The sequence below is a fragment of the Miscanthus floridulus genome, chromosome 10 (genome assembly GCF_019320115.1).
Source record: "Miscanthus floridulus cultivar M001 chromosome 10, ASM1932011v1, whole genome shotgun sequence".
Taxonomy (NCBI): domain Eukaryota; kingdom Viridiplantae; phylum Streptophyta; class Magnoliopsida; order Poales; family Poaceae; genus Miscanthus; species Miscanthus floridulus.
In genome coordinates, this window is record NC_089589.1 from 9,289,719 (window position 1) to 9,361,807 (window position 72,089).

The window sequence follows — 72,089 nt, forward strand, 5'->3', positions numbered from 1 at the left end:
ATCAAAACGAATCATTATGAATGTTATTCGCCTACCTCAAGGTACTGGTCCCGGGTCAGTGTAATCAGTCTTGCTTGAGGCTTGGGGAGGGACTGCTTAAGTACCGACCTGTAGTAGTCTATGTGGGCTTGGACGCGCCCATGGTGGTGCATCTCGGTGACGTACTTCCTACAAGCTGCGACAGCCGCCCGATCCGCCTGGGCCTCAAGTCCTTCTTCGGCCTTGAAAATTTTCTGCATACAAAACCGATGTATCCATTCATTATTTCAATAAAACATTTAACCAATGAATGAGATATATTAAGCAATGTTGTGTGAGAGAAACTTACCCAAAACTCTGCCAATACCCGCTCCTGCTTGTTGCGGTAAGTGTCATCCGTGACCAGCGCGTACCTGTCCCAGTTGGAGGCCTGCTCCCGCACCACCGGCTCTTCGGACAGTTGCACAATACCGGGGTACCATTTTGCCGAGGGCCGTTTGTTTGCCGAGGGCCAGGCTCTCGACAAAGGCTTATTTGCCGAGGGCCTAGCTTTTGCCGAGGGCTCCTGAGGCTGGCCCTCGGCAAAGACCCCCTTTGCCGAGTGCCCAAGATGTAGCCCTCGATAAACCCAGAAGCCCTCGGCAAAGAGGACGTCACCAGTAGTGCAAGTAATTTGCTTGAAATTAAATAGATTTATAAACACCAACCTTTTGGAAGATGTATTCACCATATTTTGAATGTCTTTTTCAAGATCAAACTGAAAAGTGCTCTCTAAAATGGAGAAATAACTAGCATGAGAATCAAGCAAATGCAGCCATCAAAACAATTGAAAAGCTATAAATTCAAAAGAGCGGATGCTTGTTACTAACCTTAAAGCAAGAAGATCGTGCCTATCCTTCAAAATCCAAGACCTTCAATAATGAGCATTTTAGTGAAAATGGATGCAACAATGGAGAGAGAGATGGGGAAAGGCACCACCTTGGATGATCTTGTTCGGGATGGGAGGGAGGAGCGAGGAGGAAGGAGGATTTTGTACTGTACACATAACACTGTCGGCTAAAGCCACGAACTGACGGTGACATATCACTGCTGATTTAAGCCACCACATATCACTACCGGTTTAAGCCACCAGCCGGCAGTATCACTGCTGCCCATGGCTTAAACAGGTAGTGATATATAGGTAGTGATATGTCACTGCCATGTCACTACTGGTTCATGGCTTGAACCGACAGTGAAAGGACCTTCATTGTCGGTCTGTAAAGAACGCCGATGGGCCGGCAGTGTAAGTCAGTTCTTTAGTAGTGAAATACCTTTTGTCTCTGGATTATTATTGTATATTTCTTTCATTCGAATGAAGCCTAGTAACATGCATAGTTCATATGAACTATATATGCAGTAGCCCAAACACGAGGCACGCACGCAATGCATGGAGGTTGCTAATTTTGGACCACCTAAAGAGACGCTCACCAGAGAATGTCCCTTGGCCTTACGCTATACATCATCATCCACTATTTATAGAAATGCCATCCTCCATTTCCATTGTTAAAAAGGCGAGCGATGCATGATCGAGCAACTCACTCATAGTCCGCAACGTCGTCGATCTCCTTCAATCCCCTGTCTCAACCAACCAACTGTTAGCACACAAATAAATGACAATAATGGCCAAGATCCTCCTGATCATCCTCCTCGTCGCTACTATCACGCTCGTAGAAGCCGCTGATCCACCGGCGAAATGGAGGGCCGCTCTAAAGTCCTTAGACGCCATGGACGTGAAGATGCGGCAAGCCGTTGATGGCGTCGTCGCCGCCGCTCCACCCGCGAAGCAGTCCGAGGTTCAAGAGGCCGCCATGGCGGAGAGGCTGGATGTCTCACTCGCCCTCGCCCGGGTCGAAGAAACCGGGAACGAGAAGAAAGTCGAGAGCATGGCGGCTTCCTATGAGAAAGCCGCCGATCTGGTTGTCGCGGCGCCACCGGCTGACAAGCTCAAAGTGATGAAGGAGGCCTTCCGCGCGGTAACAAAAGCAGCAGCATTATGATCGAGCAACACGTATACTTTGTTCATCATCGACCATTACATCTCCATTTCCATTAATTCATCGACAGGGTATGCATGCATGACACTACGGAAGAAATGATAGCTAGTAATTAAATTAAATTAAATTAAATATAAGGGACGGCCCTATGATATGCCATGTTTGTTATTTTTCAACCATGATGCATGTTTGTTAAATAAACAACGGTATGTTCATCCATTCATCGACAAGGCAGGCAGACCTGGTTATTTGTCTGGAGTCTGTACGTGCGTGTGATTGGGACAGAGGTGTGCAAGTTCTCACGTTGGCCCCGTTCGCTTCGTTAAAAAAAAAACTGAAACACTGTTCTGGCTGAATGATTGTTAGAGAAAAATACTGTTCCGGCTGAAAAAACAAGCTGAAAAAGACGAATTATAAGAGAAGCGAACATGACCGTTGTGTCCACGTATAATTGCAATTTTCAATGTATGATTTTTTTTTGTTTCATCTAACCGTCCAATTATACAACCCTGGCTATGTATATAAGGCAAAAGGACTTCTTACTATTACTAATTAGAGGCCCTAATGGAGGCACCATATTAACTCTCACGAGACGCGCTAAGAAAAAAGATAAAATCCTAGAAATTCTCATAATAATCAGAAACATCTGGCCTTTACTTTGATAGACTCTAATCATCGTCTCCGATAATAGTCATTGGATCTGTTGTAATTTTGTAAAAAAAATTATCCACCTCTGTCATTATGAAAAATACATAAAGTAACCCCCTAATTTTACATCTAAATTACCTACCTCTACCATTATAAAAGATAATTAAAAATAACCCCCTAAATTTATATATAAATTAACCACACTTATCATTATGAAAAGTAATTCAAAATAACCCCTAGATTTGTATCTAAATTACCCACTTTGCCATTATGAAACATAATTCGTAATAACCCTCTCACATTGCATCTAAATTACCCCTACATCTCTCAAATTTATATGTAAATGCTAAGATATGCTATTACAAAAAATCAACATCGATAGAGTACGACACATATATATTTCTAAATTACAAACTTCCACAACTATGAAATTAAATGACCATCATGCTATGTTTGACCATCTATAGCAAGTAAACATATATACATTAGGCATATAATTCTGTGATATAACAATTCAACAAGTTCGGTGCTAAGGTGCAATATGAGTTTCAACTTAACTATCATGCGAAAAACAATCCTACTAGGACATAAACTCTTTTTAATAAAAAATAAATTTTGAATAAAACATAAAAAACTAGAGTTTCTACGTAACATGTGGAAAAAATTGTACAACTTGATTAAAGGTTGAAACCTAAACTATAATTCGTGGAGTCAAAGAAAGGGATGCAACAAGATTTTATATATCTTAAGATTAGATTCCAACTAAATACATATCATGCTAAAAAATTAAATACCAGAGATGCTAACTAGAGGTCCTTAATGGAGCTTCTACTTTAATCCTCGCGAGAGACAATAGGAAAACAAAAAACCTAGAAATTCTCACAAAAATCTAAAACATTTAACTATCAATTTGGTATAATCTAATCACCATTGATAATAATAGGTATTGGATCTATTATATTTTCTAAATAATTACCCACCTCCGCTATGGCGTGAAACAACATATTATAACTCATGACTCTGTATTTAAACTACCCACATATACCATTAAGAAACATGATCTAATGCATATCTCAATTTACGTCTAATTGCCCACGTACTCCTATTATAGTAGATAATTTATGTAACCCAGTTTTCATCTTATTATTAAAAAATTAAATTTGTTCTCAAATCTACATATAAAATATAACCCCCATATTAAGATTTGTGCATTGCCCACTTGTCTGTGTTACTATATTAAGATTGGACTAATTAAGCATGAGCAATGAATATATATGTTATGTTTCATCAAAAATATTATTTCCTTAACAACTCATATACTAATGATACTAACAAATTTTGTAAAACCATATTATTAATCATGACATAATTTATATAGGTTGTTACTTTAGATATATTTATATATATTTTAAATAAATATTTGACATGTTTATATTGATATTATAATTATAACTGCACATATAATTTCTTGATAGGAAAATTCAATCATCTTCAGAATTGTGCGAGACTACTGGTGGCTATACTTTTTCGGACCTTTAACATTGCTTTAGAGTAAAAATTCATTATAAGGCTTAAGATTTAAAATTCTCTTGATGTTAGCACTGTTACCCTCATCCAAGATCTCATTTCAAGCTCTAACACTTATCTTAAGTGATATGATGCAAGTTTTGAATAATTGCGTATGCTATTGTAGTATTTAAGAATGTATTCTATGACCTAAAATTCTTATTTTAAAACAGTGCAAAATGAGAGTCAGTAAAAGATACAATAAGCACAAGAGTTTCAACTTGAGGAAAAAACCTATAGGGGTCAATAAAAATAAAATTTGAAAAAAAATAGATTTATGACTTCATAAAATATGTGATGCAACATGGGCCACCAGAGTTAATGGCAAGGTTTCAAACTAGCTGTATATTAAAATATACGGAGGTGCCGTGCTAATTAAAATATAAATATGGATGAAAAATATATAAGTCAGTCCCTTTGCAAAAAAAAAAAACAAGTTTTTGATAATTAGATATAGTCTACGAAGTATGTATTGTGTCTATTTTGTAGGAAATAAACTAAAAACATACAATTTAATATAAGTAACTTTGCATTTGTCAAATGTATGAAATAATATATCTTTTATAATTCTAGCACGTACGAGAGCATGGGTTGATGGACTAGTATACATAATTTAAAACGGAGGGAGTGACAGAAATTGACTTGGTTCGTCCTTTCGAAAGTGTTGCTTGATTACCTAAAGCATGCATCATCATTTCACAATTATGGGGAAGTCTTCACCCACCGGGCCAGAGGCCCCCATATGTTTGCTCTCACGGGCTCACCAGTAACACCAAGCATGCCTTCACTGTGCACCTGTGTAATGCAACCTCACTCCCTGAGCTCACTGCACCCTCTAATTCAGTGGCATAGTTATATATAGCCACTTCCAAACACAAGGAGCTAGTGGTATATTCAATATGGATTAATGAATACGCAAGGTCCTTAATTTCAACATCGAGAACTTCATTAGCACTACTGCTTGCGTCATATATACACCTAAAAAATATGCATTTGGAATCTCATCAGTCGGCAGCAACTTTTTGCCTGACAAATTATAACATATACAAACATGCAGTTCAACGTACCTGGAATACTAGTGTCGTGTGCCCACTAATGATAGCATCCATTGTAGCTTGAATAGATGATGGGCACGTCACGCTGCGCCGGCTTTTTCTATACGTGAAAAGAAGAGTCTCTGGTCTAGGCGTGAAAACAGTATGGATAATTTTCGACCGTATTTAAGACCCAATTCGTAAAGAGGAGTTTATATCTATCCATATCTATCATATCTATATCTAAATACTAAAATCGTATATTTATGGTGTTAATACCCAATCATATCCTATCCGATCTGGCTGATATTATCCATATTTAAATCCAAACCAAAATATGAAAACAAATATAATATCGATGATATATGTCAAATGCAATCCGTTTTCATCACTACTCGTGGATAAAAAAAAGGAAAAACAAAAAACAGAAAAAAGTCATGTCAGCTACAGTGCAAAAGTGCGTGGAAGGCCTCCATTTTATTCGTCGTTAAGGAAGTATAGTATTCGAGACCCAGTACGTTTAGGGGAGTTTATCCGTGTCTATATCTAAGTCTGGATACTCAATATCTAATACTATATCCATATCCGAATATTAAAATCGCATATTTATGACGTTGATACCTAATTATATCCTATCCGACATAGCTGATACTATCCGTATTCGAATCTGAATCCTAACAGAAATATAAAAACAAATGTAATATCGATGATATCTGTCCGTATCCGATCCGTTTTCATCCCGGCTCGTGGAGCAAAAAAAAAACAAAAAAAAGAACTTAGGATACTTTTTTATTAATCTAATAATATTTATTTATTATTATAAATATTGATACTTTTTTATCTATTGTTGACGGAACTTAGGATACTAAACTGTACTATGATAAAAAAAGAATTATATTCTTTTCTGAGAGTAGTAGATTCCAGCAGGCGTGAACAACCAAGAAATAGTAACAAAAGCCCACAACAGCACAGCGCAGCTACAGCCCACATAGGCACAGCACACACCACTCAACTGCACGCACAAAAACAGGCTCTCTGGCGGACCGAGCCTAGCTCGGTTGGCAAGTGCCCAGGTGTTGGGGCTCGCCGGTCGGAATTCGATCCCCACGGCGAGCATAATTTTCGGTCTCGCATCTATATTTATTTCGTCCAGGTTCTGGAGAACCACATGGTCCTATAATAGGACTACGACAGAAAGATATTTGAGGTTCCATCTTCTATGAGGCTTGTGGAGCTTCGGTGATCGCTTATGGAGCTTCGGTGATCTTCAGAAAGATATTTGAGGTGTATAGGTTGTAGTTTATAGGGATGTACGTGTGTAGTTTCTATGAGGCTTGTGGAACTTTGGTGATCGCTTGTGGAGCTTCGGTGATCTTCAAAAAGATATTTGAGGTGTATAGGTTGTAGTTTCTAGGGATGTACGTGTATAGTGATGTGAATGTGTTGTATTGAGTACAGATACTGCAACTTGTACACTAGGAGTCCAGACTAAAAAAAAAAGCTCTCTGTTCTCCTTCCCATCTCCCACCGACTCTCCTATAGAAAGAAAAAAAACATTGGGGAACGGAACGGGGCGGGCAATCAGTCAGTCAGTTCCGGCTCAAGCTCGCCGTTCCGCAGTGCGCGTGCGTGTGCGGTGCTCATCACCTGAATCCGGGGACCGGGGATCGGTGGAGACTGAAGAAGCCGATGGATTTCCCTCGATAAAAATGACACCTTTTTCTATCTGCTTCCGCCTGGTGCCGGAGGGAGACGCGGATGTCTTTTCTTGGAGTGAGTTGGGGCTGCCGTCCAGCCACCACGGAGCGCGGAGGCAGTTGGGGGAGTAGTCGCCCTATCGTTCTAGCTCCAGCAGCAGGCGCTCCAATCTAGCGCCCCTGCAGCCGCCGGCCCGGCCTGGCCCCGCCCTGGGGGACGAGGACGACGACCCGGCCGCCTCATGGAAGGTACGGCTCCGAGCTCTCTCTCTGCTGGACTTTGATTCCTCCTTTGAACAGATAGCTTTCCTTCATTCTAGATCTGCCGTGGCGTTTCCGCGAGCCGTACGAGTTTAGGCGTGACCGGAATTTTTTTACCGGTTGGGGTCCACCTTTGCCGAAGCAGTACAATACATTTGTACAACAAATTCTGGGTGGATTGCCTGTGCTGCTCTTTGATTTTTTTTTTTTGTGGGGGTGGGGGGGGGGGGGGGGGGGGGGGGGGCTTGATTCTCTGAGTGGGTATATGTAGCTGGGATTTGGGAGAGCAGCAGGCAAAGGTTCGATTTGGCTTGACACCCTTAGGATCCCAACCTTTGATTTTAACTTCGAAAATGTGATGCTTGATTCAAGTCTAACTAAGTCGTGTCCCTAGTTGAGTGCTTGATATGGAGTGAAATTAAACCCTCTTACATACATACTATATGGGCTTCCTATGTTTTTCTGGTGATATGTATGCTTGTAATATGCATATAAGATTAAGTTATTTTACAGTCAGGCCAATTCAATTTTAGGATTACGTGACTCTGTTAGGTTTGAGTATCATGTGTCCGACCAGTGAACGAAATTGACATGGGTATTCTACTATGCACAAAGGAAAGCAGGTACACTCCCGTGGATTAGTTTCAAAATTATACTACATAAATTACTATCCACGTCTCGCGAGTCACAAGTGCAGTTGAACAATACCAAAGTTTAGAATTCACTGCACATTCAGCCGCCTAAGTTTCTGAGTTTTTGTGGAAAATGTAGGAATGTCAATTCAGTTCAGTTCTAGCAGAAGTTCCTATCATATATTTTGAAACGGTAAACATCTACATTTTCTTTGTAGCAGTGGCTACCATGGTAAAATCTTTAACACTGACAGGTTTCACAGTTTCTTTTTGGGTGTTCAAATATTGGGTTGACTGTTGCCAATTGATACTAAGGTATTAGGAGCAACAACTGAGCAAGCACACATGGACATGATCATGTGGCACAATTTCCCCAGAACAATTCATCTATTTAGTCGCTATGTTCGTGTAAAGTTTTGTAGAAGGAATGAAGGATAGGATGGGATTACTACATTTGGTTACTCAGAATTCTGGTTGTCCCATAAATAAAGTTACTAGTCATATTTGGTTATTTCAGTAATTCTTGGGTTTCTGGTAATTATTGTTGTAAACTCAGGTTGACTTGAGAAGTTGTTTTTGTTACTATGTTGGTGATCGTTCTCTGATCCTAATTGTCCTGAACAACAACAACAACAACAACAACAACAACAACAACAACAACAACAAAGCCTTTAAGTCCCAAACAAGTTGGGGTAGGCTAGAGTTGAAACCCAACAGAAGCAATCAAGGTTCAGGCACGTGAATAGCTATCTTCCAAGCACTCCTATCTAAGGCTAAGTCTTTGGGTATATTCCATCCTTTCAAGTCTCCTTTTATTGCCTCTACCCAAGTCAACTTCGATCTTCCTCTGCCTCTCTTCACGTTACTATCCTGACTTAGGATTCCACTACGCACCGGTGCATCTGGAGGTCTTCGTTGCACATGTCCAAACCATCTCAATCGGTGTTGGACAAGCTTTTCTTCAATTGGCGCTACCCCTAATCTCTCACGTATATCATCGTTCCGAACTCGATCCCTTCTTGTATGACCGCAAATCCAACGCAACATACGCATTTCCGCGACACTTAGCTGTTGAATATGTCGTCTTTTCGTAGGCCAATATTATGCACCATACAACATAGCAGGTCTAATCGCCGTCCTATAAAACTTGCCTTTTAGCTTCTGTGGTACCCTTTTGTCACATAGGACACCAGACGCTTGCCACCACTTCATCCACCCTGCTTTAATTCTATGGCTAACATCTTCATCAATATCCCCGTCCCTCTGTAGCATTGATCCTAAATATCGAAAGGTATCCTTCCTAGGCACTACTTGACCTTCCAAACTAACATCTTCCTCCTCCCGAGTAGTAGTGCCGAAGTCACATCTCATATACTCAGTTTTAGTTCTACTAAGTCTAAAACCTTTGGACTCCAAAGTCTCCCGCCATAACTCTAGTTTCTGATTCACTCCTGTCCGGCTTTCATCAACTAGCACTACATCGTCCGCGAAAAGCATACACCAAGGGATGTCCCCTTGTATGTCCCTTGTGACCTCATCCATCACTAAAGCAAATAAATAAGGGCTCAAAGCTGACCCTTGATGTAGTCCTATCCTAATCGGGAAGTCATCCGTGTCTCCATCACTTGTTCGAACTCTAGTCACAACATTGTTGTACATGTCCTTAATGAGCTCGACGTACTTCGTTGGGACTTTATGTTTGTCCAAAGCCCATCACATAACATTCCTTGGTATTTTATCATAAGCCTTCTCCAAGTCAATAAAAACCATGTGTAGGTCCTTCTTCTTCTCCCTATACCGCTCCATAACTTGTCTTATTAAGAAAATGGCTTCCATGGTTGACCTTCCGGGCATGAAACCAAATTGGTTCATAGAGACCCGCGTTATTGCTCTCAAGCGATGCTCGATAACTCTCTCCCATAGCTTCATAGTATGGCTCATCAACTTAATTCCCCGGTAATTTGTACAACTTTGAATATCCCCTTTATTCTTGTAGATCGGTACCAATATACTTCTCCTCCACTCATCAGGCATCTTGTTCGATCGAAAAATATGATTGAATAGCTTGGTTAACCATACTACAGCTATGTCCCCGAGGCATCTCCACACCTTAATTGGGATACCATCCGGTCCCATCGCCTTACCTCCTTTCATCCTTTTCAACGCCTCTCTGACCTCAGATTCTTGGATTCTCCGCACAAAGCGCCTATTGGTGTCATCAAAAGAGTCATCCAACTAAAAGGTTGTGTCCATATTCTCACCATTGAACAATTTGTTAAAATACTCTTGCCATCGATGTCGGATCTCATCCTCCTTTACCAAGAGATGCTCCCTTTCATCCTTAATGCACTTAACTTGGTTGAAGTCCCGTGTCTTTCTCTTACGAACCCTAGCCATCCTATAAATGTCCTTCTCTCCTTCCTTCGTACTTAAATGTTGGTAAAGATCCTCGTACGCTCTACCCTTTGCCACACTTACAGCTCGCTTTGCAGTCTTCTTTGCCACCTTATACTTCTCTATGTTGTCCACACTCCTGTCATGGTACAAGTGTCTATAGCATTCTTTCTTCTCCTTAATAGCCCTTTGGACTTCCTCGTTCCACCACCAAGTATCTTTAGCCTCGTGTCCCCTTCCTTTGGTTACTCCACACACCTCTGAGGCTACCTTCCGAATGTTGGTTGCCATCTTGTCCCACATATTGTTTATGTCGTCTTCTTCCTTCCAAGAGCCCTCTTTGATAGCCCTTTTCCTAAATACCTCTGACGTCTCCCCTTTCAGTTTCCACCACTTTGTTCTTTCAATCTCAGCTTGTTTATCCCTACGGACACGCACCTGAAAACGAAAATCTACCACCAAAAGCTTATGTTGAGAAACAACACACTCCCCTGGTATCACCTTGCAATCCAAGCATGCTCGTTTGTCCTTTCTTCTTGCGAGGACAAAGTCAATCTGGCTACAGTGTTGTTCGCTACTGAAGGTCACTAGATGAGATTCTCTCTTTCTAAAGAAAGTGTTGGCTATCATCAGGTCAAAAGCTACCGCGAAGTTCAGAACTTCCTCCCCCTCCTGATTCCTACTACCATACCCAAAACCTCCATGAACTGCCTCGAAACCTGCGCTTGTAGTACCTACATGCCCATTAAGATCTCCTCCTATAAAAAGCTTCTCACTACTAGGTATAGCTCCAACCAGGCCATCTAAGTCCTGAACATTGGGTCCATATTTAAGTTTCTATATTTTTCTTTGACCTGTATGGACTTGTTGGGTCCATATTTAATTCATGCCCATATATGATTGTACTCTTTTTGGCATGTAGGTATTGACTAAACCTAGTAGGCAATCTTTGTAAGGTAACTTGTAGGTGTCATTTTTATCTTGTCAAGTTTTGTTTCGTGCTAGATTTGCTATCTTCAGTAATCAGTACCATATTGTTTATATGTTACTGTTTGATTGCTCATCTTGGATCCTATAATTTCTCGAAGTCTTTATATTGAGTTACTTGAACATCCATTGCATACAAACTTAACACTTAGTAACTGAGGGATTTGACGCCGTTTTGCAGACCAATCACCTGACCATATATCAGTCGGTTCAGTGCCAAAAAAGTCTAGTACTTCCTCACGAGGTCGACACCGTAATTTCTCATCATCAACATGCAAAGATTTTCTCCGGAAGTTTGTGGACAGTGAACTTTTAACTTCAAGCCTTGAGGATTGGTTCGCTGGTCACAGTGAAGATTGTGGTTTCAGGAAGCCAGCTTTTGATGTTCCTTTCGACCTTACTGAATTACAGAATTTTGACTATGCTCTGGAGGGTGTTACTTTTCAGCAACTAGTAAGGATGCCAAATGCTCTATATGCGTCAACATCAGATGTTTTTGAAGCTACTGCATATCTTGCTTTGGAAGATTTCCTTCATGCAGGCATTAAAGGATTGTGGGAAACTTTCTGGGGCCCTGATGAGGCAATGCCTTCCTCAGTTGTTTGTATACACAGCTCAAGTTCCAAGTTTTATCCTGCTGAGAAGGCTATTAGCAGTGGAAAACTCGATGGTGTTTGTGCAACTTCGGTACTGCTGAAGAATTTGAAGCATTCACAAGGAAGGTGGGATCATATTGTCGTGTTGGCTTTGTTGAGACCTGATATTGGAATGGTTTCCGCACAGGGTGACCAGGAGCCATCTCCTGCTGTCTTAGGGGAGGCACTGTTCTTTGCTTTGCTTGTCCTACTATCTCGAAGCCTTTGCAGATCCTCCACTGTTCTTCGCAATTCAGATTGTATTTACTTGCTTCTTGTTGATTCACAGTTTGGAAGAGTGGTAAAGGTCCAAGGAGATTTGAACAAGCTGGATTTTGATCTGAATAATGTTTATTACTGTGCTGCTGAATGGATAAAGAAACATGCCGAGATTTCAGTTTCTTCTATAGATCGAGTATGGAACAAACTTGGGAATGCTAACTGGGGAGACATTGGGACCCTTCAAGTTCTCATGGCTATATTCCTCTCAATGATCCAATTTTATGGAGAACCTAAGTATTCTCTTGATGAACTTGCCACAGAAAATAGTTCAAGGCTACAAAGTCGAAGATCAGAAAGACATTTAGTTGACAGACAAGCTAATGGTCATGGTTTATTTCAGTTCCAACAGCCAAGTCATTCTCCTGAAATTGTCGAAGTACCGGAGGAACCAGCTGTTGATGTGAAACCACAGGAAACCTTGAAGCTTGAAATAGGATCTGTTGTATTGATGGATGATGCTTACATACAGAAAGGTTTTCAAATCAATGACATCCTAACAGACAGTGATCCTCCTATTTATACTTCTACTCCTGTAGAAGAACCTACCAAAACTTATTTACTGTATGTAGGCTCCAGCCCGTCTCATTTAGAACCGGCATGGGAGGATATGAATTCCTGGTACCAAGTGCAGAGGCAGACCAAAGTACTGTCTTTGATGAAGCAAAGAGGCATTTCTAGCAGATATATACCACATATGGCATCTTCTGGGCGGGTCATCCATCCAGGCACATGCAATAAGCCTAACTCAAATGGAAATTGTGGTCATCCATGGTGCAGTACTCCAATTCTTGTCACCTCACCAGATGATCAGACCATTTCAAATCTGATATGGAATGGATTGTTCGGTGTTGAGGAGGCACTGAGATGTTGCCATGACTGTTTATCCGCTCTTGCTGCAGCAGCATCTGCAGGAGTCCGTCACAGTGATATCCGGCCAGAGAATGTGATCCGTGTCAGTAATGGTTGAAGCCATCCATATTTTGTGCTTATTGGATGGGGTCATGCTATCCTAGAAGATAGGGAACGACCTGTAATGAATCTGTTCTTCTCATCTACGTTTGCGCTCCAGGAAGGCAAGCTATGTGCAGCATCTGATGCAGAAAGTTTAATCTATCTTCTATATTTCTCTTGCGGTGGAGTTTGCCCAGAGCTTGACTCGGTTGAAAGTGCCCTTCAGTGGAGGGAGACATCGTGGTCAAGGAGAGTTATACAGCAGAAGTTGGGCGACATCTTAGCAGTGTTAAAAGCTTTTGCGGATTATGTTGACAACCTTTGCGGAACCTACCCAATGGACTATGACATATGGTTGAAAAGATTGCGAGGAACAATAAATGAAGATCATGGGAAGGAGGTCGACACATCATCATCAAGTTAATACTACGGAACATTTTCTTGCAAAATCCAGAATGTGGAGGATCAAGAGTGATCAATCCATTACTTATTGTTGTTGTAGATAATTTATTTGTGAAAGGTGGTCCATAGGTCATGGTAGTGTCCATTATCTTGCACCATTTCTTTGCCCCTTTGATAAGGGTATTTCAAAAATTGCAATCTGCTGCTGCTATCCTTAATGAGATCACTGTCACTGTTTACTATTCTGTGCTCCCACCTTCAGCGGTCAACAGAGGAGTGCAGTATATAGAACCTTGAGGATATCAGCAACATGATGTATTTTGCAAATGGTCTTTGGTAAATTGGTTAGCCTCTGCTCTGTGCTCTGGTTGCCCTCTGGGATTCTGGTCCCATTTTATTTGGTGCTGTGCTAGGCTTGTGGATGTTAACGGTAGGTAAATGTGTGGACCTCGAGTGTGTGGTATAGTAGATTAATTTTTGGCACTTCCTGTTTGTAACTGCTCCAGAATAGATATGCGGTTAATGGTGGTGTGGCATAGTAGCATTTATTTTTTAAGAAGGCTAAGTTATTTGTTTGGTGCAATGTTAACTGTTAAAGGTCCTGTAAATGATGTTCTATTGATTGAGATGCCCAAACTCCTGTCCTGCTACTGGTTTTCTAGATCTCGGTCTGTATGTGTGTGCTGCACAGATTTTCCCCATGCATCAAGAAATGCCTCCTGGTGGTAGTGTCTTTGTTTCCAACAAGAAACACTGATGCTTGTGGTTGTGCTATTGTTTCAGCTTCAGCTACTTCCTGGGATGATGTCACATGCTCCTAAAATCTGTTGTAATGAATGTTTTGTTCTAATAGTTTGTTTGTCAGGACAACTTGTCCAGGTTTTGAAATCAGTTGCAGATTGCTTCAATTTGCAGAGCTGAAGTCCATATATATTTTTTTTGGCAAGATATAATCGAAAAGTTATACTGCTAACAGGATCAACAAAAAAGAGACTTTTTTAAAGTAACTGTTTTTATACATAGGGTCTCATTTTGAATTTTGCACTGGCCCACCAAAAATATCAGGGAAGGCGGCCCTGCAAGAAAACATGATCTGATTGGAATAAGTATCAAGGCACAGCTACCCTTTGTGAAAGACGAACGGGGCTAAACTAGGAGCGAGCTCTTGATGAACAGGAGCCACCCCTTGCTAGGAAGAAGGGTGCAAGGACCCTGGTCAATTAATTAACTTAACTCGAGTATGTCCATCCGATTAACTCGAACTAAGGTAAACCTCCGAGATCCACTAACTCGATATTCACATCTCAAGAGCATTCCCAAACCATCGGTTACATTCACGATACAAGAACAACATAAGTATTAATTTATTAAGTTTAGATGGAAGAAAGTAAGTCTCAAATAAAAAAAGGAGATTTTATTATCAAAATAAGGCCACTACTAGTCTATACTAGGTCTTGAGACTGTTCGGTTTGTAGTCACTCTTCAAGCTTTAGACTGTCTTCAACATGTGACCCATAAGGGCACCCAAATGCAAAATGGGTCTACTATATCAACCTCCAATAGAGTACCTATACAGGAGACCCATTTTAAGTTCTAGGAGAGACACAACATAAATCTGAGTATCCTCTCTCCTCGAGATCTATTTACAGAAAGGATTCTCTTTTGGGTCTTTTTATTGAAAAAGACTAAAAATAGGTATTGAAGCATTTGTCTGTAGCGCTAGCCAAACATGATATGAGTCTTGTATTTTGGGTTCCATTGTTGGAGATAGTCACGTGAAGCAGAATGAGGTGCCCATCTCGTCTACTTGTATGCCTTTGATCTAACTTGATTATGAGTCAAGTGGCCGTCTTGATTGTCGGTGCAGCTTAACGGTTGTATCGTTTATACCAATATATGGATAAGTATAATCCTTTGGTGGATGCAAGAAGGAAATTGGGTTGTTTGTTCAGTTTTGAGAAAAGTATGGCATTTGTTAAAGAATGACATGCTATGTTCAATATTTTAATTAGTTAGGTAAAAAACATTTTTAAAACTAGACCAAGTTGAATAACCATAACTAAAGTTCTCCTCAACAATTTAGGATCTTCTACTCTGAAGATAGAATCACAGAACAAGGATGAAGTCAAAGCTTTGCAGAGGTGTACAACTGTACTCACACGGAAAGTAAGGATCGAACCTCCATACTCGTGCCCGAATAAGGGTTGATTCATGCCTCCAAACGGTTCCCGAGTATGGCCAAGTCTCCCATGAGAGGTTTGATCATGTGGTGGGGTACTATCTACTTTTAGCTACCCCACGCCCCACACCGCGCCAAACCCATGTGGTTACCTAGTCAACACAAGGTACTAAGCTTGCCAACAATCCCATAATTTGATACTTGGCATGTGGTCTGTATGGGGATGTTCCAACACTCACTACAAAAAGACGCAATGGTCCTTTAGGGTGCACAAGCAAGCTACACTATTTGAGATCCCTTCTCGCAATGGTCTTACCCCTCGCCTACCTTTTCAAGTTTCAACATCAAGATAAGATCAATTATAAGATTGTCATTAGACTCTAGTTCAACACTTTTAATATCATATCAAAGGTTGCCCTTATCTTGGTAAGTTTTAGTTCATTAAATTGCAAGTGAATCATGAAGCTATAAGCTCGCGGACATAAGTTCCAGGCCATGCTCGACTTCTACAATTGCTAAGCATAGTAATCAATTTAACATCCCATCCCAGGTGGATAAATTATTAAGGCTCGCTAGGACATAGGTGGAAACATTACATTAGAAATGCATAGGTAGACATGATATAAGACTAACATCTACATGAACTAACATATACTAAAACGGGCAATAGGTAACCAAAATAGGGTTCTTATCAGTAGTGATGCCTACTTGTCATGACAATTAGATGGTCTTGGACCATCATGACTTCTCATCATCATTCCTTACAATGCATGTGTAGGAATGTCAATAGGGCAGATTCGGATTGGGTGGAGTCTCCGCGGACCTGAACCCAAAATCCGAATTCAAAACCTAAAACTGCCCCAAACACCGATTCGGATGGTAATCCAAACCCGCCACCAAATCCATTGGATCCTCGAAACCCGAAACTCACCACTATATCGCAATACAAAAAAGCAATAAGGAATTTCTAGCAACACATGCATGATATATATATAGTACATATTCACATGTATAAACAAGAGACAATAAACAACACACAATTCCATGACTCAACTTAGGACAAACTTAATAGCTTTCATAAATAATTTAAGAACAAAATACATGCATCTTTATTTAAAATGATCTATTTCGGGCCTCCATTGGACATCTACGGGTGGAAACCAAAACCCAAAACCAAACCCGATAAGTTTTGGGTCCCCAAATCAAAAAATGTGTGTGTGGGGGGTGTAATCGCCCCCCAGACCCACACCCGCTGGACCCAAAACCCATGGGGCACCGACCCAAAATCGCCCCACTGCCATCCCTATGCACATGATCCCTATTAAAGAAGATAAATGAATGCTTGATAAGGAGATTAGGAGAGGATTAAAAAGATTTGGAAAGTGATAACTCAAAGAAACATGATGCTAGAGAAACATGCAACATGAAAGAGGATACTTAATATGTATGCAAGCAAGGTTAGACTAAAGCAAAACAAGTTTGGGGAGGGTTTAGCACTACTAGAAATCTCCACTTCTATGACGATCAATTTTCATCACTTAAGGAACCAAAGTCGTCGTAATTTTAGTTTTATGACGAAAAATGGTTCGTCATAGAAGTCGCGTCATTCCTTAACTTCTATGACGATTCTAGAAATTCGTCATAGATGTGGATAGATCTATGATGAAAACTGATCATCATAGAACTGCTTTGGCATGCATGGCAAGGGGGCATCCACGCTGGCGGTTGCTTCCATTGGAGATGCTTTCCATGTGTACCTGCTATAGCCGGTTGTATTGGAGATGGTTCGAGTACATGTCACCTTGTTATTGGACAACGTGGCCATCCCTGGTTTTTGCACGTTTCAAGTTCTTAATAGACCACGTATCGAGCCCCTGTTGTTCACCGGTGACTCTGGTGTAGTGTCGATGGCCTTGGTCGGTGTCGTAGAAGAAGCTGACCAGAGTCCAGGGTAGCACCTTATGGTTGTTGTAGTCCTTGATGAGGCGGTTCCAGGAGCGACAGACACATTTGCAGCAGAACAAGGAGCGAGCGGGGAGGTGGTGGAGGATCTCAACAACAACATTGTTCGTGAGGTTGGCCAGTGCGTTCCTCTTGTTGGGGGCCTCCTCCATTTCGTCTGTGTGCAATAGGATGAGAGCTTGCTCAGTAATGAGATCACTGAAGAGGAAAATAATCCAACTAAGATCCATTAGTGAAGTCCATAACTTATACTAAAGTGCAACTTTAACAACCACTAACAATTTTCATGGTACGACCTCAAACAAATTTAGAGTAACACCACATAGATATATATAACTCAAACTAGAGTAGCAGTTAATGGAGTTATAACCATTATAATTCTAGCTAAATCAAGTCTATCCCTCACATTTAGAATCAGTACACGAGCTGAGAGCTTCTTCCATAGGAGACAAACAAAGATTAAGAGGACGACAATTACAATAGTTTTGAAGGTAGAAGCAATGGGCCTATTTGTTTGCCTCGATAAATAGGTATAATCAAGCAAGCACTTGACAATTAACAGGCCTAGTTGCACATAGACATTTACAGTAACAAAATTGAACATATGCAGAAAACCAAGACATCATCATAAAATCAACCAGTGCCACCTCCTAGTTCTTTTCATCATCATATCATTGGCCTAACCAGATCTCCAATGCTAGAATGTTTCTTGTATACCTCATGTTCAAGCAAGGACCAAAACAGTGAAGCAAACAGAAAAAGGCGAGAAAGGAGACCTGCAGATCAGATTTGTCGCCTCTATCGTGGCACACAACGGACACGGACGCCAATGCCTCCATGCTCCATCGGCAGGGCCCACCACCTAGCCTCCAAACGGACGCCTGAGCCACCACAACACACCGGGGATCTTCCACCACCGCCACTGCTAGTCTAACGGGCATAGATTTATTTCCACTTGAAGGGGAAATATCCAATATAGGTCAACTTGTAGGGCATCCATACAGAGAATATAATACTATAATGACTCCTAAGACATGTCAATACAACTAGGCATCTAGCGCAATGGTAAAGACCGTGCATTCCTTTCTCCTTGTCCCGGGTTTGACTCCTAGGCATTGAGGTTTTTTTGAATTTATTAGACCCCAACGACACAAAAGGTACAAGTGACGCGTAAGCCATCGGGTCCCACAGGTCAGATGGAGATGGAGAAAGGTCCCACAGGTACACGTGACATGTGAGTCGTCGAGTCCCATAGGTACATGTGATACGTAAACCGTCGGATCCCACAGGTTGGATGGAGATGGAGAACGGTCCCACATGTACATGTGACACGTAAGCCATCGGGTCCCATAGGTTGGATACTAAAGGGTCCCACAGGTACACGTCGAACGGAGAAAGGACCGAGCGAAGACTTTTATGACAAATTGCAAGCGTTATGGATGAGTAACTACAGGTCCCATAGGTACACATCGGATGGAGAAGGGTCTCATAGGTACACGTCATGTGGAGATATGATCGAGTGGAGACTTTTATGATGAATTACAAACGTCACGGATGAGTAACTGCAGGTCTCACAGGTACACATCGGATGGAGAAAGTACCATGTGGAGATCTATGATGAAGCCGTTCATTACAGATCTAATATTGTTCATCACAGATGTGTAATCAGTTTAATGACGAAGCCCTGTGCGTCATAGTATTAAAGGAGACCGTCATAGATGAGTCACGAGAGTGATCTGTGACGAAACCCTGTGCTCTTCTATGACATTTTTTGTGATGATGTTGGTTTTTGTCATAGATAGGAAGGGTTGAAGTATCGTCACCACTGATCCAAGATAAAACAGAAAATTTCATCATAAAAAGCAATCTTCTATGACGGTTTCAGAACCATCATTAAGATTTTCGTCATAAAAGTGGATATTTCTAGTAGTGAGGTCTTAGGTGTGGCCTTTGAAACAAAAGGGACTTTACTTTGCACTCGCAGACGGTTCGATTATCCTAGTGGATGGTCCATTTGGGTAGGGCTACGACGATGGACTAGGGGGAACAACTTGTAAACTTGGCTATGATGTTTGGACCTTGGGAAATGCTAACGGCTCACAAACTATCAGTCAAAACTGACGAACTATCTGTCCAAATAGAACAAAGGATCACAACTCTCTTGTGGATTCAATTCACACTGGCCTGCAGTCCGTTAGGGTGTGGCAAACGGTCTATTAGGACTAGGGCCAAGTGCTTAAGGTTTGGGTGTGTGTAGACAAATCGTCCGTCCCATCATGATAGAGCCAATAAAGGCTTGGGTGGTTATGTTAGTGTTGACAGATGGTCCGTGCTGAGTTGATAGATAGTCCACCTGCATAGGGGCATGTGCATATAGAGGCTTTGTGTATTGTTTGGCATGAGGAACAATACCTAAGGATGGTCTGTGCTTGGGGTGGTTATTGGTGTTCGGGTGGGTTCAAACGAATGGTTAGGTGGACACTGGTGGACAGTTCATGGAAACATGACCTATGGTGCAAGGTGAACATCTAAACCTTCTAAGGTTGATAGGCACTAGGTTGAACATGCAACTAGCTACTAGATCTTGGTCTTTCTAAATGCTACGCATAAGAGTAACACAAATGCAAACATATGCAAGATATGATGAGATTAAGAAAGGGGGATGTTGGAGCACTTACCTATGGGGATTTAGGGTCATGAACCATATCATGCTCCTGCTCTACAAGTGTGGAGTCCCCACACCAATGAGAGGATTCTTGAAGTTGGAGAGGCTCCAAAGGTGAAGAGGGCCAAGATGATTGTGAGATCCTTGCAAACAACATGATAGGGAGAAATTATTATAGTGCCATGAGATTAAGAAAGAGAACAAAAGAGAGAGAGAGAGAGAGAGAGAGAGATCAAGTGCTCACACAAAAGTGTTGAGATTGAGGGTGAAGATGAGGTTGACATCTTGCTAAGCTTACATGTCTTCTACATCAAGATGGGGATTTGCATTGCCATCTATGTGTTGTTTGGGTAAACCACATTAAACGCAAATGCAAAGAGAAGTGGAAAGCAATGCTAATGGTAATGGATTACAGTTGAGGAGCAGTTGTGTTAACTTTCAATGGACTAGTATCCAATTATAGGTAATGGATTATAGACCAAAAGCTAAACCAATCATATGTAACACAATCACTTCCCCATGTGTAATCCAATTGCCTTACAAAACCACACAAACCAAACATTATCCTAATCTTTTCCCTTGGTCTTCTTATCCTTCATCTTCTTGCTTCTAGTCATATGTCATCCTTCTTCTTGCTTCTAGAGAGAGGGAGGGAGGAGAGTGTGGTTGGAAGATAGAACAGAGGTGATTGATCTGGTGCTTCTGATCTTCACTAGGAGTTCATTGGTGGGGCCAAGGGGAGAACTAGACGAGGGGAGGACAACACAACACATGCAACTATATAAGGCAATTACTCACTATAGTGTTATGATCGATTGTCCAAGAGAACACGCTAGACTGTCTGCCAAAACCTCGAGAACTCAGACTATAGACTAAACTATTGGCTAATGTGGCATCATCAATGGAATATCCACCATCGCCTTCACATATTCTACCATTGGGAGCCTGAGATCATAGTTACTAGTCCACCTCCATCATCGGTGAGCAACACCAGGAAAGGAAACATGCCTTTTTACTTTTCCATCCTCTCTCACACTTCACACATGTGTTCGTTCTATCACGTCCATGCCCCATCACCGCCTGGCCCTGCCATCCCACTCTTCTATCTGCTGCCAGCCACCTCATGGATGCAAGATGATGACCTAGGTCTACTTGACTACAAGCATCAATCATCTCACCTCTGTTTTTTTCTCTGTTTTTGACTATTCCATGAGTATGTAGTTATGTAGTACAACCTCACATATAGTAGCCCATGAAGCCAGGGGTCAGGGTCATGCTAGCAAAATATGTGCCTTGTTTCACACTCTAAAATAGGCCCCAACAATAATTGGTCTAGCGCCTGTGACTTCTATACCACCAGATTAATCCAATGGTGCACTAAACATGCCTCTGAGGTGGTCCTTGCACCCCAATTTAAACTGTTTTCAATCCTTTTGAAAATCCACTAACTTCAATGTTGTCACACAAGACAACCACCACCTTTTGCATGTGTTAGCATTTTTTAAAGTCATTTCACAAAGTTTTTCAAATGCATTTTTATCTGACACTCGATCCTAGCAATGCTTGCAAAGTTAGATCACTCAAGTGGCACTAGATGACCGATATGCAAACAAGTTTGTCCCCCTTGATAGATGGCCATCTAACCTAAACCCAGTCAAGAACTTCTCCATTCAGCCTTTGAACGGTGAAATGAAATGCCCTACAAATATACCTTTGCCTTGCACATTCCGCATCATCTCCTCCTACTGTGATGCCAAACAAGCATCCAACCTCCATCAAGCCACTTTTTATCAACACAAGTCTTCCATGGCTTGATCTTCCATGAATGATATAACCCACTCCATGTCATCACGTGGCCTTATTGGTTCATCGACTAGCCTTGCTTGCTCTTCACTATTGCATTTGGTCCATCGGCTCCAAGCCCTTTGCTCTAGTTTCACTGCCTCATAGTCCATCACGCCCGAGCCTCTAGCTTGCCCTTCACACTAGCAACTGGGTCCTTTGTAGCAAAGCCTTGCATCTTGATCTTCTCCACCTAGCCACATGACACCATGTCATGTCTCATATGTATTGAGCTCTTTCATCTCACTAGTTGAGCACTTGCAATAAGTCCAGGCCATCTCTTGACCATGGTTCAATGTGTTGCTCACACCAATATACCTATGGACTAAGCACCTGTTCATCTCACATGAAACATGTTAGTTCACCTAACTTGTCACTCAATTACCGAAACCAAACTAAGGCCTTTTCAAATGGTTGCATCAAACATTCAAGCAAACTCTAGTTGAATATAGGGTTGTTTCAATTGAAAAAAACAATGTACCATTTTACAATGATGACAAGAGAAGAAGACCCATAGTGTCATATTATAGAAAAACCAAGGACAAGGTTTGGCCACCAGAGACAAGTATGGATTGAGAGAGAGCGTTAAAAATAACAATGCATACTTCGAAGCTTCAAAAGAATTTGGAAGTATGGATTGAGATAGATTGTTAAAATAACAATGCATATTTGGAAGCTTCAAAAGAATTTGGATGATTAGGAGATATTTATCATGGAATATTCTAGAATTAGCTTCATGGCAGAGTAAGAAGATATTAACCAATCTTCGTGGTGAAGTACAAAAAGGTTCTAGAGATATATATTTTATATGGTTGAAAATAAATAGGGTTTGGATAGGGATAAGGAATGTTGAGTAAAGATATTTTCTATGTGATGCTTTTGATGGTTACCACTTGGCACCGATCTAATGGTTGTGTAATTTATATCTCTTATAAAGCTAATCCCCACTACTACATCATGTCCCACTAATAAGTGCCGTATCATTTTACACTAAGTACAATTAATGTTTTCAATGTAAGCTATCATTTGTAATCCCACTAAATGTCACATAACATATTCCACTAAATACGATTACTGTTTTTACAGTGCGCACAGGAGTAAACTGATTGGTGTCAGGGTACACATCCCAAAACCACACTGCTTCTTCATCATACCTAGTATTCCTATCAGTTGCTGCTACTTTAGCAGGGCCAGCATCAGTCTTCAGTAGTGGCAAGAATAACGATGTGTGTCAAGAACTACATGTCAAATTATGTTCATCCATCTTCTATATTGATAAATCAGTCATAAGTGAAATGATAAAGTTTTCTATGCGTAGTAAAATGCCTTTTGGGTCATGATTCAAAGGCAAATTTGGCAATGATCTCCTAAATCCACAAGTTCAACAATGTAAAGAAATACTACTATCTGTTAGACACTTTAGCGCAAACAATCCACGAGAAGAGCCCCAATAGAGAGCATGAGCTAAGGGTGGGTATAGACAATCAGCTAGTACTAAAGCAATTAGGAATAAGTCATTGTCTAGAATAGAAATCTTTAATATGGATATCACTGGAGAGGCTAGATCTTGAAGACTAACTAACCACCAGTAATGGGCCTCTGGTCTACACATAGATTATGAGGGAGTTCAAAGATGAACATAACCTCTGGTACTAGTCAGACTTAAGAACGTGCAAAGTTTAGAACTTAGAGAAAAGGCCAACTTCGGAAGCACTTGCGAAAAAGACCAAAGAGGCTAAGTCCCTGCTCGGGGCATTCTCACTTGGGGGCTTGAGAGCTTGGTCTAGCCTTAGCAACCTCAAACCTTCGAGCATGATGGACGAGCAAGCCTCACGGTGTACGCATTGATATTGCTGCTTTGAATGACTGATAGATCCCAGGGAGCAATATCATTCGGGAGCACTCTGCCGGAGTTCTGTTTTCTCCATGGGAACTTGTGGATCTAAATTGCTAGGATGGGATTAGGGTTTCAGAGGTCGGGAGGGGTGAGGATTTGGTCGAAGGTGAAAGAGTCAAAGAGGTGTTGGTCAAGGTCTTAGGCAGGGAGGGGATATTTAGCCGGAGGAGGGAACCCGAAATTTTTACTTGAGGAAAGGCATCTTTGGTGGTATAAACCCCCGACAGCTTAATTAATTATAAAGGGGTGGGATAGTACAACTTATAGCAGAGTGACTAACGAGCAGTTAGTCACTAAGCAAAATAAACTCAAACAAAAAGGAAGAAGGAAAAAATTATAAGGCATCCAGCCATAACCGAACAAAAAGATTGAGGGATTCCTTAACCTTGAACAAATGAGTCGTTACTTCCTTTTTGAACGCAGCCTTCCAGGAGTTAAGATTAGGAGCCTTGCCATAAAAAATCAGGGCATTCCTTTCATTCTAGATACACCAAACTTTTATCATAAAGACTTCTATGAAGGAAGGGTAAGCAGTCCCTCTTGGCAGTGACTAGCTTCTCATGGATATTGGCTTTGTCCTCCCAAATGATTCCTAGGGCAAACCATCTAGTGGTAGCTGCCGGGCAATCAAAGAAAAGATGTTCAATGGTTTCTTCAATGTTGTTTTGGCGAAGAACACAATAATAGGCTTCTTCCAGGAACTCATTCCTTCTTCTTAACATGTTTCTGTTATTGAGCCTATCATTCAACAGTAGCTAGGAGAACTTAATTTTTGGGACACATTTTGCCTTCCATATCCAAGTGATGGCCTGAGGGGGATGCAGAGAAGCATACTGATATCCATAGAACTTACTGGATGAGTAATTCTGATTTCCCCAAATATTGCTCCAACAATCATCTACATCAGGATTGCCAGGTTGCATCAGAAGGAGCTCTTCCTGCAAATCTAGAAACTCATTACACGCTTGCCTAATCATTGGAATCGTGAAACAACTTAGCAGGGACTCTTCACTTCTGATCTTCTAGAGGGAGATGTTTTGCAAAACCAAATAGGCTGGGGTACTTTAGAGAGTGAATCACACTAAAAAACAGATCTTCCCAGAAACTAACAATATCACCTTTATTTGGGTTGCAAAAGGCAATGCCTCTATAATGAACATGAAGCCTTAATATATCCTTCCACCAAAATGATCCTTTCTCTCTTCTGAAATGGGGGACTCCATCAGGATAATACTTGTGCCATATGAGCTTGATCCACTAGGTGTTTTTTCCTATATAATTTTTCCAACTGTTTGATAAGGAGTGCATCATTTTGGAGGCATAAATTGGTGATTCCCAGACCACCTTTGTCCTTGGGCTTCATGACCAAATTCCAAGCTGCTAGATTGTATCCTTTCTTCCTGAAATCACTTCCTCTCCAAAGATAGTTTTTCCTATGCTTATCAATGACCTCAATCACTATAACTGGTAACTTTATGGAGCACATGTAGTATGTTGGGAGAGAAGAAAGGACTGAATTGACCAGTTGTAGACTTGTAGTCTCCCAGCATAGGATAGGAATTGGGAACTAACAGATAGCCTTCTCCCAATCCTAAGATCAATGGAGCATAATCTCTTACCTGTGGCTTGGTGAGTCCCATGGGCAGACCAAGGTAGGTGAATGGGAAGGCCCCCACTAAGCAACCAAAAACATTAGCAAGAGAGGCAGCCTTTTCATGATTAATATTAATAGGAATCGAGCATGATTTATGATAGTTGACTTTTAGACCACTGGAGAAGGCAAAGTTCTGTAGAACCTATTTAAGATGAAGGAGCTAAGTTTCACAGCCTTCAATGACCAGAATAGTATCATCTGCATTTGTGGGGAAAAGGAGGGAGAAGATTTCCTTGCTCGTACTCTTTGTTGATGACACACTATATAAGATCAGCATCAATGGCAAACAGGAGGGGGGACAAGCGGTCACCCCGTCTAACACCTCTCTTACATTTGAATTCCTTGCCAGCCACCCTATTGAGAAGCACTGAAGAGGTTGCAGAGGTAAGAATGCCACTTGTTCATTTTAGCGATCTAGAAGGGAACCCCTATGTTCTAAGTACTTCTGTGACAGCTGAGTGTTCCACAAGGTCAAAAGCCTAGCGAGGAAGAGATTATGCCTGTGGCTTGGTGAGTCCCATGGGCAGACCATGATAGCTGAGTGTTCCTCCAGCATTTGAAAAGAAACAAAGAAAATGGTATGAAAAAAGACGACGACAAAATCAGAACAGGCAATACATGGAAAAAAACAGAACCGGAACAAAAAAAATGAGGAAAAACAGAACCGGAAAAAGGAAAAAGCAAAAGAGAAACACACGGAACCAACCAACAGAAATGAAATAATAAAGGGATTTATACTCACGGTAACGGACAACGGAAAATACAAAAGAAAACCCTACTAATACAGATTTATACTCTTATTATGTTTTTCTATTTGAAATAGGATTTCTATTCAAGTTATTCAAGATCGGAGATATAGATTAGAATTCTTAACTGTCCAAGTTAGCTCAAAAGACATACATATATATATCATATATACGGGGGCTTTTGACAGACGAATAGAGACAATTTCTAATTCACGAAGTTAGTTAGGGGAAGACTAGACAAAAAATAAGAAAGAAATTTTGGCTTTTTAATACTACTAGTTATTATTATTATAGATATAGTCTTCGTGCTTATTACATTATCATGTCCTATAGTTTCTGACTCCGAGATCTCCAGCTACTATTAGGAAAACAAATCCGGTTATGATAACAAAGACGGAATGCTTACTATGTGTGCGTGGTGGGGGGTGTTTGCAATAAAACATATAAACTCTAACCCAACAGAAAAGAAAAATGAGAAATCCTAATTCTAATCCGTTTAGTACGTGGGCTCCCACCGAATGCTATAGCCTACACCGCTATACGTGACAACTCTACGTGACGATACATAAAAAGTTATCAATGTCCGATGTGTCTGTTGCTTCTTTACTACTCCCTCCGTGACGATACATCCAAAGTCAAAACGACTTAAATTTAGAACGGAGGGAGTATTAATTAACATAACAGTGAGAAGCCACAAATTGCACTTTTTTTTTTGAACCCGTCATTTTTCCTTACTGACTACTGCTTGTATCTATTGAGAACTGATTGTTACTTTTGCTGATTCCAGTTTTCTCAGATTTAGATGTACTATTGCTTTATCATTCCGTATAAACAGTAAATTATGCAGTCATTAATTGATTGTATTATGCGCTATAAGTGGGTACATTATTAACTTTAATGCAGAACTCCACAGATTAAAGGTTATCAGAAGACTTGACAGATTACTACTGTGGTGCTGGAAAGGCTCAGTAATCACATGAAGCTGAAACTAAACTGGACCAATGGTTGATATATGCCATGTTTGATTGCTCTTGTCCACCTGATAGTATGGAAGAAATTTTCCATCGAAGCAGCAAGAGAATTCTTCCATATGATTTTCCCCCCATCATTGCATCATGGTTTCAGAATCCGGCGGTGGCGAAGTCCTGGAGTTGCTGCCGGGAAGCCGGAAGCCCCGCTGCCAAAGTGCTTCTGCACCGCCTTCAACACCCGCCGGTACGCCGCCGCGGCAGCCACCATCTGTCCGCCGGTCTCCTTGGGTTGAAGCGGCGTGAGAGACGAGGGGCGAGGGCAGAGAAGATTGCCTGGCTCATATTACTTTAAAGAAAAAAATCAATCGTTTTGGAAAGAACGTTTTTGAATGATTCGAGTCACTATTACGGTCGTTGTGGAATGCGGATTATTTGCACAAGCTCATAAGCTCATATTATCACTTTTACCGAAATTCGTACAGATCGGGTAGTACATCCTTATTTTCCATCATGATGCAGCGTTGCAGTCTCAAGGCTCTCAGCAATCATGTTTTCTAAGCTACTGTTTTAAGGTGTTTAGTTCTGCAAATTGAAGCAATCTGCAAAGAGTTCATAACCTGGACAGGCTATGTTAACAGACTATTAGGGAACAAAACATTCATTACAACAGAACTGAGGAGCATGTGGCGTCATTGCATGAAGTCAATGAAGGGTGAAACAATTGTACACGCATCAGTGTTTCTTGTTGCAAACAACGATAGTATCACCATCAAAGGCATTTCTTGATGCATGGGGCAAAGCATTTCTTGATGCATGGGGCAAAGTAGTACCCACGCACAGAGAGATTTAAGAACAGTAGCAGGTAAGAGTTTGAGCAGCTCAATAGAACATCATTTACAGGACCTTGAACATCACGCCCAACAAATAACTCAGTCAAGCTCAAAATGCTACTATGTAACCTCTATTCTAGAGCAGTTACAAATTTACCAACTGATTAACAGTTTAGATACTGATCACAAGAAAAACAAATCATCTTGAAGCCTACAAGAACCGAATAAAATGGGACCAGAATCTCTGAAGGCAACCAGAGCAGAGGCTCACCAATTTACCAAAGATTTCACAAAATACATCATGTTGCTGATATCCTCAAGGATCTCCTGTGTGGAGGGCTGAAGGCAAGACCACGGAATAGAAGACATTGACAGTGATCCCATTGAGGATAGCAGCAGCAGATTGCAACTTTGAAATACCCTTATATCCAAGAAATGGGGTGAAACGATGGACAATACTATGACCTATGGACCTTTCACAAATAAATTATCTACAACAACAACAACAACAAAAGGTAATGGGCTGATCACTCGATCTTCCAAATTTTGGATTTGCAAGAAAATGTACTGCGGTATTAACTTGATGAGGACGTGTCAACCTCCTTCCCATGATCTTCATTTATTGTTCTTCGCAGTCGTTTCAACCAGATCTCATAGTCCATCGGGTATGGAGTTCCACAAAGGCTGTCGACGTAATCCGCAAAAGCTTTTAACACTGCTGAGATGTCGCCCAACTTCTGCTGGATAACTCTCCTCGACCATGATGTCTCCCTCCACTGAAGTGCACTTTCAACAGAGTCAAGCTCGGGGCAAACTCCACCACAAGAGAAATATAGAAGATAAATTAAACTTTCTGCGTCAGATGCTCCACATAGTTTTCCTTCCTGGAGTGCAAATGTAGATGAGAAGAATAGATTCATTACTGGCCGATCCCTATCTTCTAGGATAGCATGACCCCATCCAATAAGCACAAAATATGGATGCCTTGAACCATTATTGACACGGATCACATTCTCTGGCCGGATATCACCATGACGGATTCCTGCAGAAGCTGCTGCAGCAAGAGCCGATAAACAGTCATGGCAACATCTCAGAGCCTCCTCAACACCGAACAATCCATTCCGTATCAGATTTGAAATGGTCTCACCAACTGGTGAGGTGACAAGCATTGGAGTACTGCACCATGGATGACCACAACTTCCATTTGAGCTAGGCTTGTTACATGGGCCTGGATGGATGACCCGTCCAGAAGATACCATCTGTGGTATATATCTGCTAGAAATACATCGTTGCTTCATTACAGTCAGTACTTTGGTCTGCCTCTGTACTTGGTACCAAGAGTTCATATCCTCCCATGCTGGTTCCAAATGAGAAGGACTGGAGCCTACATACAGCAAATAGGTTTTCGTAGGTTCTTCTACAGGAGTAGAAGTATAAATAGGAGGATCACTGTCTGTTAGGATGTCATTGATTTGAAAACCTTTCTGTGTGTAAGCATCATCCATCAATACAACAGATCCTATTTCAAGCCTTAGGGTTTCATGTGGTTTCACATCAACAGCTGCTTCCTCCTGAACTTCGACAATTTCAGGAGAATGACTTCGCTGTTGGAATCGAAATAAGCCATTACCATTAGCTTGTCTGTCAACCAAATGTCTTTCTGATCTTCGACTTTGTAGCCTTGAACTATGTTCAGTTGCCAGTTCATGGAGAGAATACTTAGGCTCTCCATAAAATTGGATCATTGAGTGAAATATTGCAATGAGAACCTGAAGGGTCCCAATGTCTCCCCAGTTAGCATTCCCAAGTTTGTTCCATACTCGATCTATGGAAGAAACTGACATTTTGGCATGTTTCTTTATCCATTCAGCAGCACAGTCATAAACATTGTTCAGATCAAAATCCAGCTTGTTCAAATCACCTTGCACTTTTACCACTCCTCCAAACTGTGAATCAACAAGAAGCAAGTAAACACAGTCTGAATTGCGAACAACAGTGGAGGATCTGCCAAGGCTTCGAGATAGTAGGACACGCAGAGCAAAGAACAGTGCCTCCCCTAAGACAGCAGGAGATGGCTCCTGGTCACCCTGTGCGGAAACCATTCCAATATCAGGTCTCAACAAAGCCAATACGACAATATGATCCCATCTTCCTTGTGAATGCTTCAAATTCTTCAGTAGTACAGCGGTTGCACAAACACCATCGAGTTTTCCACTGCTAATAGCCTTCTCAGCAGGATAAAATTTGGAGCTTGTGCTGTGTATACAGGCAACTGAGAATGGCATTGCTTCATCAGGACCCCAGAAAGTTTGCCACAGTCCTTTAATGCCTGCGTGAAGGAAATCCTCTAAAGCAAGATATGCAGTAGCTTCAAAAACATCTGATGTCGATGCATATAGAGCATTTGGCATCCGTACTAGCTGCTGAAAAGTAACACCCTCCAGAGCGTAATCAAAATTCTGTAATTCTGTAAGGTCGAAAGGAACATCAAAAGCTGGCTTCCTGAAACCACAATCTTCACTGTGACCAGAGAACCAATCCTCTAGGCTGGAAGTTAAAAGCTCACTGTCCACAAACTTCCGGAGAAAATCTTTGCATGTTGATGATGAGAAATTACGGTGCCGGCCTCGTGAGGAAGTGCTAGACTTCTTTGGTGCTGAACCGACTGATATATGGTCAGGCGATTGGTCTGCAAAATTATGTCAAATCCCAAGTTACTAAGTGTAAAGTTTGTACAAATGGATGTTCAAGTAATATAATATGAAAGCTTCGAGGAACTATAGGATCCAAGATGAGCAATCAAACGATAAGTAGAAGATAAACAATAGGGTACTGAAGATAGCAAGTGTAGCATGAAACAATACATCACAAGGAAAACTGGCACAAAGATGTCTACTTGGTTTAATCAATCAATACCTTAGCACAATACTAGTACAATCATATATGGGCATGATTTTTTTGGATGTACCCAATAAGTCCATACAAGTCAAAGAAAAAGCATAGAAACTTAAATATGGATCCAATATTCAGGACGATCAGAGAACGATCACCAATGTACTAACAAAAATGACTTCTCAAGTCAACCTGAATTTACCACGATGATCACTAGAATTAGAAACCCAAGAAATACAGAGAATCAGAGATAACCAAATATGAGCAGTAACTTTATTTACTGTACAATAGAATTCTGAGTAACCAAACATAGTAATCCCATCCTATCCTTCATTCCTTCTACAAAACTTTACATGAGCATATCCCCCCACCTCCACCACAAAAAAACAGTGAAACTTGATAGTCTGCCAGCGCCAAAGATTATTGTATCATGTAGTCACTGATGCAAGGGCACTGTAGATGTTTACAGTTACAGAATATACGATATCAACTTCTGCTTTATAGATCTCAAATGACTGAAATTCCAAATAAACTGAATTGACAGTCCTACATTTTGCAATCTTTACTCCATTTAGATTGTGTCACAAGGGGGGCACAAGAACATAGCATTGCTGCTGACCGAAGTATACATGGGATCTATGCTTGGACACCACAAAAACTCACAAACTTAGGTGGATGAATATGCAATGAATTCTAAAATGTGGTATATTATTCAACTAAACTTGTGATTGGGGAGCTGTGGATTTGTAATTTCCGTAACACCATTCCATTTTCAAGCTAACCCACAGGACTGGAATGAACTTGCTTTCCTTTCTGCATAGAAGAAGAATATACCCATCCCAATTTCGTTCACACACGATCCTGATTCCTGAAACCTAAAACTGAGTAGGATACATTCCCAAGACTAACTGGTCCAGCTCCAACCTTAAAATAGGAAGTTAAATCTTATCAGCAAGCACACATGAGCTGCAAAACATTCACAGCCCACCTCATAGCATGCGAAACACTCGCCCGATATCAAGCTAACTATAGAGCCCGCATCAAGCACCGAATTCGAAGCTAAAATCAAAGGCTGGGATCCTAATGGTCTTAAGCCATACATTGGCACTGCGAAAAATTGAAGCTTTGCCTGCAGCTCCCCCAAATCGCCCGCCACATCCACTCAAAAGAATCAAGAAAAATCAAAGAGCAGCACAAGCAATCCGCCCAGGACAGGATTTGTTGTGCTTCGACTAAGGTGCAGGCCCGAACCGTGGGGAGCAAAAAAATCCGGCCGAATCGAAACTGCGCCTCCCAAACTCGTACAGCTCAGGGAAACCCCGCGGCAGATCTAGAACGGAGCTATCAACTACCCCCAAGAAGGAAACCAAGTCCAGCAGAGCGATAGAGAGATGAGGGGAGAGGGGTCGTATTTCGTACCTTCCATGAGGCGGCCGGGTCGTCGTTCTCGTCGGGCCGGCGGCTAGATTGGAGCGGCTGCTGGAGCTGGAGCTGGAGCGGTAGGGCGACGACTACTCCCAACTGCCTCGGCGCAGCTCCGTGGTCGCTGGACGGCCGCCCCAGCCCCAAGAAAAGGAGACATCCGTCGCCCTCCGGAAACAGACGGAAGGAGATGGAAAAAGGTGGGGGTTTTATTATTTAGGGAAAATCGATCGCCTTCTTCGGTTTCTTCTTTCTCTCTTTCCACCGATCCCCCAATTCCGGCGGTGAGCGAGAGGGCTTGACTGGCTGCGGCGCCCGATCCCCCCTTTTCCTCCCTCGATGGCTCGACTGTCGACTCGACCACTTCTGTTTTTTTTACTGGGGAGGCGGGAGCGGAGCAGAGCAGAGCTTACCTTTTTGTGCGTGCAGGTGCAGCAGTGCAGTGCGGTTGAGTGAGGTGCCTGTGTGCGTGCGCTGTAGCTGAGCTGTGCTGTTTTGGGCTTTTGCGGGCGCGTTTAGTGGGCAAGAATTGTTGGTGTTGGCTACTGCACTTTCGTTTGAATTTAGTAATTAGTTTCTAATTATGAACTAATTAAGTTTAAAAGTTTCGTCTCACGATTTCTCACATAACTGTATAATTAGTTTTATTTTTCGTCTATATTTAGTACTTCATACATGTGTCGTAAGATTCAATGTGAGACTTTAGAGTAAAAATTTTTGGAATCTAAACAGCTGCTTCGTTCGTTTCGTTGGACTACCCTGTTTGTTGGCTGGCATGGGCGCTTGTCTGCAAGGATGAGATGGAGGATTTGTTTGGCTATTCTCAGCCTGGTACTTTTCCCCGAATGAACCGTGTTTTCTTCTCATAATATTTTAGCATAAGCTAAATTTTAATGAAATGAACAGGGAATTCTGTCTGCTGTGGGTTTGAGATTCGAATAATACTAGTCCTAATTTGCAGCCTTGCAGATAGAAATTAAACGAAACTGTCATTTATGGAATAGCTGACCACCCACTGCACAGCATACTTTGTTGAGTAAACCATACAGTACGGAGGATCGGAAGCTGACTGAGATCAGTATCCATGCGCTCTCATGGTAAGCAGACAAGATAACAGTAGGCGGTTTAACTAACCATGCTGCGGTTTAATCACCTGACCTCATGCTCTTCCCAGGTACTACTAGTACTTGTTAGCAGCTACTAGTATATAAGTATATAGAGATTTTCAGATGCGCGTTCGTGTCTGCTGCCACCATCTTAGCTTGTTCCCATCTACCTAATCGAAATTATTGTACAGGTGAACAAACACTGATGAACTAACTACTCACTCTCTGCTGCGAGCTACCTGATGACCAATGTACTTACTATCTGATCGAGCTACCTGCTGATGACCAATGTAATGTTGGCCAGCCATGTGTGGGTGGCGATTGAGTATAAGCCACGGAGAATTTGTTATTTATTAATGGAGATGTGTGTGCTCATGCATCACTCTCGAGAGGGCTGAGCATGATAGGGGGATGGCAAAAGAGAGGCACGCACGCTAACGCTAGCATTGTTGAATATGCTTCCATCCATATCCATGCTAAGTTGCTGCTAACTAAAAGGTGATCCGCATGCATGCACGCACGCGTAGTTTTCAACGTACAGTACTGTTGCCTTTTGAGCACGCTGCTGAACAGTAGCTTAGTGGACACCCCCACCCCAACCCCTCGCAAGGACATACACGCACGTACTCCATCTATCCCAAAATAAGTGTCGTTCTCGCTTCCATGAAATCAAACGCTTTCAACTTTAATCAAATAGATACAAGAAAATATTAATATTTATAGTACACAGTTAGTATCATTAGATATATTGTTGAATCTATTTTTATATAATAAGTTTATTTGAAGATATACACGTTGCTAATATTTGCTATAAATCTAATTAAAATTTAAAAGTTTGACCGGCACGTATCCCATAACATCACTTAATTATTTTGGGACGAAGGGAGCACATACATGTACATGTAAGGAGGATTATATAGATGATAGTACTCCACAACTGTATGATGATGGAGCAGCTACTACTACTACTAGGTTAGTTAGCCCTTTCTGAAGAGTTCTGACAGCGATCTTTTGTGTGGTGATTGGTCGGGCACGGGACCATCATACGCTATGATCGACGGAGTTGTCAGCGTGTCCATGTCATGCCCTGTCATCAAACCATGGACAGGCATGCATGCATGGCCATCATTGTGCATTAAGATTAAGGGACAGTAAGACACTTGTGTTGTATTATTGGGACAGATAGAGACATGAACACACGTCAAGATCTTGGAAAGCCATCTGGATCTAGCTATATCACTTGGAAACCCCGCTAGCTATAGCTAGCTAGCTAATACTACTCTATATGTTCAAAAAAAATGCAATTCTAGAATAATGCTAAGTCGGATGATTTGAGATTTGATCAAATTTAGATAAAAGATACTAATATTTATTTACCATACTAAATAAGTATCATACACACGCATGTTTGTAATGTTGTCTACAAACTTAGTCAAATTTAAGATAGTTAGACTACTCCATCTAAAAAATGACGCAATTCTAAAATAGTGTTAAATCAAATGATTTAAAGTTTGACCAAATTTACAAGATGTTAATGCTTAGAGCAACTGCAAGAGACTTGTCATCCCGTCATGTATAGTCCTATTTAGATAATTTAGTGTAAAATAAGCCTCCAACAGATTATCTATCTCGCTTTGTAAAAATAGCCACGAGCTATTCCTTGAGTCTCGCTCGTCATAGATAGCCAGTGTCCCTCGCTTGCCAAATGGGCAGATGGGCAGGACAGGATGCACCTCGTCATCGTCACGGAATGCCACCCCTAGGGATCCAGGCATCCAGCTTCGCGCATGCTGACTTCATCTCTGTGCCACCGGCGCCGTGCTACTGCATAGCGCGCCCGTGCGCATGTCGGGGCGGCGGATCTCTTTTCTTTGCACCCCACAATCGACTCCGTGGCCACGTCGAGCTTCGACGAGCAAGCAGTGCGTACTACATCAGCTGCCGCCAAGCAACACGGTCCCAAGGAAGTGCACATGTTCGAGTGGAGCTCTGGTGCTTCCGCAACGTTTTAGCTCAGGCCTCAGGCTTTGGAAGATGGTCTGTGACGAGGTGCTCGACGGCCGGCCATCTCGTCTATAGTGGCGTAGAGAAGCTGGAGGCAGATGGCGTCGCAAACATGGAGCTATCGCCGTCGCGAACACAAACGTCATCGATCTACTCACGCTCGACCCGCACAAGCACACTGCGGCGGCGGCCTATTCTGGCAGTGAGGCATGATGCTTCGACGAGAAGCAAGGCATGCCATGAAGGTGTTCGACGGTGTCCTCCAAAGTGATGCCGTTGCACTTCAATGTAGGCCTGATGACTAGCGACAGGTTAGAAAACAAATAGCGAGCAGGTTTTAGAAAATCTGCTGCAGAACTTTCATCCTTCGACAAGCTAAGTTGTTTTGGAGAGCCGGTTTACCTATCCAAATTTACCTATACTCTTGGAGTTGCTCTTATCATGCTAGATTAATATCACTAGGCTCATCGTGAAATATTTTTTTATGGTATGTCTATTAGGAGTTGTACATGTTGATAATATTTCTCATAAACTTAGTTAAGCTTAACATAATTTGACACTGACCAAATCTAGAATTGTACCCTTTATTTTTATGGTTTTCTCAGTGGACATGTTAGTACACAACATCGTCACCACTTTTTTTTTTTTGAAAGCAAAGACTCTCAACTTTATTACGTCTCAGGTGGATCGTGAAGGTCACGAACCACCAAAAGAATTACAAACTCTGGGAGGGGATCAACCCAAACATAGGATTGATCTGGATCCCATAACATATCACAACGAGCTAACTCATGTGCACAGACATTACAAGAACGTGGAACATAATTTACATCAAAAGATATGAACTGGGTGTCTAGAAGAAATTTAGCTTCTCTAAACAAAGTACCTCCAGCGGAAAGATCATAGTCAGGAGATTTGAGGTTCTTTACCAAAATCATAGAATCCAATTCAAGCTGAATTTGCATCATTCCTTGATCAGCTGCCGTGGTGATAGCTATCAAACAGGCATACACTTCTGCGCATAGAGCATCATGAACATTATCCAAATTTCCTGCGCATGCCAGAATCATGGATCCTTCATGATCCCTCACAACAAAACCCCAGGCTCCACTCTTTCTGTCCTGGATAAAAGAACCATCAAAGTTAATTTTCACATATTCAGAGTTTTGACCCAATATCTCCCTAAAAACACGAGTTGGGCTCAAATTCTTTTATTCTCGAAGATGGGTTGTGTAAAATTCCTTGTGTGTGCAGTTGTTCCAAGGTGTTTTTCCATATAATTCTAAGTACAAAAAGATATATTTTATCTCACTGATATAATCTGATTTTCCTCCTCAAATCAAACTCCAAAACTAGACATCTTACCTCCCACACTCTCAAACCATTCAAATTACCTCACTGCTCTAGTTTGGAATGGTTTTGAAGGTGATTTTATCCATTTTAGTTAAAAAAATCGGTAAATACTCGATAAGGTTTTAAAACGACAAAATATGTCTCCAAGCTTTTAAAAATTCAAAAATATTCTAGAAATAGATTGGGATACAAAAAATCTAAATATAATATTTAGAGCTCATGAAAATATCTCTAGATGCTTGAAAAATAGATGTAGCACTATGAAAATGGGGAAAAAATCTAGAAAATTGCACAAAATATTCTAATTGATATGTAAACTTGTTTTGAAAACTTTGCATGGAAAACTCTTTGTAATTTGTAAAGAAGAGGTTCGTCTCAATAAGTGTGACCTAGTAATCACTCAAGGATTCATACGCCCATCTTATTCCTCAATTTATTCTTCACACAATTCATGGATGAAAATATCCACTCTAGTAGTTGCTAGTGGAAGTACGGGCATTTCGATTTGATAAGATTTGACAAGCTTGTAAACAATTAACTTCATGTCTAAAAATGATCTTTTGATTCAACTAGATTAATGGAAATTAGAAATCATAGATTCATAGTCCTTAGTCCGCAGTCCTCACCTTTGTTGTTGCATTCCACTTGGCTATCACTTGGTGTCCTGGGTGCCACCCCTCCGTCCCTCGCACTCGCTACTCCTGTGCTTCTAGCCGCAGGCCACTGTCGGCCGCCACAAGAGCTCCTTCGGCTGTCAGACCTAGTACTTGCAAGTAGCCAATGGGGAATTAGTTGATTGGGATGGTCAAGCACGACCTTATGGCCGGCCTAGGAATAGGAGGGATGGAATGGTGCTGCTTTGGGATGCTCTTACTCCCAAAAAGAGGATTAAACCCAATATATAATTTCTAGACTCAATAATCCAAGGGCCAAATCTTTTTTTCTCTGCTGAATCACTAAATACCTGGCATCTGCAGCTGCGCGCAATCTCTTCGTATTAGCTTCGATTGTAACGAGAACTCGTTATCACTAATACATGATTTGTTTGCACTTGTAATAAATGCATCTGATTTTGGATGTGCAATCACACCAGTAACAGCCATTGATCACCCAAGATCTGTATAGGTAGATCCTAAGGCCTCATTTGGCAGCGCTCTCATGGCTTCGCTCCCAGCGAGAATCAGCAAAGCGCTTCCAAAGGGCTCAGTTCCGCGTTGCTCCGCGTGGGAAGCGCTCCCGTGCGCCACTCCGCCCAACTTGCACTGCGGGTGGAGAGTAGAAAAAACCCGTTCTCCACTGCTCCGCTCGACTCCCTCGTCTCTCTCGTGCCCCTCACTGTCGCCGCGTCACTCCATCGTGCTCGTCTCCGCACACCTCTCCACCGGGCAGGTCCTCTTCATCATGGAGCTCGCCGAGATCCAGCCCGTGGCCATCAATTTCACCGAGATCGAGCCCGCCGCCATCGCCTTCGCTGAGATCCAACATGCTGTCATCGAGCTTGTCGAGGCTGCCAAGCTTGCCTCCTTACGCCGCCACAGCTTGCCCTCCCCTGTCGAGATGCAGGATGGGAGCGGGAGCCGTTGTGGGAGCTCCACTAAACAGCGCCGGGAGTAGTGGAGAGCTAGAGCTGAAGCAGTGGGGAGTGGCCGCGGGAGCGGGTTGAGAGCGTTGCCAAAGGGGGCCTAAATTTCTCTACTAAACTTTTAATACTTATGCAACATAAGATTGTAGACGGTGGCAAATGGATCGGGTATGCTATAGGTGTAGTAAACACACCCACAACAGCAGTTGCAACATTTTGTCACACCTAGGGTTCAATTTTCAGCGTAATTCTAGCCATAATTTATGAATTTTGATGTTTTTAGAGGCGACCAAAACTATATGTCGGGTTCATAAACCTGGGGTCCCCAATAGACCCGCTCCCGTACAAAAAAACTCAGCCCAGCAGATAGCGTCGCGACAACGCGTGCCTTTCGGGCCGGCCCAGATACATAATGACAGGCCAGAGCAACGACCCGATCCCCGAACAGAAGGCCTGGCTAAGGTGGGGACACAGTCCAACTCCAACCTCCTTTTCCAACTAGGGATGCGTCGGACCTCTGCTCGGTCGGAGCCGAATGGGAACGACAGACGGGGACGCCCGCTCGGTGAGGACCCAAAGATCAGGCGGAGCATATAAGGTAAGACGCTCAAGTCAACCGCAATACCAATGACCGTACCCTGCCATAACATGTACACCTGCAGGGCAGTGCCACTAGGCCATGCCAGACGGGTACTATGCAACCTTCCAGGCGTGTTAGAACCCAAATAGTGTTATGGGCACCGACATTTGCCTTACAGTATTGTAGGCGCCGACATTTGACCTACCAGGCGAACACGGTAAAGCCTGCCACATGCATCTGAACATAAATAGTATTGTGGGTGCCAACGACCGTCTCATACCCGACAGTGTGGGCAACAAGACTAGGTAGCACACGTATACATTTCTCTCTCTCTCACTTGTAAGAGCCCATCCCCTTCGACTATAAAAGGGATGAGCTCTCTCCTAAAGAGTCGTCGCATTATTCGGACCTCAATCTCTCTATAACTCTAAAGCTACATAGAGCATACGCTCCAATACTTAGCGCACGTTAGAGCTCCCATCACTCTCTGCCCTTCAGTTCAGAGTCTGACCGAACCTTTAACACCCCACTTCTTATTCCTACTCGTTTGTAACCCCACAACAAACTTCGAGCACCTGGGCTCAGGAATAAAGTCTTCGACCGACCGAAACTGGACGTAGGGCACGTTGGCTGAACCAGTATAAATCATGTGTCATTGAGTGCTAGGCCACATCCGATCACAACGCACGGCAAAACTACAAATATTTACTTATTGGTCACTTTTCGCACCGACATTATGGATTTTAGATATAAATAGCGAATAGGATTTGTGTTAATCAAAATTCATAAGTAAGCATCTCCACCGCCTTGCAGGAGGTGTAAGGATCAAATCTCAAACAATTCTGTTTTTTTTTTAATTTGAGCACCATAAAATTAATTGATTTAATTTCCTTTGATCAAAATTGATTTAATTTCCTTTGACTGAAATTGAGCACCGGAATTTCCGAAATTCACGAATTTTGGTCGGTAGAAACATGTAAACCATATTTTGAAACCCTGGTCACATCCGCCATTGCAACACCTCACAGGCGCAATTTTGTACCTTCGTTCTTGTCCATGGGTCGCTCATGAGTTTCGGACACCCGTCAAGTGTGTTCATATATCAATAAGTACAAAAAAATGAAAACAAACCAAATTTCTTATATTTATATCACACATTTAGTCATCTACCACAGAGTCACTCATTTATATTTGAAATCGACTAAAATTTAAGACCTAAATGGCAAACATGTCGTTACATCTAGACTTGGATACTTGGTTACGACGTAGCATGTTCCTTATATTTCGGGCCCTGATATAGGCACTCAGACTGTCTTCAACGACGAAGACCTAAACGTGAGACCTATTCGGTAGATTAGGTCACGCACAGTAGAATGGATAGGCAGACAAAACTCCCGTTTTCCAACCGAGGACGCAAACCTCCACCCCGGCGAGCTCGGCCCCGGCGCACTCCGCCCCGGCGAGCTCGGCCCCGGCGCGCTCCGCCCCGGCGCGGGCGAGCTTGGCCCCGGCGCGCTCCGTCCCGGCGCGGGCGAGCTCCGTCCCGGCGCGGGCGAGCTCCGCCCCGGCGAGCTCGGCCCCGGCGCGGGCGAGCTCCGCCCCGGCGACGGTCGTCCCCGAGCTCCGCCCCGGCTCCGGTCGTCCCCGAGCTCGTGGTGGTGGGACCCGCCGGAGGAGACGCAAGCGCGGGCGAGCTCGGCCCCGGCGCGCTCCGCCCCGGCGCGGGCGAGCTCCGCCCCGGCGAGCTCGGCCCCGGCGCGGGTGAGCTCGGCCCCGGCGCGGGCGAGCTCCGCCCCGGCGCGCTCCGTCCTGGCGCGGGCGAGCTCGGCCCTGGCGACGGTCGTCCCTGAGCTCCGCCCCTGCTCCGGTCGTCCCCGAGCTCGTGGTGGTGGGACCCGCCGGAGGAGACGCAAAGGAACGAGAGAGGACGCAAATTTGCGTCCCGTGTTTCGTCGGAGGCAAAATGGCTGCCGTGTTTGGGTAGTCCGTTGGAGGATGATTTTTCTACGTAAAAGCACTGTGCGCTATCTAAAATGCGAATGGGTCGCGGTTTGGGTAGTCTGTTGGAGACAGTCTCACGGGTGTGATTTAGCATCCGCACATAACCCTCATTCATTTCAGATTCCGACTCGATGAGTCCTGCGGGTGACTTGGCTCGCGTACCAGCACCCGCGGATTGAATTACCATATCTAACTATGTTTGGAGCATGGATCGATGGGCTAGTTTGTGTCCAATTTTTGAAACATCTAGTTATCCTCCATACTTATTTCACTCTGGTACACTGGCTTCTCCTACTGATGTTCTGCTACTACTGCTAGAATAGAAGAATACAGATGCAGGAATAATCCATCCTGACATCCTGTTGTGACTACATTGCCATCTAGCTAGGATGTTGTGTGACTGTTCTCGTCAAGCGGCGCCGTGGGGGTCGCCGGAGTGATCATGCCGGCGGTGGCCCTTCCAGCCTGAGGTAGTCGTACATGACCCCCAAGAAGGGCCCGAACGCCATCGTCTGCGTGATGCTGATGCTGTTCTCGCCTTGCCGCAGCAGGTAGCCCCTGATGGGGAACTCGAAGCTCCACTGCACGCCGCCGTGGATGCCGTGCCACGTGATGGCGTTGCCCTCGCCTAACTCCGGCGTGCTGAACCCGGCTTCCCTAGTCGCTCTGCCGTTCACGCGCACCTTATTTCAAACACGAGAGCACGTACATTGTATCAGTGGCTGATTAGGTTACAAACTAAGATTTGTATATATGTAACATGCATGTGTACCGTGAGTCTGGACATTTGAGCAGCTGCAAAGAGCAATGCGCAGAGTGTAGGTGCCGTTTGCCACGACGTGGTCGAGGTTGAACCGTATCTGCCGTGTCGTCAGTGTACTGACGTTGCCAACCATCCTGCAAAGTGCAAACACAAACATGCAGTTTCTTTTGTCCATAATTAAGCTGTCGTTGTCCATAATACTGCTACCGTAAGGGTTGTTGTCCATAATTAAGCTGTTTGGCTGATGGTTTTTGTGGTTGATGAATATTACCTTGTGGCCTGCGGTTGTTGTCCCTAGAAACACCTGACAATGCATATTATATACATGTTGTCGTCAGTTGCGGATCCAGAAACCGATCAAGAGGGACCCTGAACTATATTGCATATACTGAAATATTGCAAATACTGAACAGGCGTCGTTAGATGCTTTTAGGCTCACCCCAGGCCAGCAGGGCACACATCCACACCCTGATCGTTGTCATAGACTATTGAATATTTGCAATGGAAGAATTAAAGTATATAAAATATTTTTCACAAAATAATTTTCACCGCCGAATTTTTTGAAACTGATAGTGAAAAGTCTATATGGGACCCACAACTATCAGCCTTATATTTTTTCCCCTAACCTCTCATATTGTCCCACCATATGCCCCTTTCCTTCCCTTATGCTCCCCCACACCGTCGCCCTCCGTTTCCTCACATGTGCCCCCCTGCCTTCCTCCCGATGTGCCCCCTCACCCTTGGCCAGCGGTGGCGGATGCGGGTACAGGCAGTGGCCGAGAGCCCCTGTGTTTTATATTAAATGTTTTTTATTTGATTTTCACCACTGGTTTCAAACTGGTGGTGATAAGGTTCCTTATTATCGTCCATGTTTATTGCCGAAGCGCGAAACCGACAGTGAAAAATAGGTCAGGAACCGATAGTGACGAGTGTTCTGTAGCAGTAGTGGTAGTAAGAAGAAGAATGTTTTGTATTATCTTACGGCCATGGAGGTGGGTCCGACGTGGGAGGTGAGCTCCCGTTTCATGGGGCCGCTGCTCTTGAACTCGATGCTTGGTGTGATGACCCAGAAGCCCATGGCCGGGTTGGTGCGGCCGCCGCTGATCCAGCCAGGGACGGTGTTGTCCTTGTTGTCCAGCGAGTACTGGTACTTGTCGTCCACCTCCCCCTTGAACTGTGGCTCCACGGGGTCCACCAGCAGGACGGCCTCCTTGTAGGCCTGTGGAGCGCAACGTGGCGCAACTCTGTCTTCTATGCTGGGCATGTACCTCTGTATATCGTCTGAGATCGCCATGTAGTTGAACCTACATATACATATATACCGGCCATTTTAGGTCGATCAGCTGAGGTCGAGGTCGAGGTAGTTGGTGAGTGAAGCTCAAGGGACTGACATGGCCGTGTTGAGCTTGAAGGTGATCCGAGCCTCGTCGATGGTGAGAGCAGGGTAGCCGCTGGCGTGCTCCAAGATGGCGTAGCAGTAGAAACCAGAGCTGCCTTTCAGTATCACAAACCTGAAACAGATAGCATGCAACAGAGTTCACTAGTTCTTCGTTCTCAAGATCTCATAGGATCGGATTCGGATGGGACAAAAAGGGGATTGCACTGAACAATTACTACGTCTTATCGATGTTTAGCCTGACGCTGTTTGGGAGCGACGGATTGTAGTTGCTCCTGAAAGAAAGCTCCACTTTCTCTTCGCTTGAGGATACTACCCTCAACTCTGAACCGTCCAACCTGTACAAAAACAATTCAAGTCGCTCAACAGCCAACACACAGCAAGCAATGTGTTGGGTACCATAAAACGGGGTACCCCGAGCGTATATCGAAAAGAATCACTTAAACACCATCAAAAACAAAGCTAAAGGATAAGCTATTTGTTAAACCCCGGCCTCGTCCGAACCCACCGGCTCTCCGCCTCGCTCCTGGCCTTGCACAGGAGGCCTCGGCGGCCTGCCAAATCTCCGCCTCGCGCGAGGCCTTGCGCAGGGGGCCTCGACAGGGAACCGATTCTCCGTCTCGCCCGAGGCCCCACGCGTAAAGCCTCGGACGAGATGTCGATTCTCCGTCTCGCTCGAAGCCGGCTCGGCAACAACCCGTCGCTTCCGCCTCGGCCAGTCTCCCCGACAGCGCGTCGCGTCCCATTAATGCGCCAACCACTCCCGCAATATCAGCCGGACGACGTCTCGACACTGCGGAGCGGCCGACGAGACGGGAAGTCACGTCAACGCCATACCGTCATGGACAGGGCACGGCGGGGATTACCGGCCACTGTGCTCTGGTGCTGTGTCCACAATCTACGCCTGTACTACACTGTGCCACCTAACCCCCGCCCCAGAGATAACGCGACATGAGGGGTCAAGTCCGGGTCACCATAGCCTCGGAATCAGTGTATGACACCAACTACTCCCTTCAAGCCTCGGCAATCCACTTCAGGGTCTCGGCAACCCCGGTATTCACGTCTGCCGAGCCTCCCACGATGGCTCGGCCTCGGCACCAACTAAGCCTCGGCTTCCCGCGCAGTCAACACACAGTGACCAGCACGCCGACGACCACGCCCGCTTCTAGATAACACTGAAGCTCCCACGACATACAGGACCAGATGTAACCAGCGTGTCGCCCCAGTACTTCAAGGACGAGACCACTCCGTCGCCCACGCCGCCACAGTAATAGGCTACAGGGCTCGGACATGCCGCCTCCGTTCGCACGACGCCGTGTAGCTAGTGTCTGTATCACCCTTGTCCCCCCTTCAAATTATAAAAGGGAGGGACCAGGGCCGTTTCTAGGGAGAGGAGACAAACGATTAGGCCTATGCCCACGCAACGAAGTCACGCATGAACACACAAACGAATGCTCGAGCTTCCCCGCTGTCTGAGATCAACATCTCAAGCAATCCACGCCACTGCACGTAGAGACCTGGGACTAGCTCCCTCTCTCGCCCTGCTTGTAACCCTCTACTACGAGCATTTCGGTGCAAGGAATACAAGATCGATCTCTCAAACTGGACGTAGGGTGCTCATTACCCGAACCAGTATAAACCTTGTGTCTCTTTGCATCACCATCCGGGACTGGGAACACGCAGTACAAATTTACTAGTTGGTTGAGGGCCCGCCGGTCCGAAACACCGACACAATGCAAGCAGCTCCCTTTTAATTTGTGAACTCACATGTTGAGCATTCCTGGCCGACCTGATCCGGGATAGTCCCAGAGCACGTCGCAATACCTGCAGGAGATTATTTATAATCAGAAACAAACATCAATGAACCATGCATATGTATTATATATATAGTCCACGGCTGCTGCATCAAGTTATTTATATCATATGAACAATTACACCAAATAATGCATGGACAACATTTTTAGAAAGAAGATTATGCAAATTACTAGTTACAGTTTAATTTGTGTTGACGGACGCCGTTCCGCCCTAATGGCATGTGCTTCCATCTCCTGTATCGTTGGATGTGTATGGAGATAGATGCACATAAGAAGACAATTTAAACGGTGTAGAGGAGGAGAGAATGGGTGCACATGCCCTTAGTGGCATATTTAACTTTCCCTTGTATCCGCCAATAATTTATCCACTTCTCCTGAACTAAAGGAGCATGAGATTTTCAAATATCTTAGGTGACTTGCTCTGTGCTCCAACCTGGATTAGGGATGAGGGGTTGCTGAGGATTCCAGAGTGCTTTGGGCTTAGAAAAGACTCAGGGAAGACATGCAGAGGTGACAAGCAAGGGGTGGAGCAGTAAGGCGGAGAACGAGCTGCCATCGGCTTATATTGCACTAGTTAGTGTGGCAGGAGCCACTACGTCAGAATCGATTTCCAGGGGCGGTTAATGGGCATTTGTAGGGGTGGTTTGGCCAGCCGCCCCTACCACACCGTCTCTACAAATCATATATTTGTAGGGGCGGTTTTCAGACCGCCCCTACAAATCGATTTGTAGGTGCGGCTGGTGTTTACCAGCTGCCCCTACAAAATGGATTTGTAGGGGCGGCAACAGTACTAGCCGCCCCTATAGTACCTATTTGTAGGGGCGGCTACAGTACCAACCGCCCTTACAAATCGGTTTTCCGCCAAAAAAAATGTTTAATTACCAACACGTGCTGAGGCACTGGTACAGGTGAAGGGCTTGGCTGTTGCTAGAAAAAAATGTCAAAATAAACAATGGGTGTAATAATTTTGCATTGCCTTAAATGGAAAACGACACAAAACACTCATTAACTTCAGATGAGGCAAAATTCTGCTGGTCAACCCTCAAAAGTAGCATACACTTGAGCAAGAAAATTTTCAAATACATGGGGGTGAGGGGCTACATGTTCAGACATACCACAATATATCCAACATTACATTTCTTTTGTTCAAACACAGCACCAAAACAAGGGAAACCAAATATTTGCTATTTTGCAGTCTTAATGGCACAAGGGCGTGCAAGTGAGACAGGTGATAAGTTCAAAAATTCCAACATAATGTACCAAATACTTGCTGCAACGAACTGGGCACTCAAAACTACAAACCACTGAGAAGCTTCTCCAAGCACAACTGGCCTATAGGGTTGTTCACGTACATGTGAATATGTGATGCTAAAAAAAAAGGATTTCCTGAATCGCCGGATCCGAGCCACGACAGCCAAATCCGAGGCCCGCCGCTGCCGTGCTGTTGCCGGAAGAGGTGCCCGTCGCTGCCGCCGTGCCATTGCCGGAAGAGGAGCCGCCGCCCCCCACCGTCGTGCCGTGGTCGAAAGAGATGCCCGCCGCTGGATCTGCTGCTGCTGGCACTGAGGAGAAGCGTCGCTGGGGCCGGTTGGAGGGGGAGGTGGAGGGTGCCGTTCGGAGGTGGATGTGGAGGTGGAGGGCGCCGCCGGAGGTGGAGGGGGTCGGCCGGAGGGGGAGGTGGATCTGCTGTAGCCGGAGGGGAAGGGCGCAGCTCGGGGTGGGGAAGAGCGCCAGTGGTGCTGAGGGAGAAGAAGAAGGGGCGCCGCTCTAGCGTACGCGAGAAGAGAGAGAGAGGAGTGCGGCGTATGAGAGCTAGAGGGGTCCTCGTCTAAAATATTGGAACAGGATGCGAGGGCGTGCTAATGTTAGGTGGGGCCAAGGTGTCATCAGTTCAGAGAAAACACAAATCGCATGAACGGTGGACATTGATCCATGTGGCCTTCGATCTAGCCGTTCAGGATGTCCACGTCAGCGATCCGTGGTTTCGATCTGGTCTTCATGCACAAGTGCCAAGGCAAGAAGGGGACAGCTGCGTGCGCGGATGCGTGCGTTCACTAGAGGGGCAGCGTGGTTACAGGGAAGCAGGCCGGATCCAGGTGTGGTTTCGATCTCTATGGCCATTTGTGTGGCGTCCAACAGCCTTCAGTCTCAGTCACGGGCAACCAATGCCCACACGAGGAGAGGAGGCACCCACGGGCCTCCACGGATCAGAGCACAGCTGCCTTTGCAGTTCCTGACGACAGCGTACAGTTGATAGTGACACCGGCTCCAGACATGAGACATGCAGTTCCAGTTCCAGTTCCAGTTCCAGTTCCTGTACCGGTTACAGTTTTTTTATACGTGGATTATTTGTAGGGGCGGTTGGTGATTGAACCGCCCCTATAAATAGCAGATATTTATAAGTAGGACATTTGTAGAGGCGGCTCAATCACCAGCCGCCCCTACAAATAGCAACACCGGAGGCGGCTGGTGAGTGAGCCGCCCCTACAAATCTAACCCTTTTGTAAGGGCGGCTCGTATCACCAACCGCCCCAACTGTTCTATTTGTAAGGGTGGTTGGTCTCGTGGCTCCCGAGCACGCCACTATAGGGGCGGCTCCATCACCAGCCGTCCCTACAAAGAATTTCTTCCGTTGCTATAAACCGTTTTTCATGTAGTGAGCGGCGGTAGCACCGCTGGGTGAGGCTGGAGTAGGGTGGTAGGCGAGGGAGCAGACACTGCCAGGTGTCGACCCAAGAAAGAGGATGACTAAAGGAAGGTGAAGACAAATCGTACATTCATGTTAAATAGCAAGTGCCTGTTAAGAACAGAGATCTCAGGTGCCTGTTAAATAGCAGATCCCTAATTTATCCTGTAGTATTGGCCCCGCCGGTGTAATACAGAAGGTTTTGCTCGCCGTTGTAGCGGACGTTGGTGATGTGTCCCTGCGGCGTTGATAGCGTCACCTGCACCATGCCGTTGTCCACAATTACCTGCAAATTTGAGTGCAGACATCAACACACATGCTTATTGATTTTGCATTTTAAAATTGCCAAACTTTGGACTTTGGAGCAACCCCTAACCAACAATTGTATACATGTTATTAGTGTTAAGAAGGCCAAAAAAATTATATTACAGAAAGAAAGAGTACATGGAAAATTACAAAAGAGTTGAGGCATCCTATAGTATCTGGGAAATATATATATACATATTTTTTTAACAATTTCATGGGTAATTATGGAGAACTCGTGGAAAAAACATTTCTACATCCCTACGATGCAGGAGGATTGCAATAGCAGAAAAAACAAAAAAAGGAGGCATATATTGGACCTACTCCCATTCTCAAAAAAAAAAAAAAAAAACCCTACTGTGATTGACTTGTGCTCGGAATATGGTTGCTTCTTGTTGTCCATACGCTGAGCTACCAGATTAATTTCAACGACCCAACAATATGGTACGGTAATGAGGAACAAACCCCTTATACATGCTGGGCACGCACCTGGCGTTGGCTGACGCTTACTGTAACACCATGCTGGGCTGCGTCCGGCGGTGGCACTGCGGCGGCGGCCAGGTGCAGTACGGTCGACGCTCCAACGGCGACGAGCAGGACGATGGCCGCGGCCGCCATCCGCAACACTGACCTTGCAACATCAGGCCGTGGCGGCCATGGTCGTCGATGCCTGGTGGATGGCCGGCCGGCAACGCTTGCAGTACGATCGATGCCGTCTCTCTACTGGCTAGCTGGGAGCGTCGTCGTCGACCTGCAAAGATCGATATACACTGTACGGAGTATATATAAGCTAGCTGCTGCATGCATGAATGCGTGTGTCGAAGAATTTCGACTCCAGCAGAGTCCAGAGCTAGCGAGCAAAGGAAGATGAAGCAAGTGCCCGTCACACATCTCTATCTCAGTTTTTTTTCTCTGAAGGCGGGCAGACGATGCTGCAGTATATGATGCGCGCCGCTTTATATATATCGCAGCTGCTGCAAAAGTCACTACCGGAGGCCACGGCTTTGCCGAGCGTTTTTACACTCGGCAAAGAGCCCTTTGCACTCGGCAAAGTTCGCTCGGCAAGATTTTTCTCAGCAAAGGGTCTTTGCCGAGTGCTTTTTATCGGGGCACTTGGCAAAATAAAAAACAATTTTGCCGAGTGCTTGGGGCGACACTCGGCAAAATATTTTCGGCCGTTGCTCGTCGGCCGTTAACGGTTATTTTGCCGAGGGCCTGACCCAGCACTCGGCAAAAAAAAATTTATTTTTTTTTAAAAATTACTTTGCCGAGTGCCCAAGTTCAGGCACTCGGCAAAGTTTTTTCTGGATTTTTTTAAAAAAAATACTTTGCCGAGTGCCCCTGCCCAGGCACTCGGCAAAGTTTTTTTTTATTTTTTTTTTAAAAAATACTTTGCCGAGTGCCCCAGCCCAGACACTCGGCAAAGTTTTTTTTATTTTTTTAAAATAATTTTTTTGCCGAGTGTCCCTGTTTAGGCACTCCGCAAAGAATTTCATGATTTTTTTTAAAAAAAATACTTTGCCGAGTGCCCCAGCCCAGGCACTCGGCAACGTTTTTTTTTTAAAAAATACTTTGCCAAGTGCCCCAGCCCAAGCACTCGGCAAAGAATTTCTGGATTTTTTTTGGAAAAACTTTGCCGAGTGCCTTGCCCATGGCACTCGGCAAAGACCCCGAGAATTGCAATTTTTTTTACATTCCATTGTAACAGACAATATATATATATATATATATATATATATATATATATATATATATATATATATATATATATATATATATGTATATATATGGAGAGGCTATTCAGTAGCCGGCTACAAAATAAGTTATTCTGTAGCCACCTCCATTTACTATAATTTTATATACTAATTTACCATAATATAAATACATATTTACGATAGTTGGGTTACTATAACACATGGGGATATTTACCATAACGTTATATTAAATCACTTAGTAAGGAGTTACTATAATCTCGTAAAATAACATAGTAATTATCGTAACTCAAAGTGGCTACAGAATAAGTTATTCTGTAGCCAGCTACAGGATAGTAGTTCTATATATATATATATATATATATATATATATATATATATATATATATATATATATATATATATATCATCACATCTATATCACCAACATGCATTATATATCATAAGCACACGCATATTTAATAAATCCATCGAAAATCCATCACAAATGCACTAAAGTTCAACATCACAAGTTTATTATTACAAGTTCAACATCACAAAGTTCAACATCTCTACTGCGGCGACGGAAACTGCAGGTGTGGCCCCCTGGACAGCGGTGAAGGACCGGACTGCGGCGAAGGGTTGACGTGATCAGCTACCGTTGACACGCTAGCGGGATTGTTTGAACCCGCCGACGGAGGCTGCACAAAAGAGAAGAGATTGCATGTGTTAGACTCAAAATTGAAAATTTCGGCAGCACCTCCCCTGCACGGGGAGGTTTCCAACCTGTAAGAAACAACGGCACGAAGGCCGACAATCACAACGGCACGAAGGCCGACAATCCCAACGGCACGAAGGCCAAAAATCACAACGGCATGAAGGCCGACAATCCCAACGGCACGAACGCATTAAACTTTCATACTCACAGGAGTGAAGTGTCGAACCGGAGCTGGAGCTAGCAACTGCACTTGGACACCCGATGGTTTACATGATCTAATACATGTCCACCATCTGCTTCTTCGTGGCCTCCAGCTCTGCGGTCAGGTGCGCTTGCGTCTCCCTTGTCTCTGCCAGCTCGGCCTGCAGTGTTTCAATCACATGTTTCAGTATTGCAAATCTGATCAATGTGTGTAACGTTCAATGTATGACGAGTGAAACCGGAATTACCTGAAGTTCGTCGACCTGCGATAGTGTTGGAGTAGGCCGTGCACGTATGGGAAGGCTTCTGGCCATGCTCCGTGCCCTCACGTCGGAGAGAGAGGGTGCAGAGCTCGAGGAGTCGGCGCCGTCTGCAATCCACAACCGCCCGTGCTTCCTGCCTTGCCCCAGCCTCACGATCACCTCTGTCTCAAGGGGCTCAGTGCTTAGATTGTGATCTAAGCCACGGAGCGCCCTAACCGCCTCCGTGTAGTCTCTGACCTTAGCGTGGACGCTCGGGTCAGAGTAAGCCTGGGCAGGGGCATCCGGGTTGAAGACGACACCGGATTTCACCGGCCCATGTGGGACACAGCCCATGCCCCAAACTCTGACACCGGCACGTCCGGGTGTGCCACCTCCTGCGAGAAAGACGGCAAGATGATTAGAAATCAGGCAAAATTGAGCGTTAGAATAGATAAATGACATCTCGTACAAGTGCCCGCTTGAATGCGGGGAGGTTGCGGCTGCCTTGGTGGTGAGTTGGAGCGGTCCTCAGTGCCCGCTTCCGCTTGCCTTGCTCGTGCTTTGCGATGTACGCTGGGTCAAGGTACCTGTCCACGATCCTCGACCATGCTGATCTATGCGACATGCACCACGAGGCCGGCACCTACACATCATCAAGTGTTTGACATATAAGAAGATCAATTCTGGACCTACTAAATCTCAAAACGAATTAATATTATTCACCTACCTGAAGGTACTGCTCCTTGGTCAGCGCCACATTTCTTGCGTCGGTTTTGTTGAGGGGCTCTTTCTTGATGGACCTGTAGTAGTCGATGTGGGCCTAGAGTCGCGCCTCGTGAATCATGTCGCCGACGTACTTCTTACAGGCTCTGTGTGCCGTCTGATCCGCCAGGGTCTCTCTACCTTCTTCGGCCTTGAAGTACCTCTGCATACAAACACGATGTATCCATTCATTATTTCAATAAAAGACTTAAGCAATAGAGGAGATGTATCGAGCTATGTTGTGAGACACTTACCCAAAAGTCCGCTAAAACCCGCTCCTGCTTGTTGTCCTGCTCGTCATCCGAGCCGAGCTTGTACCTGTCCCACGACCAGGCTGGCTCCCACCTCCCCTCTTTCAAGTCCACAAGGCCGGGGAAGTGTTTCCTGCACAGACATCCCAGTATGGTAGCGGGGGTGCATGGGGGGTCAAGAGCACCCGACAGAACTAGCCAACCCCTGCATAAGTGATTACGAAAAATTATCAGTTTCTCTTTTGATTTAGAACGTATCATATGAAGTACTAGTGATAACATCTATAGTTACTTACCTTCTTCCCACAGGACGAACCAATGGGCGTCGGTCAGGAAGTGGAACCGGAGGAAGGCTTGTGGGACCTCGCAGGTAGGGAGCCAAGAAAGCAGAACTGTCCTCCATATGCTGAGTCCCCTCGTCCCCCGACGGAGTGTCTGTGGTCGTGCCCATGGCTGCCATGTGGTCCTCCGGGGTAGGAGACGGGTCCTCCGGCTGGTCGAGAGCCGGGGGAGGAGGCGGGTCCCTCCTGGGGCGACCCCGGCCCCTCCCCTCCCCCTCCCCCTCCCCGTGCTGGGGTGACCTGGGCCTGCTCTCGCCGCTGGGGGCGAAGACGTCCCCTCACCTCCATCAGGAGGGCGTAGCCTCTGGTACACCGAGAGCACCTGCCTCGGTGAACGGTTGCCCACCATCTTTGTTCTGTCAACTGCAATGTACAAAGAATGAACAACAAGCGTTAGTACATACATGTCAAATAGTTCAAAATGAATAAACATAACAGAATTTAATAAAAAACATAGTATTACATGGTTTAGGAATAATCTTCATGATTGGGGTCATAGGTCTCATCATCACTGTCAAAATTGTCCAAATGGGCAACACTATTCGAAGGTTCTGTGTCTTCTTCATTGTCTTTGCCTAAATGGAATCGCTCAAGCATTTGAATGTCCTTCGGATTTAGCACTACATCTCCAGGGTCCTCGTCATCAACCGTTTCATTGTCTACTTCCATGGCGGTCGTCACACCGGGTAAGACTATCTCAAAGCTCCCTTGTAGCCCATTTGCTTGATAGAACTCTCCATCATATGTGTTTGTGTCGAAGGTGTAATCTTCATCGTTTGGAACAGGTAGTTTATCGTGCGAAGATACCTAGTGCACAATAGACCAACCCTTAAGATGGTCTTTGTCTTGGCACGCGTATGGCGTATGATACACCTGCACGGCCTATTGAGCCACAATATAGACATCTTTTCCTTTATAGATGGAATCATGCCTAATCTCGACTAGCCCAAGATGAGGGGTCCGTCTCGTTTGTGCAGGATCAAACCAATGGCACTTGAATATGATAGGAGTAAGAGGTACCCGGCCCTCATATTCAAGTTCATAGATCTCCTCAATTATTCCGTAGTATTCGACGCCATTAGTGCCCGGCGTAAAAACTTGGCTGTTGGTGGTTTTCCGACTGGGCCGAGTCTGCTCGTGTCTTGACGTGTGGAAGCGATATCCGTTCACGTCATAACCGGTATATGACTCACCCTTAACTTGAAGCCGTTTGCATCCTGTCTCAACTTGTCACTCATGGTCGCATTGGTTTGCGCCTGCAAGCTCAAGCATGATACATCGTTATACTATTGGAACGTACAAGCTACTAAGGAACATCGACGAACGTATGACCTTTTGTTTGAACCAAAAAATGAAATCAGGCCTCCCAGCTCCCGCACCCTCTGAAAGAAGGGTATCATGTTCGTGCGGGGTAGGATCCCTTGATTGATGCCACTCTTGACGAACAAATTCCCTATACCAAAGAGAATCAATGGGGTTCGATACAGAATAGTGACGTCGTATTGAAACAAGTTCGTTGAGAACTTACTTAATGAATGGCGCAACCTCGACAAGGTTGGTGAACACATATAGCATGATTCTGCGCCACTCTTCTGGATCCAATCTCTTTGGGGTCGATCCACTTGTGCTGCCTAGTTGGCATTTGAAAAGGCTGAGGGTCGATTCAACTTCACCAGCATTGTAACGAGGGGGTGGATTATGCTTGCTTGGAAGGTTCGGCTTGTAGTAGGATGTCGTGAAGTTTGCAACCTCCTCCTGAATGCTTGCCTCTGCAATGGAAGCCTCAATTCTGACTTTATTTGTACATTTCTTGCGAAGAGTCTTTAGACATCGCTTGATTGGATAGCACCAATGAGCCTGCACGGGCCCCCCAACCGTGCCTCGGTCGGGAGGTGCACAATCAGATGCTGCATCGGCAAGAAGAAGCCGGGTGGAAAGATCTTCTCAAGCTCACAGACCAACTCAGGTGCCATAGTTTCCAATTCTGTAATGATGGTCGAAGATAGCTCCTTGGCACAAAGCTGGCAAAAGAAGTAGCTCAACTTTGCCAGCACTAGCCAGACATGCTCAGGGACATAGCCTCGAACCATCGATGGAAGTATGTGCTCAATCCATATGTGGTAGTCATGACTCTTCATCCCATTGACTCGCAGAGTCTCTAAGTTCACTCCCCTGCTCAGATTCGCTGCATACCCATCAGGGTACATTAAATTCTTGATCCATCGAAGTACTTCCCTCCTTTGATCGATTTTCAAGACATAGGGGGCCCTAGGCCTTCTCCACTGCTTTCCTGTTGCAGGAGGCCGCATCTCTAGGTTTGGCCTATCGCACAACGTCGCCAGGTCCACTCTAGCCTTAGGGTTGTCCTTAGACTTGTTAGTGTCCATGAGTGTTGCCCAAAGTGCCTCGGCGATATTCTTTTCAGTGTGCATGACATCAATGTTATGGGGCAGTAGGAGGTCATTGAAATAGGGGAGCCTCGTCAAGACAGACTTATGAGTCCACATATGTTGCTCACCATATCCCACGAAACCACCATCTTCGTTGGGCATGAAAGCATCTATCTAAGCACGAACCTCTGCCCTAGTCCTCAAGTGCAGTCTAGGGTCCATCGCTTTGACACCTTTCGTAAAGCTCTTGACGTCTTCTCTGAATGGATGGTTAAGAGGGAGAAATTGACGATGTTTGTCAAACGACGAATACTTGCCACTCTTCTTCAACCATATGAACCTCACAGCTTCCTTGCACATTGGGCATGGGAACTTCCCCTGAACACACCAGGTGCACATTAACCCATACGCTAGGAAGTCGTGTAGGGAGTAGTGGTACCAGATGTGCATTTTGAAGCTAGTCTTCGTAGCTCGGTCGTATGTCCACACCCCTTTGACCCAAGCATCGATCAACTCATCTATCACAGGCTCCATGAAGACACCCATATTACTCCCCGGGTGTCCAGGGATTATCAACGATAGGAACACGGTATGCCGTTGAAAGGAGACGCCAGGGGGGGAGATTCAGGGGGATGACGAACACAGGCCAACATGTGTATGGTGCAGCCATCATGCCATATGGATTGAACCCATCTGTTGCCAGTGCGACACATACATTACGAGCCTCCTTTGCTTTGAGAGGATGCCGCGAATTGAAGTACTTCCATGCATCAGCATCGGATGGATGTACCATCTTCTCAGGATTGTATCGTGTGCCATTTTTGTGCCATGTCATCTGTTTCGCGGATTCCTTGGTCATGAATAGCCGTTGGAGCCTCGGCAGGAACGGAAGGTGTCGTAGGACTCTCATGGGGATCTTAAGCTGCCTCTTCTGGCCATCGCCTGAGTCTACCTTCATGTACCTAGAGGATTTACACTTTGGGCAGTACTTTGCATCCGTGTGTTCTTTCCTAAATAGGACGCACCCCTTCGGACACACATGTATCTTGTCATACGGCATCTTAAGTGCAAGAAGGAGCTTCTCTGACTCGTACAAGTTCTTCGGCATAATGTGTGTCTTCGGTAGCATATCGCTCCACACGGCCACCATCTTGTCAAAGCCTTCTCGACTTAGGTTTAACTCGGCCTTCAACCCCATTACGTGACCAATGGCATCTAGCTGAGAAACATTAGTATGATCATGAAGGGGTCTCTGTGCTGAGTCCAACATCAGGTAGAAGGCATCTGCGGTAGCCTCCATCTCCTCCTTGTCACGTCCTTCAGCGAACTGAGCTTGGTGCGTGTCATCCAGCATGTCTGCTACCCCAGCATCATCATTGAAAGCCTTGAGCCGTGGTCTCACCACCTCCTCCCTGATATGATCGGCTTCACCATGGTGGATCCACCGGTGGTAGCCCGGAGTAAATCCAAACTTCACAATATGTTTACCCATGGTTAACCTATCTTTCCTTCTTCTGTTATCACAACCGCTGCACGGACAAACCACTAGAGAATGGCCTCCAGCACTCTCACCAAATGCATGCTGTAAGAATTCTTCAACCTTGACTATAAACAGCAAGTTGTAATCGTGCTCGTCTCTCCGGAGCATGTACATCCACTCACGGTCCTCCATCCTTTAATAGACGTATCAGCACATATGAGTCACCATCAATTGCATCTACGCGGTGTCCCTACTCTCTAATAGGTGAGGATAGGTCCTAATCCCACCCGCGGATCCATAGATGGGGTTAGTTTCCATGCTCCGCTCCTATCCGAGATAGAATTTTGGTAGCACCTCCCTGCTGTTCTCCCGATACACATCCTGCAAGGGAGAGTGTGTATCCGGAGAACAACAGGGGGTGATGCCGAAACACCGTCTCAGACCGGAGCGGACCATGGAAACAAACCCATCTACGCATCCGCAGGCTGTCCAAAAAACGTGGACAATCCGAAACAGAAATGCTCGCAGATATGCAAAGATCTGCATACCTCCAAAGATATCTCTTTTGGACGGGAGACGCCTAACTAGGCTACACCGATCTACGATGACAGAAAAACGGAAAAAAGAGATGATTTATACCTAGGGTGTTGGTGAAGTCAGGCTAGCGAGGCAGTGGCGAGTCAATGCAGTGGCGAGGCGATGCAGTGCAGGTAGACCCGCGACGCCGACAAAGACGATCGGGGACCTCCGGGTCACCTCCGACAGGTCCTGCTCTGCAAAAGAAGAAACACGACATTATAAGTTCAAAATTTCTACAGCACCTCCCCTGCACGGGGAGGTTTCCAAAACCTACAAAAAACAACGGCACGAAGGCCGACAATCACAAACGGCACGAAGGCCGATAAGAACAGCGGCACGAAGGCCGACATCACAACGGCACGAAGGCCGACAAATGGAGAAAGGGTGGATATACCTTGCCCACGCTCGTAGGTGGTTCGGTGACGGTAGGGGCGTCGGCGAGACGGGCATGCGGAGAAGATGGCCGAGGCACCTCCTCCTCCCCTCCACCTTGGCTTCCTCCCCTCTCCCCCTCTCCCCTTCTCCTCCCCCTTCTTCCTTTTTCTTCTCTTTTTTCCTTCTCCTTCTTCTTCCTTTTCCTTCTCTTTCTTTCTCCTCTTTTTTTCTTCCTTCTTCTTCCTTCTTCTCCTCCCTTCTTCTTCTTACTACTGCTTCCTCCTCCTTCTTCCAAGCCGGCGGCAAGAGCAGGGGAGCACAGGGGCGCACGGGGCCGACGCGTGTAGGGGAGGACGGTCACACACGCCGATGGGTGGCAGCACGCGCGGACAGTGGCGGCGAGCAGCGCTGACGGCGGCGGCGCGCGCGTGGCCAGGCGGCGCGGCCGGGCTGGGGGGTGCTCGGGGGTGGGGGCGCGCGGTGGCGGGGGCTCGCCGGCGTGGGCGTGCCGGGGAGCCGCACTGCCGGGCTGGGGGTGGTCGGGGGCGGGGGCGCGCGGTGGCGGGGCCTCACCGGCATGGGCGCGGCGGGGAGCCGCGCGGCCAGGCTAGGGGTGCTCGGGGGCGGGGGCGCGCAGTGGCGGGGTCTCACCGGCGTGGGCGCGCCGGGGAGCCGCGCGGCCGGGCTGGGGGGCGCGCGGTGGCGGGGGCTCGCCGGCGCGGCGGAGCGGCGGTGGCGGCGCTGGCCGGCCGGGATGCGCGGCGGGCGTCGGGACAGAGCAGAGCGAGCGGATAGGGTTCTGGGGGTGGGGGGGATTTTGGGCCGGCGATTTTTTTTTAAAAAAACATATTTTGCCGAGTGTAAGCCTTGAGCACTCGGCAATTTTTTTTTAATTTTTTAAAACTTATTTTGCCGAGTGCCAGCGCCAGGCACTCGGCAAATTTTTTTTTATTTTTGAAAATCAACTTTGCCGAGTGCCCCCTGGGCTGGCACTCGGCAAAGCCCACTTTGCCGAGTGCCTCCCATGGCACTCGGCAATTTTTTTTATTTTGGTCCCAAATTTTTTTCGGTGGCCTTGTGTATTTCAAACTCTATTTTAAAATTTGGGGCAATTTTGACTTTTTTTATATATTTCATTAGTTTATTTCGTTTCGTCTAATTTTTTTGGGATATTTCAAATTTGAACTGCAGGTACATGGAATAATGGACTTTGGTCATTCAAAAATTGATACTCATGATATTTAGGGTATGTTTAGGCCGTATCCAGGAAGTCACATGAAATCTCGAGCATCTCATTGACGTAACATGTCGAGGTAGATCACATGTGGAGATGTCTGGGTTTTTGGCATTCGACGTCACAACTTGCTCGAAACATTTATAATTTTTTACCACAGCCTCCACATGTGATAACACGACGCCTCGACAAGTTTCATGATTTTCGGACTTCGTTTGCATTTTATATAATTTAAAATCACATTTCCGGCAAGTACCTCGACATGTTACGTCAACGAGATGCTCGAGATTTCATGTGACTTCCTGGATACGGCCTAAACATACCCTAAATATCATGAGTATCAATTTTTGGATGACCAAAGTCCATTATTCCATGTACTTGCAGTTCAAATTTGAAATATCCCAAAAAAATTAGACGAAACGAAATAAACTAATGAAATATATAAAAAAAGTCAAAATTGCCCCAAATTTTAAAATAGAGTTTGAAATACTGTCACAAGGCCACAGGAAAAAATTTGGGCCCAAAATCAAAAAAAAATTGCCGAGTGCCATGGGGGCACTCGGCAAAGTGGGCTTTGCCGAGTGCCGGTCCAGGGGGCACTCGGCAAAGTTGATTTTCAAAAATAAAATTTTTTTTTGTCGAGTGCCTGACGATGGCACTCGGCAAAATAAGTTTTAAAAAATTAAAAAAAAAAATTTGCCGAGTGCCCAACGCTTACACTCGGCAAAATAAGTTTTTTTTTAAAAAAAATTTGCTGAGTGCCATCCGTTTGGCAGTCAGCAAAATCTGACGGCAGGTTGTCGCCATCACGGCCGGCCACCTTTTGCCGAGTGGGACTTTTTCCGAGTGCTGCGGCACTCGGCAAAGTCCAGATTTGCCGAGAGCCAGGCTTTGCCGAGTGCCTGGCACTCGGCAAAGCCACCTTTGCCGAGTGCTTTATTTTGCTGAGTGCGGCACTCAGCAAAATATTTCTTTGCCGAGTGCCCCGATAAAAAGCACTCGGCAAAGTCTCAGGCACTCGGCAAAGTACAGTTTTCGAGTAGTGAGTCGTCGTCGACGTAAATCAAAGTCAGCTTCTTTTTTTGATTTTTTTGGAATGGTCAACTTCAGTTTCAGAAGTCAGTTTCTGAAATTAAACTAAGATTCCCTTTTACTATTTTTGAAAATCTACCAAGATTGTAGCATTAGTAATAATAAGGTTTTTTGGGTATCTTTTTTTTTGGTATACTTAGTTGTCAGCTAGCACGCCCATTTATTGTTGGAGATTTTAAATTATAATTGGTTGTATTTCTTAGGCTCCGTCCGGATCCACCCAACTAACTATTAGTTGTACTAGCAAGGAAAACCAACTAATAGGTAACTAAGGACCTGTTTGATACCCCTGCGTTCATCATAATCAGATTGCATAATCAGATTTGGATCCAAACAAGATTGCTTATATAATGAATTATTATAATTAAACCTCTTGATTACTATAATCTCATAAATCCATGTGAGACCAGGTTATAGGTGATTATATGGGTGCTAAAAGTCCAACTTGCCCTCAACTGATTGTTCAACTTGCCAAACTATAAAGGATAAGATAGGAATTTCTCGCTTTAACCAACCATATCAAATCACCATAATCCAGGAATCCAAACACCTTAATTATTATAATCAATAATTTGATTATAATAATCCTATGCATAACCCAAATTATAATAATCTAGCTGTGATCCAAACACAGGCCCTAAGTTTGGTGGTAGGTAAAACATGCATTAGCTGACTTATTAGCTGAGAATCCAAATAAAATCTCACCTAATTTCTAGTAGCTAATTGCTAGCTGTATGACATTCAAATATGCCATTAACACTACTACTACTACTACCTTATATATATAGATGGTAAAAAAAAGATATGCCTAGATGTAGTGCCATTAAAAGGCCCTAATAAATGCTTATATAATGTAAGCTACATAGTGTAGTTTTCTCACTTGATCAATATATTTATTTTTTCCATGTTTGGGCATTGCCCCTGATCTTCGGATATGACCAAATTTTGACTTGGCCACTGTAGTCACAACCAAGCAATATACCCTCCCTATTTGGTCGCATTTCTTATAACATATGATCCTGTGATGGGCTTTGGCTATATGCCATATAACGTGTTTTCGTTATGTAAAAGTGCATCTAGTCCTTATATGGATTTTGGTGGATGGAATAATGCAAACAGATTAAATGACTAAATTGTTTGTTAAAATGTTGAGCAGGTGATTAGTCATATAATCATGTTTAGACCCCCTATGAAATCGATTCCCCACACACCTCCTTTTTTAAAATAATGAACGGTTTAACCTAGGAGGTAGCACCATCAAGAGAAAAGATTCAGCGAGGACATTCCCATGGAGCAACCACAGACACATGTCGTGGATTCATGACACATGTCTAGGTGCATGAATTTAATTGCTTCTTAGTCAAATATAGAAGGAATAATTGGAAAGAACAACAATTATACTCTTTCATGTGTTGGATGCATATGCTTGGACACATGTCGTGAATCCATAGTAATTGCCCACAATTTCTCCATGGGACCGTCCCCATTGATTTTCTTTCCCAATCAAGTCCCCACGCCTCCCTATTTTCATCTCAATTTTAGAAGCTTACAAGTGTGGTCATATAAAAATCTGGTGCAAAATCTCATTTTTCAGAGGCTTACAAGTAGGATTTTGGGGGATTGAATAATGAAAGGAGATTAAATGACTAAGTTATTTGTTAAAATATTGAGCAGGTGATTAGTCTTGTGATCTCTTTTAGATCACCCCTATGGAATCGAGCCCCCACACCTCATTTTTCTGAAGTGAGTGGTATAACCTAGCAGGTAGCTCAATCAAGCCCCATGCCTCCTCATTTTTTGAATGGTCAACTTCAGTTTCAACTTCTTCAATAAAAAGTCAGTTTCTGAAATTAAATAGCTGAGAATCCAAATATTAGTTTGGTGGTAGGTAAAATATTAGTTGATTTATTAGCTGAGAATCCAAATAAAATCTCACCTACTTTTTAGCAGCTAATTGCTAGCTGTATGAGATTCGAACATGCCCTTAACACTACTACTACCTTCTACAAATGGTTAAAAAAGATATGCCTAGATGTAGTGCAATTAAAAGGTCCTAACAAATGCTTATATTCTGCAAGCTACATAGTGTAGTTTTCTCGCTTGATCAACATTTTTATTTTTGCCAAGCTTGGGCATTGCCCCTCTTTGGATATGACCAAAGTTTGACTAGGCCACTGCAGTCACAACCAAGCATATACCCTCTCTATTTCCTTAGAACATGATCCTATGATGACCTTTGGCTATATGCCATATAACGTGTTTTTGTTATGGTAAAAGCGTATCTAGTCCTTATATGGATTTTGGTGGATGGAATGATGCAAAGAGAGATTAATGACTAACTTGTTTGTTAAAATGTTGAGCAGGTGCTTAGTCATATAATCTCTTTTAGACCCCCATGGAATCAAGCCCTCATTCACACCTCCTTTCGGAAGTGAAAAGTATAACCTAGGAGGTAGCGCCATCAAGAGAAAAAATTCAGTGGGGGCAGTCCCCATGGAGCAATCATAGACACCCTGTTGTGGATTCGTGACACAGGTCCATATACATGCATAAGGCATGGGGTTCATGATCAAATTTAGGAGAAATAATTGGAAAGAAAAAACAATTACTCAATCATGTGTTGGATACAGGTGCTTGGACACGTGTCATGAATCTATGGTATGTGCCCACAATTGCTCCATGGATCGTCCCCTTTGATTTTTCCCCAACCAAGTCCCCATGTCTCCTCATTTTTATCTCAATTTTTACAAGCTTACAAGTGGGGCCATATAAAAATCTGGTGCAAAATCTCATTTTTTGGAGGCTTACAAGTAGGATTTGGTGGTGTCGCGGGTTCGGAACCGCGGCAAGCATCGGGTTTGTTCGTCGAAGGTCGATGTGTGGGTCTCTGGTGGCTCGAACACTCAAAACACGCAAGGGACATAATCGGTTTATCATGGTTTAGGACCTTGATGATCCCTACATCCAGCAGTATGATGTTTTTCCTATTAGGAATGCCCAATTGCGGGTTTACAACAGAGGAATTGAGAGAGAGTTTGGCAAGGAAATTACGCGATGCTATCGTCCTAGGGTTCTTGGTTTCTACCTCGGGCTAATCATTTTCTAGATCAGCCGTCCTAAGTGTCTATGTTTTCGATCCCTTCTATGGGAGCTCATGCCTCCCCTTATATACCGAGGAGGGCATGGGACATACAAATCAAGTCAGGTCTAATAGAAATCGAGTTGGTTCTAACCTAGGGCTTCTCTGCCTGGTGCTTGCGGTTCATTTGTCTTGGCGCCGTCTAATACTCCTTTGTCATGTAGGAGGGCCGACAATATCGCAACCACTCCCGAACACTCCTGCCCAGTCTGATGCTTGACTGTCAGGTGTTGTCTGCTGTTGTGCGGCCTCCCTGTGTGAGCAAAGGGGCTGACGAGTAGGCTTGGAGCCTCCCTGTGTGCGCAAGGAGCCTCCCCTGCCCAAAGGGGCTGACGAGTAGGCTCGGAGCCCTCTGCCCCTAGGGCCTGAGGAGTCCCTTGTCCTAATGAGTCACGCCCATTGGACCCTGCTGAGAGAGTGACCGATAGTGCCTCGCAGCTGTGGAACGAGCAGATGGTGCAACGCCTCTACTCCTGTTAGGCTCCGGGCGCCTGACAGATTCCTAAGCCTCACTGGTACAGAGACGGCCTTTACTCCCGGTGGGGAACCCCCTCTAGTCCCGGTTCCCCACCCGGGAGCAAGCATCCGGGACTAAAGGGGGGTCCTTTAGTCCCGGGTCAGGAACCGGGACTAAAGGGGGACCTTTAGTCCCAGTGGGTAACACCAACTGGGACCAAAGGTGCCTCCTAACATGCCACGAGTCTGGCACCCTTTAGTCCCGGTTGGTAATACCAACCGGGACTAAAGGTTAATTTTTTTTTCTTTTCTTTTCATTTTTTTGTTTTCTTTTCAAAATAGGTTTTCGAAGTCGTATTGTACGCTGCTAATAATACATTTATACGTGCTTATAGTATGTTTCGGTTCAAGCACAATGAACGTATTAAATGACACAATTCAAGCATAGAACTATATATATATGCATGCATGTAAATATATATATGATGCATGCATGCATATGCATGCATGCATATATATATATGATGCATGCATGCATATGTGTATTTTACATTATATTATTTCATGTGCATATATTACAAAAGATTGCATTACAGTTGTTGTGATATAACAAGTTTCCTCTCATCCTCTAGCTTGGCTTCTATGGCAATGTTGGGTCAAAGTAGAACTCGCCCTTGGAATCAATGACCTTGTCATTAAAAAATTCGGCTATAGACTCTTGAATTGCTTTGATCTGGTCTTGTCGTATGACCTTTTCTTCCAACCATCGAGCCTACAGGTTTGAATTAAAGGAAAATAAATTAATATATGTACATACATACATATATATATATATATAAAGACATAGTAACATAATCAATAATAATAATTAAATGAATATATAGTGTATTTTTAACATACTTTGAGACTCTCTGTAGGAGTTCTTTGGGAGACCTCCTTGATAAACTTGCAAACATAGTAACCACAGTAGTTGTTCCCCTGTTCCTGCCTCAGACACCACTTTACGAGAAAAAGATTTGTCATCCAATCTGGTGATTCGGTGAAAGCTATATGTTTAATTAATAAAGATGATGCGATTTAAGAGACTTACTTTCAAAGGGATTACATTCAGTGGTGCTTTGCATTTTCCCATGTGTTGCTTCTCAATAAAGGTTTTCCAAACACTGCCCAATAAAAAATTTGCCACGTCATCAGATATAGTTAATCATCATGTTTGTGTGTATATATAGTTGCTAGAGATACCGAAATTACCTCTGGATAATATCTATCATATCTTGGTAGTCTTGTTGTGGTTTTCTCATCGAGTCATAGATTATCAAGTGACTTTTCACCAGATCGATGTCCATCAATATCCAGTGATTGCTGCATGTGTTTATAGGATATAACGCATACACTCATTAATTAACTAGAATCGACATATGAGCCATTAAGGATGATCGACATTATTAACACTCACTTGAAGTTGTAGGGAAAGAGTATATCCTTCTTGTGGCGTTGGTTCACTAAGAAGTTCATGAGGTTACTCTCTGACTCAGACTTCCAATTAGGCTTTGGAGTAACTGGGTCTTTGAATACTATATGGGGATCAATAAAACCAATTTCATTGCAGTCTTTCTTTCTGCGCTCTGTCATTGTAAATCTACATATATGTAGTACTTGTTAGGATAATTTATATGCATATACACACATATGATGAGTTTAATAATAGATCGAAAGAATTATTACTTACAGGCAATAGCAGCTAATGATAACTTTGTCCAGAGAGGTCAGGTGGCATAGTTGATGAAATTCTGCAAAGTCAACATACATAACATCATCATCACGGAACCAATGTTCGTCTCTAATTCTGACATCAACGTAGAAGTCTCCACCGGTAGACGCCTGCACGTACCACTTATTTAGCAGGTACATTTGCGTCCCCAGATCACCTAAGGCCTAAGGGTTGTATAGACTCTGGCCTAGTACAAATTTTTTCTTCCAAATATCAACCTCCGCCGCACTCTCAATGTTTCCATCACCAAACATCTGGTAAAGGTCGAGACCAATCTCTTCAATAAATTCACCAAGGTGATCCAAATCAACATTCGGAGGTATGTTTGCCTGATGCATTAATCCTAAATTTGAACCATATTCATTACCAACAACTAGCGGGGGGACTGATTGGTGCGATTGTTGTCTGAGTTGTGCAACTCCTTTCCCTGCCCGTTTCTTTTTCTGTGCCGCCTCAATTGACTTGGTGAGAGTGCGGTCATAGTCTGTTGCTTTGGACGGCTTACGAGATTCCCGCTGTTGTTGCTGGTAAGAAGCCACCTTTTTTCTTAGAATATCTAGAGCTATGAAGAAGTACGGTTTCTCTGGGTTACTCCTTGCTTCTTGATCCTTTTTAAGTTTGTCATAGAATCTGGACATATCTTTTTTATACGCATCAGTTACTTCTTCCTTCTCTTCAGATATTATTTTGGGAATAGCCCTTGGTTTCACGGTGGCTTTCTTTGTCGGCGGGGGCTGGTTCTTCGTTTGCGGGGCTGGCCTCTTGCTAGTACTTGGCTTCTTGGTAGGCGGGGGCGGGGGAGGCATTGGAGACCTCCTTGGAGGTGGTGGTAGCGGCGTTGGAGACCTCCTTGGAGGTGGCGGCTGCGGCGTTGGAGACCTCCTTGGAGATGGTGTGGATGCAGCCTTGCCTTCCAACACATTATCATCATACAGAGCACTATGATGATCTGGCGATTGAACAATTAGACTTAGGTTGGGGGAGGATCTACTACAAAAAAAGGAATGACATATTATTATGAGTAGATTGTTAATTATTTTAGCCAATATAAATTAATGATGTAGTGTTTTCATCCGCACCTATGGTGAGGTAGTTCAGGAGGAGGTGGAGGCGACATCCTGGGAATGATGATGTAGCGCTTGCGCCATAGAATGAATGACTTCTCTGCTTCTCCTAGAGTCTTCTCGCCATCACCTCCAGGAATGTCAAGAGGCAAATCACTAAAATCTTTTTTAGCTTTATCTACAGAGATGGTAGCATATCCTTCTTGGATTATATTCCCATGAATCCTTGGTGTCTTAGTTCGATCGATAGGATTAACAAGACCGATAGCCACCTTGATTGTGGAATTCTCCTTCGGAATGTGTAGCTCACACGATGTACAAGGTTCAGTGACGTCATCCATAGGGAAGCGCAGTCTTGTGTCCCCTTGATTTGGTACCTCCATGGAAGCGCAGCTGCTTTTCAACTGAACAGATTGGCTAATGTTGATTCCTGGCTCTGATGCCTGCTTGATTGCACTCACTGCTATTTACACTTGCCTTCTGATTTCCTCCTGCATTCTCGCTTCAAGGTTTTTTCCCGCTCCTGTGCTTCACGCACCGCTTCCTCCAACCTCTAGAGCCGCTGTGCCTCTTCTTCCTTCTTTCTCTGGCGACTTCTATAGGAAGGTCTGTCCTGAGGGAATCCATGCTCCCATGAGACACTTCCTTTGCCTCTAGTTCAGCCACCGTGTTCAATAGTCCCGATGGCGTATGTCAGTTCATCCTTCTCTCTATTGGGCCTGGATGCACCACTAGCAGTAGCTCTCTGAGCATAAAACAATCTTTCTGCTGCTTCTTGCAGTCTTGCGCCATAAACGCACTTCCCTGTCTCCTGGTCCAGTGTTCCCCCATGAGCGAAAAACCAATTCTTTGCACGCTCTCCCCACTCGAGTGATTCTGGTGTGATACCCTTGGCAAGAAGGTCTGCTTCCATTTTGTTCCACTTCTTAATGGCAGTCGGGTAGCCACCTGATCCCAAGTTATGGTGGTATGTCTTCTGTTGGGCATTACGTTGGTTCTTTATCACCCAACCCACACCCTCTTCCGACGTCTTGTACTATACAAACTCATCCCAATAGGGCCTCTGCTTTGAGATCGGGCCTGGGACAGTGAAATCTGGTGCTATGTTCTTCTTGACATACGTCGTGTATAGGTGTTTCTTCCAAGTCTGAAACTGGGCGGCCATCTTCTTCATTGCCCAATCCCTAACTCGCTCCTTCAATTCATCACCATCTATTATATCATCATAACCATCTGTTTGGAGCGTAAAATGTTCCAAGACATCATTCCAAATTAACATCTTGTCACGATCGGAGACAAAACTGAAATGAGGAACATTGGTCTTCTTCTTCCATTCATGGGTACTGATCGAGAGCCGGTCCCGTACAAGGTAACCACAGTGGTGCATGAATTTCATTTTATTTGGCCCCCCCGGTTCGCCTGTATCCATATTGAACTCCGAGATGATGAAGTGGCCCTCCAATGGCTTTTTGGGACCTCAAACATTTTTACTCTTTGTTGTAGTTGTTGATGTCGATCCAGAGGGCTACAAAACATAAACATTATTTTTAATGTCATGAGCACACATAAGACATATGATAATATATATAGCTAATAATAAAAAATATATACTTGGCCAATATATTGTTGCTCATTTTGTTCAAGAGCTAAGTACTGACTCCCGTCATCTGCATCCTCTTGCACGTTATTTTTAGCACCATCATCGCCGGCAACTTGAGTGCCAGTGTTGATCAAATTCATCATCAACTCCTCCTCATCCATGTTTCTCGGGTCGACCATCTAGCTTCAAAAAACAAAACCAATATATAGTACATCAAATCTTTACTTACATGTGTAAAATCTACGAACAATATGCATTATTAAATCTTGCCCCTCGGTCACGGACGCAATTCGCCACACTAGGGCGAACTGCATTATTAACGATAACGATAATACGAATGTTGATCGACTAGGCCGCGAGAGAGGGCGGTGTGACGAGAATGGCGGTGCTCCGCTCCGCCGTATATATGTTTGTACACATGGGTGAACGAGGGCGGCGGTGCTCCGCCGTATAAACCCTAAACCCTAGGGCGAACGAGGGCGGCGGTGCTCCGCCGTATAAACCCTAAACCCTAGGGCGAACGAGGGCGGCGGTGCTCCGCCGTATAAACCCTAAACCCTCGGGCGAATGAGGGCGGCGGTGCTCCACCGTATACATAGAAATACATGGGCGAATGAGGGCGGCGGTGCGCCGCGACGTATATATACATGCATATGAATACAAATGACGAAAACATATGGATCGTGTAACACCCAAAATTCTACTGCAATTAGCAATTAAATTCTTGCCCTATTTATACATTTTCTAGGTATTTCTAACATAGGCCAAATAATAAATATTGTATAAATAAAATAAACTATAAGTTTAGAAACTTGTTTGTTGCATTCATGCCGAGTCATATGGGTTTTGATTGAGTGTAGGGCTAGATGATTTGAAATTTGCATTCAAAACTTATTTGAATTTGGCTTGAAAATGAAAATGAAGAAAATAGAATTGGATAAACATTTGATTTGAAAAAAAAGAGAAAGTCACCTTCTGGCCCAACTCCAGCCAGCCCGGCCTTCTTCCTCCCCCTTCCCAGCCTGCCTTGCCTGGCGCGGCCCACCCGGCGGCTGCCCCGCGCTGACGTGCTGGCCCGCATCCCGTGCGGCCTAGCTTGCCACCCACGCGCACATCAGCTCGGCCGTTTTCATCGCCGAGCCAGCCCACCAGCGCAGCCCAGCTCGGCCGCGGCCTACCTCGGCTTCGCCCGCATGCATCGCTCCCTTCTCCCTCGCTGCACGCTGGCCCCGCCTGTCAGCCGCGTCGTCCACCTTCCTTTCTTCCCCGACGCCCTTCCTTTCTCTGCCCGTCAATGGTGCGGCTCCGATGGAAGGCCACCGGCGCCCGTTTGGAAAGTGCTGAACCCGCCCTGCTTCCCTTCCTTTCACGCCGCAGCCGCCCACCTATAAAGGCCGAGCCTCCCCTCTGCCCTTCTCCATCCTTTGCCCGCTGCCGTGAGCCACCGCCGCCGGTGAAACCCCCCTCCCGAGCGTGAACGCCGACGCAAAGGCCACCCGAAGCACCGCCGGACTTCCCCGCGCCCGTAGGTACTCCCCAATTCGCGTTTTGGCATTGTTTTGCCTAGCTACATCCTCACCCGTGCGCCTCTTCTCTCTCCAGTTCACGGCCGCCGTCGATGACCAGCTTCGGAGCCTTCCCGGACGCCGTGTTCCCCTCCAGACGACTCACGGTGAGCCCCTCCGTCTTTCCGTGCCCTCAGATCTTGCTTTGGCGCCCTGGGAAGCCGTAGCCCAAGTTCCAGTCGCACCGGCCATGGCGCCGCCGGCCTCTCCTTCTTCCTCGGCGAGCCATCGCCCGACCCTCACCCCTGCGCCGTCGGTTTTGGAATGAATGGACGCGATTGCATACCCCTTCGGGGATTAAGTGGCCGGTCCACGGTGAACCATGGACCCGGCGCACCGTGCCGCGTCAGCGCGCCCACGCCCACGTGGTGCACCGCCCCCAGTGAACAGCCGCCACGTGTCAATGAGTCAGCAGCCCCGGTCAATCGTTGGGTCAAACCCCCAGTCAACCGAGCACGTTTTGCAGAAAAGCCCCCGCTTTTTCTAGTAATCAACCCGCAGTCCAGTCCAGTTCAAATTAATTTTTATTCAGTCCTGTTTTTATTCGTTTAGAACCCTAACATTTCCAGAAATAGTATGCCCGGTCCAAATTTCATTTAAATTCAGATTTTTAATTATTTTAGTTTGAAAATAGGTTAGTTTATTTATAGAATTGCCATTACATCTTATTTCATGCATAACTTTCACGTTTTAAGTCCGATTTGAGTGATTCTTTCGCTCATGTGTTCGTAGCAATGTGTAGAACAGATCTATAAGCTTTTCAACATATGTTTTCACTGTTTGGTGTACTGTTCTAATGGAGTTCTATCTTGTATGCATGTAATGATTGGAATGATGCTTGATTGATGATTGGATCACGATTAGAGGGTGAGCCATTCGAGGTGACTGAGGACCCCCAGCTAGATTAGCAGTACTCCCAGGATGACTTTGAGGAAGGCAAGTGTACCAAAGGCCCCTTGTTACCTATGAACTACTACCACTTGCATTCATGCATGAGTTTAATTCGAATTGCCTTTAAGGACTTTACCTAGATAATTCTTTGTACCACATATCCTTGATACCTGGGTTTATTGGGTAGGCATTTTGGATAGATGCTGCAGCGCTTAACATGAAGTAATTGTTAAACATATTTAAAGACTATATGCAATGTGATAAAATGGAACCTTTTAGCAACAGATAGGGGGCTGGAGTATGGGGTTGAGTACTCTAGTGCCTCTCCATAAGGACTTAATCCTGAAGCGGCAACCCAGGAGGGACCGTACAACCCCGAGTGTCAAATGGCTCTAACTTTAACCTATTATCTAGTTTGTACTAGCTCGTCTGTAGCTCCAGTAAGGGGTAAGAGGGTATCTTTCCTTTTTCTGTTAGGGTGTGCACCGTGCTACGATGCCCACGTGTGCCATTCCTTTGTAGCTATGATCTGTTAGTGCAACTAGCTAAGGGTTTCATAGTGAAACTCTGCCACACTTCCTAGGAAGAGGTGTAGTGGGTCTCGCGAACCCCAGCATTGGGAATCATGGCTCGGTGGGTAAAGATGTACAATTTCTGTAGAAATAATTAACCTGTTATAACAGCCGTGCTCACGGATACGAGCGGTCTGGATCCTTCGAGATTAGTGGTTATTGTGGATGATGGATGGTTGGGAATTGAGATAAAGCTTGATGATACTTTAATACCACTTGGGAATTGGGACTGTTCATTAAAGTAGTAATTCAGGTTGCTAAAAAAATTGATCAACTAAAATTGCGAACCGCAGTCAAACAGTGTCAAGCCTATTTGAGCCTCATAGACCCCTTTGATATACTTGCTAAGCATGGTGAGCTTACACTTGCTTTACATCCAATGAAAATCCCAGATGGGTAACAGATAATGGATATGAAGAGTTTCCGGAGGATGTCCAGGACTACTAGGGAGACGTTCACCAGTTGGAGTCCCTGTGGTAGTCGGGCTAGTTATTCCGCTATGATTGTAATAATATTGCCTTCGAGCAAACTTTGTATTTAACTTTATGATGAGATATGCAATGTAATAAGTACTTTACTTTGATACTATTGCAATTTATGATATATGTGTGTGTTTGGACATCCTGGGCGCACATATATGAATACTTGGTTTTGCTTTGCAAAATTGGGTGCAACAAATTGGTATCAAAGCTATAACTGACTGTAGGACGAACAACCTAGAAAGAAATGGACGTTTTTAGGATTTCATTATCTTTATTTTACTACTTTTACTTTGCTATAAAATTTTTGCTTATATTCTGTTCTTTATCTGTTGCCAAAATTATTTTGTTCTAATACTCAACCTTTTCATTCTTGTAGATGGCCCGTACCAAGCAGACCCCGCGCAAGAGGACCATCCTGATGCCCACTAGGAGGACTAGGTTCACTTTGGGCAAGCGTGTCCCAGCACACCTTGTGGAGGCTCTAAGGAACCAAGAGGAGGAACCACCTGTGGAGGTGCCCATGGGGGAACCTCTGGAGGACTTGTTGGAAGATCCAATGGATGAAGAAACAGAGGAGGGACCCATGTTTGAGGGACCCATTGAGATAGAGGAGTCTGAGGAAGATCCCGAGGAAATGCAGGAACAAAGTGGCCAGGAGGGAGCAGGTGACCCCGATGATGGAGATGGTTCTGATGATTCTGATGCTGATGGAGGTGATGATGGTGGAGATGGTGGAGATGGTGGAGACGATGGAGACGGTGGAGACGATGGGATGATGACAATGATGATGATCACAATGCACCGTTGGCTCAGGGATGGACTATGGAGATCCACTACGACTTGGAGGGTGATGGCTACTACCACCCTAGGCTTCTCGCATTTGTGCATCGCTACCACCCTGGAGGCACTGTACAGTACAGGACGGAGCATTGGACCCACCCCGACTACACCGGCTTCTGGGAGACAGAAGTGTACATCCAAGAGGGGACTTGGGTGCGCTACATCCACCGCGTCACCACTGCACGGCTCACACGTGCGGCCATC

At 44.5% G+C, this 72,089-nt stretch overlaps 4 protein-coding genes, 1 long non-coding RNA gene and 1 pseudogene across 5 annotated transcripts; 2 read left to right on the top strand and 4 right to left on the bottom strand.

The window, feature by feature from the left end:
• The first annotated feature begins 1,637 nt into the window (after positions 1 to 1,637).
• LOC136487967 (uncharacterized protein OsI_031781-like) lies at positions 1,638 to 2,015 on the top strand. The gene has a single exon (XM_066485042.1). It carries the CDS (start codon positions 1,638 to 1,640, stop codon positions 2,013 to 2,015), a length of 378 nt encoding a protein of 125 aa, XP_066341139.1.
• Positions 2,016 to 6,802: 4,787 nt separating this feature from the next.
• Positions 6,803 to 13,181, top strand: LOC136487624 (uncharacterized). The gene is made up of 2 exons (XM_066484734.1): positions 6,803 to 7,206; positions 11,413 to 13,181. Exons 1-2 carry the CDS (start codon positions 7,200 to 7,202, stop codon positions 13,113 to 13,115), a joined length of 1,710 nt encoding a protein of 569 aa, XP_066340831.1. The 5' UTR covers positions 6,803 to 7,199; the 3' UTR covers positions 13,116 to 13,181.
• Positions 13,182 to 28,219: 15,038 nt separating this feature from the next.
• LOC136487625 (uncharacterized) lies at positions 28,220 to 32,892 on the bottom strand. Its single transcript, XM_066484735.1, has 2 exons — positions 32,559 to 32,892; positions 28,220 to 30,936 (listed from the first exon to the last, which is right to left on the bottom strand). Exons 1-2 carry the CDS (start codon positions 32,563 to 32,565, stop codon positions 28,823 to 28,825), a joined length of 2,121 nt encoding a protein of 706 aa, XP_066340832.1. The 5' UTR covers positions 32,566 to 32,892; the 3' UTR covers positions 28,220 to 28,822.
• A 10,031-nt stretch (positions 32,893 to 42,923) lies between these two features.
• Positions 42,924 to 45,239, bottom strand: LOC136487629 (uncharacterized). The gene is made up of 4 exons (XM_066484737.1): positions 45,114 to 45,239; positions 43,568 to 43,684; positions 43,342 to 43,461; positions 42,924 to 43,254 (listed from the first exon to the last, which is right to left on the bottom strand). Exons 1-4 carry the CDS (start codon positions 45,122 to 45,124, stop codon positions 42,924 to 42,926), a joined length of 579 nt encoding a protein of 192 aa, XP_066340834.1. The 5' UTR covers positions 45,125 to 45,239.
• Positions 45,240 to 51,333: 6,094 nt separating this feature from the next.
• LOC136487630 (uncharacterized) lies at positions 51,334 to 52,098 on the bottom strand. Its single transcript, XR_010767314.1, has 4 exons — positions 52,018 to 52,098; positions 51,729 to 51,926; positions 51,471 to 51,644; positions 51,334 to 51,396 (listed from the first exon to the last, which is right to left on the bottom strand). It is a non-coding gene; the product is annotated as an uncharacterized lncRNA (long non-coding RNA).
• Positions 52,099 to 54,919: 2,821 nt separating this feature from the next.
• LOC136487628 (uncharacterized) lies at positions 54,920 to 56,417 on the bottom strand (annotated as a pseudogene).
• Between the last annotated feature and the right edge of the window lie 15,672 nt (positions 56,418 to 72,089).

Excerpts from the sequence above, each read along its gene's own strand:
- LOC136487967 (XM_066485042.1), top strand. The coding sequence starts at position 1,638 with ATGGCCAAGATCCTCCTGATCATCCTCCTCGTCGCTACTATCACGCTC.
- LOC136487629 (XM_066484737.1), bottom strand. Across the intron at positions 43,462-43,567 it reads AGGCTAAACATCGATAAGAC|GTTTGTGATACTGAAAGGCA; the intron begins GTAGTAATTGTT and ends TATCTGTTTCAG. Across the intron at positions 43,255-43,341 it reads TTCAAGCTCAACACGGCCAT|GTTCAACTACATGGCGATCT; the intron begins GTCAGTCCCTTG and ends ATGTATATGTAG.